Source organism: Malus domestica, chromosome 02, assembly GCF_042453785.1.
Source record: "Malus domestica chromosome 02, GDT2T_hap1".
In the NCBI taxonomy this organism is placed as follows: Eukaryota; Viridiplantae; Streptophyta; class Magnoliopsida; order Rosales; family Rosaceae; genus Malus; species Malus domestica.
The window spans coordinates 32,804,870-32,865,888 of NC_091662.1; the positions used below are offsets into that span (position 1 = coordinate 32,804,870).

General features: G+C 37.2%; 5 protein-coding genes across 5 annotated transcripts; 1 reads left to right on the forward strand and 4 right to left on the reverse strand.

The window, feature by feature from the left end:
- Positions 1-20,175: 20,175 nt before the first annotated feature.
- LOC103407405 (mediator of RNA polymerase II transcription subunit 15a-like) lies at positions 20,176-25,353 on the forward strand. The gene is made up of 11 exons (XM_029095448.2): positions 20,176-20,292; positions 20,381-20,512; positions 20,665-20,776; positions 20,855-20,951; positions 21,725-21,775; positions 21,843-21,904; positions 22,518-22,592; positions 22,876-23,401; positions 24,139-24,200; positions 24,483-24,557; positions 24,824-25,353. The coding sequence occupies exons 2-11, from the start codon at positions 20,391-20,393 to the stop codon at positions 25,103-25,105; spliced, it is 1,464 nt and encodes a 487-aa protein (XP_028951281.1). The 5' UTR covers positions 20,176-20,292; positions 20,381-20,390; the 3' UTR covers positions 25,106-25,353.
- A 904-nt stretch (positions 25,354-26,257) lies between these two features.
- LOC103407404 (mediator of RNA polymerase II transcription subunit 15a-like) lies at positions 26,258-28,208 on the reverse strand. The gene is made up of 4 exons (XM_008346335.4): positions 28,008-28,208; positions 27,011-27,211; positions 26,824-26,912; positions 26,258-26,569 (listed from the first exon to the last, which is right to left on the reverse strand). The coding sequence occupies exons 1-4, from the start codon at positions 28,149-28,151 to the stop codon at positions 26,362-26,364; spliced, it is 642 nt and encodes a 213-aa protein (XP_008344557.2). The 5' UTR covers positions 28,152-28,208; the 3' UTR covers positions 26,258-26,361.
- Positions 28,209-36,304: 8,096 nt separating this feature from the next.
- Positions 36,305-43,670, reverse strand: LOC114823718 (mediator of RNA polymerase II transcription subunit 15a-like). Its single transcript, XM_029099143.2, has 9 exons — positions 43,532-43,670; positions 41,570-41,656; positions 41,052-41,166; positions 40,774-40,843; positions 39,017-40,075; positions 38,171-38,241; positions 37,964-38,038; positions 36,660-37,829; positions 36,305-36,537 (listed from the first exon to the last, which is right to left on the reverse strand). The coding sequence occupies exons 2-9, from the start codon at positions 41,632-41,634 to the stop codon at positions 36,451-36,453; spliced, it is 2,712 nt and encodes a 903-aa protein (XP_028954976.2). The 5' UTR covers positions 41,635-41,656; positions 43,532-43,670; the 3' UTR covers positions 36,305-36,450.
- A 2,558-nt stretch (positions 43,671-46,228) lies between these two features.
- On the reverse strand, positions 46,229-49,682 carry LOC103410774 (squalene monooxygenase SE1-like). The gene is made up of 7 exons (XM_070810960.1): positions 49,403-49,682; positions 48,248-48,537; positions 47,955-48,123; positions 47,633-47,851; positions 47,274-47,549; positions 46,807-47,085; positions 46,229-46,681 (listed from the first exon to the last, which is right to left on the reverse strand). The coding sequence occupies exons 1-7, from the start codon at positions 49,619-49,621 to the stop codon at positions 46,499-46,501; spliced, it is 1,635 nt and encodes a 544-aa protein (XP_070667061.1). The 5' UTR covers positions 49,622-49,682; the 3' UTR covers positions 46,229-46,498.
- Positions 49,683-53,507: 3,825 nt separating this feature from the next.
- On the reverse strand, positions 53,508-54,567 carry LOC139191917 (uncharacterized). Its single transcript, XM_070812948.1, has 3 exons — positions 54,285-54,567; positions 53,974-54,076; positions 53,508-53,838 (listed from the first exon to the last, which is right to left on the reverse strand). The coding sequence occupies exons 1-3, from the start codon at positions 54,565-54,567 to the stop codon at positions 53,508-53,510; spliced, it is 717 nt and encodes a 238-aa protein (XP_070669049.1).
- Positions 54,568-61,019: the final 6,452 nt, after the last annotated feature.

Genomic DNA, 61,019 nt, shown 5'->3' on the forward strand with positions numbered 1-61,019 from the left:
GGATAAAGTTAAGAGACAAAGGATCATTCTGATTCACATCTATAAAAAAGTAAAGCTAATGTAGCAAACATAGAAAGCCAAGTCTTATATGCAAAGTCATTCTTTGCGGTCCAATGAGAGAATAGGTGCATGTGTAGACAAATGAACAAGGGAAAAGAAGTGACCGACTTATGCTTAGTCCAATTCCACAAAAGGAAATTCCCCTATTCAACTTTTGATAAAGACAAATAAAAGAGAGGAAGACGTATTTCGAAGGACTTAAATGTGGTTATCATTTTGGTCAAAAATTGGGTCAAAATATTGACCAAAAGCACTGAAATGAAGCTAACAGATGTTACAAGACAAAAGGAAAGAAAAAAAATTTGCCAATCTCTAAATAAGTAGCTAAAAGGTATTGCTTCTCTGCCTCGTGAAGTTGGACTTGAAAAAGTTCAAGTTGTCCCAAGTTCACAAAGAGGGAAAAGCTTGCTGCCAAACTTCCCAAATTATTTGGGAAACTCATTCACATGGCAACCTTTAACACCCAAAGAACTAGAAGACAAATCAAAACTACAAAAGAATTTGGGAAAAGCATCACTTTGTACAAGTGTTAATGAGAAAGGATGGCAAGCATCGAAGACAAAACATGAATGGGAACACAAAAAGGGTGTCCAAATGCCCACTGTCAAGATCAACTAAATAATTCTCTATGTGGAAACAGAAATGCCAGAGATTGATAATTACACACTAATATATCAAAACCCATTCAAAATACGACAGATACTATGAGTGTGTTACTACAAATTTCAGAGTGAAATTCTCACCTTTGGAGCCATGAATCAACACTTGTTTTCAATGAACCTAATGCTGCAAAATAGTTTGTCAACCATGTCAAAAACCAAGTCAAACTGATACCGAAAAGCTACTCGTGATAAACGAAAAGCTAAATGAATTTAGACTACGGAATCTACCAACATCAAATTAGGCTTATCATCTACTATTACACAAAAAGAAGGGTTTTTACAACCCAATCAAGCTCATTACCTAAAAGACAGAGCAACAACCAAATCGAAGAGATACTGTTGCCAGTGACGCTTGCACGAAATAATTGAACCAATTAGTTGCAGTTCAGAGTTTCAACTCACTCCGAATCAAACCCAGAACATAGAAAACGAAAATGGGGTGACCTACTGGTTATTTTCTCCTCCTTTTCACTTCGAATTTTTGGTCCATAGAATGAGCACAAGCAAGGTGGTGCAACAAAAAGAAAAGAGAGCTCGTGACCTACATAAAAAAAAAGCCTCTACGGTTTAAGGGGAAAAGAAGATAAATTGAAACAATTCAAAAGAGTTTGAACTCCACCAATCTTACCCATCTTCATTTGGAATTCAACGGCTAAAAAAAAACCCAAAAGGAATTTCAAAAACATTGCGAAATCAACGGGAGCCCAAGTATTGAGGAACTGTTTTTTGCTTCTGGTGGAAGAACACCGTGTATTAGAACCAAGAAAAAAAAGGATGTTTTTGAAGCCATCTCGCAAGGGGAGGATGGGTGAATAAAATCTGCACCTCACGTGGAGAAGAAGAGGGGTTGTTGAACTTAGAAGCCTTAAAGTCACATAAAAAAAAGGGTAAAGCTTGATGTCAAAAGACTTGGGTCAAATGGGTTCAAAGTCCCATGTTTAAATGGGGTTGAAAGTCCAAAAGAAAAAAAAAAAAAAAAAAATATATATATATATATATATATATATAAAGGGAAGAAATAAGGAGTTGGCTGTAAACAAAGTTCTCAAATTAATTGGGAATGTGGCTTGCGTGAGACCCTCAAAGAAAATGCATCAGAAGAAGTTATGTTGATCAACCTTTTCCAAACTGTGTGGGATGAGTCTCACCACATGAAAAACTCTTTAAAATGCCCATCACTAAATTAACATGCATAATCACTCACTTGTGCCCAATTACAAGTGTGCTAGAGGAAGGAAAGGATAGACAAAAAGTATGGAAAATTAAATCCCACCATGGAAAACGGCTTTACAAAAAGAGAGGCTCAATACATTGATCCAAACTCACTTTTCAAGTTTGATTGATTATTTAAAAAAATGTCCATCAAATTTTATTTAACGGAACAAAGCCACGTCAAGATTCACAAGGCATGAAGCCGTATAAAAAATCAATGGCATGAAGCTGCGACAAAATCTCAAATGGCACGAAGCCGTATCAAGTATCAGAGGGCATGAAGCCGTAACAAGACTTAAATGGCACGAAGTTGCATATTGCTCCAATGGTTCAAAGTCTTCGCCCGTACGAGCTAAAACTGCACAAGGCATCAAATCCAAACAAGTACCAAATACCAAGGAACTATGAGTGACTTGATCCCTCAACGAGGGTACGTAGGCAATCTAGGGCTTTACCTAGGTGCAGTCACAAAATCAAATAAACACCCAAATCCCTAAGTTACGATTTATTCATATTAGAATCAAAGGGTATTCATTTCCCAAAAGAAGGGTTGTAATTAATAGGCGCGTAGCCTAGAATGGATCGAACTCAAATCAATAAAACCCTCTTCGAAAAATGAACGAAGGTGAAATTGTGTCGGGGTAAATCGCCAAAATGGTCCCTGAGATTTGCATAACTCATCACTTTTGTCCCTAAGATTCCAAATCGATAAAAGTGGTCCCTGAGATTGTCCACCATCCATCATTTTAGTCCTTCCGTTAAAAACTCCGTTAAGTGTCCCGGAGCTCTTGGCCGGAAGTTTGGGCAATTTTCAAAGCTTCGTAACTCAATAGTTTCTTAACCAAATTCGACCCATAATATATCAAAATGAAGATAGGAAAGTGTAGAATAAGATTATACCTATTTTGAAGCCCAATGGTTGCCGGAGATTCCTGAAAAATAGCCTCAAAGTTGACTGGTTCGTGTGAAAACTTGAAAACTCGCCGGAAACTGGGTAAACTTTAAACGTTCCTAACTTCTTCAATACTCAACTAAATCAAGTGATTCAAAAACAAAAAGCATACTTCTCGATGAGATGAAGAGAATGGTACCTTTTTTGACAGCTAACTCACAGTGGTTTGGCCGGAAAACAGCTCGAAATTGGCTAACTCGAGACCAAGACGGCTCGAAAAAGGTACCATTCTCTTCATCGCGTCGAGAAGTATGATTTTAGTTTTTGAATCACTTGATTTCATTGAGTATTGAAGAAGTTATGAACGTTTAAAGTTTACCCAGTTTCCAGCGAGTTTTCAAGTTTTCAAGTTTTCACGCGGACCAGTCAACTTTGAGGCTATTTTCCGGCAATCTCCGACAACCATTGGGCTTCGAAATAGGTATAATCTTATTCTAAACTTTCCTATCTTCATTTTGATATATTATGTGTCACGCCCCGATCCCAACATACGTCCAGAATCGACACGTGACGTCACCAATACTCGCACATCTAACATACCCCGCCTCCGGGATATGTACAAAGCATAAATCAAGATTCAAATTTCATAGCATTTTTCGTACAATTTATGGCTGCATCTAACATCTTCGTTAGACTGCCTACGTACTCTCAATAGGGATCAAGCCATTCGTAGTTCAACGTTCGTCAAACTTTAATCTTTTCGTAAAATACTTATAGTGAAAAAAACATAGGGTACCACACTACGCATCAACCATAAGCCATACACAATTACCATCTTGTCATGCACGCAGGTATGCTATGCCCACACATATATTTTCCACTTCATCCTTCATATAAATCACTACATTTCACATGATTCTCCATTTCATAGTATGCAACATCTCAAAGAACAATCAACGGATCACCATGCTATTCTCTAGCCAAAATAGTCAACGAGTCTAATTATAATGACAACAATCACAACCAACATTATTCCACAATCACATCAATCAACAACACATCATCTACCAAAATGCAGGGCTAGAGCGACACAGTTTGGCCGAAGCCTACATCTTTGAAGTTGATATCAAATCCAAGGAACTAACAAGTCAATGATACGATTCTGGACCATCACTCAACGGAATCCAAACCAGGATACGATTCCGGACCATCACTCAACGGAATCGCAGAGTAGAAGGGATTCCGGACCATCACTTAATGGAATCCAAACAGAACTTAGTTCCAAACCACTCAACAGAACTAAATGGAAGTCCAAGAAGCATAACTACGGCTCGAAGGAACAAGATAGGATTCAAGTTACTCAATTCACGAAGACTCAACGAAACGAACTAATATCGAGCAACAAATCCCCATCACAATGGGTTATCGGTCCATTACTAGATCTCACATCTCCCAAGCAATTCAATATGCATTTCAATCACATGATACAACCATTTCCAATACATAAGTCAAATCACATTTCACTACATCATACCAATCACTATGCTTCCAACATGATATCTCAATCCATAGCTTGTAACATATCAGGGAATCACGAAGCACAATATTAATATTTAATTATGTTAATCAATCAGTGAGATAGCACATCATTTCACGAGTTTAATTAAAGAACTCTACATAATTCCCTACTTAGGTTTTGAATAATAACATGGTAATTCTAATTTGTATGCACAAGATCCATTGTGCGTAATTCTCATTCACTCGAATCTAGGATTCTAAGATAACCTTATGGAAATGAGCAAAAGCAAGTATTCCGGACCACTCAATGGAATCCAACAACACTGGGTTCCGGACCACTCAACGAAACCAAATTACAAGTATGAAATAATCAATAAAAAGAAAGACCATTGATCATAGTTTATAACCTCAAATATAAGTTCGTAAATATGAAAACATAATCAAGTCTCTAACAACTCCGAAGGAGTCACCCAGACATCCAACGACTTATCCCATTCAAACCACCAAGATTCTCAAAAACCATCATTCATATGTACATTAAGGCTAGAGGGACGCAGTTCAACTGAAGCCCACATAAGTAACCAAATAAGAAGTGGCCCCCCAAAGCAGATTAACCAAGCAGAGCCACCCTTGAGAAAGTAACCAAGTAGGCAGTGACCCCCCAATGCGGATTAACCAAGCAGTCACCCCTACAACTATTAGGAAGTGATCACCCAATACGCATTAACCAAGCATGATCACTCCTAAGCATACATGGCCATAAGGATTTCCCAACGTGGATTAACCAAGCGCGATCCATATATAGTATGGTCCCCCAATGCAGATTAACCAAGCAGGACCACTAATGACCCCCCAATGCGGATTAACCAAGCAGGGTCAAAATAATCAGGTATGTAGTGATCACCCAATGCGGATATACCAAGCCTGATCACTCCTAGAATGCGTATGGTTCCCCAATGCGGATATACCAAGCAGGACCATCAATGTACAACTACTACATGGTGTAGTAAACTTAACACCTTAACTTATCCACATCTCAACCCCTATGAGTTACAACGTAGTCACCTACACCATCAACTTCTCGAGGTCACCACTAATATGTCACCCAAACATATAAGTGCTACAACATACTTCTAATAGGATTATAGGATCACTTTGTCATAAAAATAATCATACACTTCATACATATCTAACCACATTTCATAAACGTTTCCAAGCTATAGTCGATTCACAATTACTAAACATAGATCGATGCTAAAAATAAAAATAACAATTCAATAGAAAGCACATTTAATAAACAAGTATAACTCAATATGGTGCCACTAATACATATATCGAGACACACATCAACTGGGAACGACACATCATCGTGATGAGCCAACTAAGCTCCATCAAGCCTCAACAACTCTAGAGATAAGCGACACTCTAGAGTAGAGCATGATGATTAGAACATCAATCGTCGATAAGGTAGGTCCATTAAGGTCAACAACCTAAGGTTATTCAAGATCCGCACATCGGATTTCTGATCTGTAGTTCTCAAAGGTCCAACAACTGATATCTAGGGTGATCACAAAATTGTACGACGATCCAATGATCGGATTGTCATCAATCATACAAACAAGTGGCGGTCCAATTTGATCACCACACCAAACAATTGAATTTCGGAAAACCACGCTAGACATAGGTTCATAGGGTCACTAGAAGGTATTTGGTACTTAGACAACATTCGTGGACTGTTCCACGCACCGCCACACGCAATGGTAGCCATGGTGAAGGGTTTGAAAACCCAAAATTTCAACCTTAACCCAAGAGGCTCAAATTCATGTGGCAACTAGAGCTCAATAAGAGAGACAATATTCACAACTAGACCAATGATAAATTCTAACCGGAAACCATCCAAATTCTTCGGGAAAACTAGGTTTCTAGGGTTCTAAACACTCAACTCTAAAACGAATATGAAAGCATGAATCAAGCATACCAACTTGAAGATTATGAAGAGTAGATGAAGTTTCATACCTCACTTGAAGGAAATGGTTGCCGGAATCGTTGGAAAATGACAAAACCGTCGGAAAACCCACAGGACTTTGCTGCCTCGAATTGGAAAAATGGATAAGAAAATGGAAAATCTAACACTACCAAGTTGTAGGGCTCGTCAAGAGCTTTCTATGGACACCAAGATCACCCAAAACGGAGATCGGATGAAGGAGATATGAGCGGGTCAAGAATGGAGTTTCGCGGGTCAAAAATGACCTAACTCGGGTCTCTCTCATTTCCCCTCCTTGCTCTCTCCTGATTGGGTTGCTTCTTCGCCTATGCACTTGTGGCTTCGAGACCTATTCGAAAACGTTACTTGTGACCTCAAAAGGTCAACAATTTTAAATAATTATTTTTCAAACTTCACTCTTCGTAACTAGTTTAATTAAAATCTAAATTCAAACAATTTAAAATAAATTCTCGAGAAATAATATAAAATCTCAATAGTACAAATACGTAGATTATAACAGTGAAATCCAGGAACGGGATTTCACATTATGGGTCAAATTTGGTTAAGAAACGATTGAGTTACGAAGCTTTGAAAATTGCCCAAACTTCCTGCCAAAAGCTTCGGGACACTTAACGGAGTTTTTAACGGAATGACCAAAATGATGGATGATGAACAATCTTAGAGACCACTTTTATCGATTTGGAATCTCAGGGACCAAAGTGATGAGTTATGCAAATCTCAAAGACCATTTTGGCGATTTACCCAATTGTGTCAAGTGAATTATTTGTTTACATAGTGTGTACAATTTTTGCTCAATAGGGAGAAAGATTAAGATTTTAAGATCGGATAATGGTGGTGAATACACATCCGACCCTTTCTTTAAAGTTTGCAAAGAGGAAGGGATTGTGAGGCATTTCAGTGTCCGGGGAACTCCACAACAAAATGGAGTTGAATAAAGATTGAATCGAACCTTGCTTGAGAAGGTTAGATGTATGTTGTCTCAGTCGGGTTTAAGTAAGTCATTTTGGGCAGAGGCAGTTACTTATGCATGCCACATCATCAACCGGTTACCTCAGGGCAAGACACCAATGGAGGTATGGACTGGAAAACCTTATTCTGATTATGACTATATCCGTATTTTTGGTTCACCAGCTTATTTTCATGTGACTGGAAATAAACTTGATCCTACAGCCAAAAAGGCTATCTTTCTTGGTTTTAGTAGTGGTGTCAAAGGTTACAGGTTGTGGTGCCCATAGATGAAGAAACTTGTAATCAGTAGAGATGTGACATTTGATGAAGAAAGTATGTTCAAAGACTTTGAGAAGAATGTGAAAGATGTCCAACAGGTGGAGCTTGAGAAAATTGTCTCTAGTACTTCAAATCTTATTTCCACTGATGTTGAAGCCACTACAAGTGAAGAAGTGGGAAACCAAGAGGATGTTGAAGAAGTTGAACTTGAAGATTATATTCTAGATGAAGAGCAAGCTTCACCTCAAGAGTCTATTGCCAAGAACAGAGGAATGAGAAATATTACCAAGCCAACTCGGTATAGTGATTACGTTTCTTTTGCTCTTCATATTATCACTGATGAGATTTCATCCAATTGTGAGGAAGTTATTGAGAGTGAAGAAAAGGAGAAATGGTGCAATGCCATGGGTGATGAGATGAATTCTCTCTTGAAGAACAAGACTTGGGAGTTAGCTAAATTGCCTAAGGGTAATAAAGCTATCGGTTGCAAATGGGTGTATGCCAAGAAGGAAGGTGTTGATGAGAAAAGCAATGTGAGATTCGAAGCAAGATTAGTTCCTAAAGGGTATGCACAAAAGGAGGGCATTGACTACAATGAAATCTTTTCTCCGGTTGTGAAGCACTCCTCAATTCGCATTATATTAGCTCTTGTTGCACAATATGATCTTAAGCTTGTGCAACTCGATGTGAAGACGGCTTTCCTACATGGTGATTTAAATGAAGAGATTTATATGTGTCAACCGGATGGGTACAAAGTGAAAGGGAAAGAGAATTTGTTTTGCAAGTTGAAGAAATCATTTTATGACTTGAAGCAATCTCCAAGACAATGGTATTTGAGGTTTGATAAATTTATGAGAGCCAAAATTATTCTAGAAGTCAATATGATCATTATCTGTACTTTAAGAAGTTGCAAGATGGGTCTTTCATTTATTTTTTTTTATATATGTTGATGATATGTTGATTGCCTCAAAGAATGTCGAAGAGATTGAGAAATTGAAGAAGCAAATGAAGAATGATTTCGAGATGAAAGATCTTGGTGAAGCGAAGAAAATCCTTAGCATGGAGATCACTAGAGATAGAGAGAAGGGTTTGGTATGCTTGAATCAAAGACAATACCTTGAGAAGTTGATTCGGAAGTTTGGAGTTCATGATTCAACCAAACCGGTTAGTACTCCTTTGGCTCCTCATTTTAAATTGAGTTCTCTACAATGTCCTAAAACTGATAAAGAGAAGTTGCAAATGAAAAGTATACCATATCCAAATTTGGTTGGTAGTTTGATGTACGCAATGGTATGCTCTAGACCGGATATTGCTCATGCAATTGGTGTGGTGAGTCAATATATGCATAATCCTGGTAAAAAGCACTGGCATGCAGCTAAGTGGATATTGAGGTATCTCCATGGTACTCGAGATGTTGGTTTATGCTTTGAGAGGGATGGCTTTGGTATTGGTCACTTTGCAGTTGGTTATGTTGATTCAGATTATGCAGGTGATTTGGATAAAAGGAAGTCTACTACAGGCTTTGTGTTTACTATGGCTAAAGGGCCAGTTTGTTGGAGGTCCATTTTGCAGTCTTATGTTGCCTTGTCCACTACAGAGGCTGAATATATGGCTGTTGCCGAAGCTATAAATGAGGTCATTTGAATACATGGACTTATTAAAGATTTTGGGGTTGATTAGAAACAGGTGGAGTTGCATTGTGATAGTCAGAGTGCCATTTATTTGGCTAAGTATCAGGTTCATTATGCAAGGACCAAACACATAGATGTGTGTTATCACTTTGTTCGTGAAGGGGATATTATTCTCCAGAAGATTCCAACTAAAAACAACCCCGTTAATATGTTGACTAAGGTTGTTGGTGTAGCCAAGTTTGTTCATTACTTGAACTTGGCTCACATTTTGCCTATATAAAGTAGGCGTTGAGCAATAAGAGCTTAATTTGGAGCATTTTGGCTCGGCTTAAGTTATTCTCTTGCTACTTTCGGGAGTGGGTTTGTGTTGATTGTTGATTATGTTTGTTTGTCTAATCATGGCGCTTTCAGGAATTTGGTCATGGTGGAGATTGTTGAATATATGGCCAAATTGGAGTGGCCTTTTATGTGGAAGCCCAGCAGCCCATTTAAAGGGCCTTTTTTTCTTCACCCATGTGAAAGCCATGGGGTGGCGTTTAGGGGTTTTAATTGGCAGCAGCAGCTACCTTTTGTAGCAGCTGAGAAAAAGAGAAAAAAAGGTGTCGCAACCCCCAATTTTGAAAAGAAGAAAGAAAGGTGATTTTCTTTCTTTGTTAGTACTCACTCAATCAAAGTTGTATTTGTGTATTAGCTTTAAGCTTTGTATAGATGGGAAATTATTCATTATATTTCCTTATCTATTTGTTTCTTTGGAGAGTGGGAGTTATTGGGTGTATTGGGGTTTTTGGTTGTGAGATTGCCAACACTTTGTAAACTCTCATTTGGTTGATAGTGGATTATTGGGTGAGCTCCTACTGCTCCGAGGACGTACTGTAACACCCACCCCCATTTATAAAATATTTTTATGTAATTATCCCCTAAATTTATGAATCTATCAATTTGGTCATTTTTGACTACCCTATCAGGATCTAAGCTTTGGATTCTTTTTCTTTCTCAAGCTACCACGTGGCAGCACCCTCTTCATTCATCTCAATTATCTCTCTGCCCCCCCCCCCCGTGAACCCATCTTTTTCTTTTTCTTTTCTGTGTTTCCCGTCTCTCCCTCTCGGATCTCTCTCTTCTCTCCTGCTCTTCACTAAACCACACACACACACACATCATCACACCTGCTCGAGGAAGACACCCATCACCATCATCAATCTCGTCCTACTCTCTCTCTCTCGTTTCTGCGAACTCGGCGAAACCCGGAAAGGAACTTCGGCAAGATTTCCTAATCTCCGGTTAGGTAAGCCTCAAATCTTCCCTTTTTTGTCCTTGAATCTTGTGAGAATGAGTTTTAAATGAGTTTATTGCGTGATTTTTGGTGGTTTTAGGACAAAATCAAACTCGGGTGTAGACACACCCATCTCCGGCGAACCGTGGGTGTCGGGGGAAATTCCGGCCATCTCCGACCGTTCCAAGGAGAAAGGAAGGTATAGAATCAATCCCCTCGTCTTGTGCTTTCGTTTGGTACCTAGATCGAGGTCTAAAACCCCTGTTTGCAGTCGACCGGAGCTGTAGAAGCTCCAGTGTTAGTTCCTGGCGAGACCAGGACGTGCAGGCCGGTTCCAAGTTAAGCGGGCCTTAGGCCCGTGTGGTGAGGCTAGCCCAAAACCCTAGCCCAGTTGTTTTAATTGTTTTAGTTAATTGTTTAAAAACCCTTAAAGGCCTTCGGGGCATTATGTTTAGGGCCTGCAGCCCATTAGCTCAACCCAAGGCCTTCAGGCCATTATGTTTAGGGCTTGAGGCCCGTGACCAAACCCAAAACCTTTTTAGGTTTTAATAAATTTCTGTTTTAGAAATAAAGGCCTTGGGCCAATCTGAGTTGGGCTTTCAGCCCTTTCCCAAAACCCATTAACCTTTAATTCAAACCCAAACCCTTAAGGCCCATTCGGCCCAACCCAATCCAAAGCCCATGTCTAACTTTGACCTTTGACCAGTTGACTCTGACTGTTGACTCGGTCAACTATCAGAGTTGACTTTGACTTTGACCGGTCAACGGTCAACGTTGACTTTTCGGGGTTTTGTCCAGGACCTCTCCTAGGCTAATTTCGACGTCCTGGACCTGTTTTGAAGCCCATTTTCCCAAATTCAATCGTTTGAGTAGAGTTTGACTAAAGGTACTCCTTTATGTGAATAGGTGCAATTATTAACGGTGATTTCGCTATACCTTTTTGGTACAGCTTTGCACCATCTGTGTACGGTGAGTGGACCCCTTCAAAAGCATGGTTTAATAATAGAAATACATACATGAAAATCATGATTTAATAATTATGTTTTATGAAGTACTTTGTGAAATAACATGCTTACTGATGCTAGATTTAATTATTACTATTTTTCATATAACCCATGTTCTTATAGAATATCTGATGGATGACGATATGATATTTAGAACATGTTTAGAACACCTCTTTATAGTATAGATGATGGATGACTTTATACTATGAAGTTGTTTTTCAATATAGATATGTTCAATGGTTTTGTACTTACCTAGTGGTCCTTATTCCGCTACAGGACGTATGGATAGGTTCCGGTCCGTCCCGGGCGACGGTTTGGTGTTAGTATAGGGCCTGGAGGGTGTTTCCTCTAGCATTTAAGACCAGGGACGGGGAGCTGGCAAGAGGCCTGTAGTGTATTTTCCTCTGACTGTCTGCTCAGAGACGGGGAGCCGGCATGGGGCCTAAAGTGTTATATTGGACATTCACTAGCGACTATGTATATACGAGTTATGATTTGAGACACTGCACATCATGCTAGGTTTCGAAAAACCTATGTTTTTCATTATATATGTGTTTTCATAAATCTGGGGGTTAATATGTTGATAACTGTTTTATTATATTTATATCAAATTGGTCCACTCATGTTTGTTTTACCCCCCCTTCAGGACCTACGAACGAGGATTACAATTTAAGCTACGAGGCATTTCCCTACCAGTGATTCAGTGCTATATTTCCTCTGCTTCGAATCTATTGTAATATAGCACATCTCTATCTTAAATTTTGTTTGTACTCTGTAATAGACGTATGCTCTGAGCTTATGTGTATGACCATAATTTTATTAATTAGAAGTTGAACTTTAGTATTGGGTTGCTAGTTCCTGCTGCCTGTTTTAGCTTATTTCTGAGCTTTTACTTAAATTAAATGGCTTTCGTCACCCTTCGGGTGTCGGCCAGCACCTGACCATCCCGATGTCCCGAGGACATCGGGATTAGGGCGTGTCACGTACTCCAATTACACTGATTGTTGAGGAACCTCGTTAAAATCTTGGTGTCTTTTATATTTTGTTCTTGCATTTCATTTGATATATTATCTGTGGGTTAGCTTGAGTTGGTTCCAATTTGTTTGGTGCTATCCTAGCACAACACATACATCAAAGGTGCCTTCAACTAAAAATTCAACGATGCCCACCACTTTCTGCAAGAACCGAGCGTGCCTAACTCTGTCCCGAGCTTAGAGCTGGTCGAGTTCCACTCGTTGGCTCGGGGAAAAGCACGTTCTTTGTTCTAGGAGAAGAGAAGTGAGGAGAAAGAAAAGAGGGAGAGTTTTTTTTATTCATTTAAATTTTGTTTAGATAAAAAATTATTAGTTTATTAATATTTAATTATTTTTTTAATTCAATTAGGCAAGGAGTGGGCTTCTTGTCTGCCACGTTAACATTTAACAAAAAAAATAACAGAAAAGTTAACGGAGGTCTGACATTGTAATAAATTCATAAGACAAAGTATGACATTGCAATGTTAAAAAGATGAGGTATGAAATTATGGTGCAACCTATAGTTGAGCTAGTTTTGTGTAATTTAGCATTTTTTATATTTCCACGTGGTTTTTTTTTTTTTGTTTTTAAAAGTTTTAATTATTACATGAAAATTCCACACGAGTACTGTAATATTTTATTTCTTATTTCTTTTGTCTATTAATTTGTTTTGGAGTCAATTTTTTTTTTGTCAAACGATAGATTTTATTAGACTAGATATTATATTAGCCACAAACGAAGTTTAAACTTACGCTGTCATACAAATGCTCAATACATTTTTACTACTGTGATAAAAGGCCACTTGCGGAGTCATCTTTGATGATGTTGTGGTTTTGGTCTTATTATTGCGACGGTATTGAAGGCGGGGAAGACTATTACAAATGTCAGTTTTGTTAAATATGAAGCATGTATTACGGTTTTTTTTTTCTTATCTCGAAGTTTTGCTCCTATTGGTTTTCTTGGAGAAGGTTCTTTTACTGAGGCCTGTATTACCAACGATTTTTTTTCAGTTTGTTGTCTTTCTCGAAGTATATGCAATTACTTTTAGTGGTACTGGTGTCAAAAATAAGTACGGCTTTTTCTCTGTCTGAATGGTCATGGATTCGAGTTTTCTTTCCTTAAAGCTGTAATGTTTTTTTAAAACAGCGTATTTATAAATGTATGTGATTTAATATTCTAGTAAATATAAAGTGTTAAGTTTCCATCTTGCGTGAAACTACTTTTTTCTTAAATTATTATCATAATTTCGAATCATACCTCTTTCCATGTATCTCTAAATAAGACACAAATTTTTTCCTAAATTATTATCATAATTTCGAATCATACCTCTTTCCTTGTATCTCTAAATAAGACACAACTTTAATTCATGATAGTCACATTTGACTTTTGGAAAGATTTTTATATCCTTTTTACTATGGGAAATTTTATTTCAACCCATGTAACCTCTTTTTACACCCAACTTAAATTTAAATTGTTAATTGTCTATTTTACCCTATTGCATAATTACTATTAAGTACAAAATGAAATTAATAATAAAACTCAAATTTATCAATAAACCCATTAAACCCTACCATCACTTCTTGTTTATCCTACGTTCATTCTGGCTAAAACCCTAACAGGTCTTGTAGAGAAAAACAAGCTATTTTAGTGATGGAAGATGATTTTGAAGTTTTGAATCCTCCAACTAAGGTATGACTCAATTTATGAATATTTTGTTCGTTTAATTTCAATTTTTTTAAAGTTTAAAAAGATAAGTATTTGAGTTTCATTTTTTTCATCATTCCTGAATTGTTTGTTAAACTTTCTACAATTGGAAAATTCTAAGGAAAAACTTCTTACCAATTGTTCTTAGATGATAAACTTCCTTGCTTGTTGATAAATATAAGGGGATGAATTGTTTGTTTTGTTGCTTATGCACATCAGTAGAAAGAAAAAGGCAAATGTCTGGGTTTGGTAACAAAAAGGAAAAAAAAATAAAGTAGCCATCAAAATGCTAGTGGGAAGAGGGGGTGGGGTAGACTTGGCATTCGTGTCGTGTTTTCCGTGTTCGTGTCGTTTTCGTGTCATACCCGATATCTTAACGGGTCGTGTCGTGTAACACCCGTTAAAATAAACGGGTAAAATGACCCGACCCGAAATCGACCCGATAATATTAACAGGTAATATGACCCGACCCGTTACCCGTTAAGGAAAATATATTTTAAACCAATAAATAATCAAATGAAAAACATAATACTAAATAAGTATATACATTTCATATTATCACATCCAAAACATAAAAACGCAATTTTGTTTTAAGTATATTTTCGTTTACCTAAAGTCTTTAATAGTTTTTTAATTAATGTAGAAGTGTAAAAAAATATAGAAAAAAATATATAAACACTCGTAATGACAAGCTTTATAACTTTCATGAAGAACTTAACTTCGAAATTCGCCACTATAATCATATAAATCATAGATCAAAATTTAACCGTTGATTGTTGTTTACATTTATGCTTCATTGTTCTCATCAAAGTTCGTTTTTTTAGATTTTCTTTTTTGAAAACATGATCTATTAGAGGGTGCAGGTAGATGAACGGTTTGGATCGTTGGATCGTTGATATTATATTTAGAGTTCTACGGTTAGTGAAAATATTGTTTGATGTTTATAAAGTTTCTACAAATTATATGACATTGACTCATATTTCAGTTAATCGTAAATATCGAAACGTGATATCATCTTCTTACATCCACCAGATGATCATGTTTTCAAAAAATAAAATTTTAAAAATGAAATTCAGTCAGAAGAATAAAGTGTAAATAACAATTAACGGTTAAATAAATTTAAGGTTTCACTACTACAAAATTATCTATTGATGGCGGTCCAAAAACTTTTTTCAACGATCCAACCGTCAAACTTATTTGTACACATTCCAAGATTGCATACGTAAAAAATCTTTAAAAAACAAACATTCAGAGATTACGTAATGGAACAAAAGTTTTCGACGGTTATAAACGAAAAATCACAATTTAACGGTTATTTTAGCTCCGATCTTGATGATTTTTTACAAATACACTCCTCGACCCTATAAGAATGCAATGAATAAATTTGATCTTTAATTTAAAGTATTTACACTAGTGGATACCACAAAAACTTATTTTATACTTAATAGAAGTATAATATTAACTCTAAGTGTTTGTTTCATCTACCGTTTTGACGCAATATGCATTCTACGAAACTTTTTTCAACGATCCAACCGTCAAAATTATTTGTACACATTTCGAGATCGCATACGTAAAAAATCATAAAAAACAAACATTCAGAGATTACGTAACGGAACAAAAGTTTTCAACGGTTATAAACGAAAAATCACAATTTAACAGTAATTTGAGCTCCGATTTTGATGATTTTTTACAAAAACACTCCTCGACCCTATAAGAATGTAATGAATAAATTTGATCTTTAATTTAAAGTATTTACACTAGTGGATACCACAAAAACTTATTTTATACTTAATAGAAGTATAATATTAACTCTAAGTGTTTGTTTAATGTACTGTTTTGACGCAATATGCATTCTACAAAACGTTTTTCAACGATCCAACCGTCAAACTTATTTGTACACATTCCAAGATCGCATACGTAAAAAATCATAAAAAACAAACATTCAGAGATTACGTAACGGAACAAAAGTTTTCGACGGTTATAAACGAAATATCACAATTTAACGGTTATTTTAGCTCCGATTTTGATGAATTTTTACATATACACTCCTCGACCCTATAAGAATGTAATGAATAAATTTGATCTTTAATTTAAAGTATTTACACTAGTGGATACCACAAAAACTTATTTTATACTTAATAGAAGTATAATATTAACTCTAAGTGTTTGCTTAATCTACCATTTTGACGCAATATGCATTCTATGAAACTTTTTTCAACGATCCAACCGTCAAACGTATTTGTACACATTCCAAGATCGCATACATAAAAAATCGTAAAAAACAAACATTCAGAGATTACGTAATGGAACAAAAGTTTTCGGCGGTTATAAACGAAAAATCACAATTTAACGGTTATTTTATCTCTGATTTTGATGATTTTTTACAGATACACTCATCGACCCTATAAGAATGTAATGAATAAAATTGATCTTTAATTTAAAGTATTTACACTAATGGATACCACAAAAACTTATTTTATACTTAATAGAAGTACAATATTAACTCTAAGTGTTTGTTTAATCTACCATTTTGATGCAATATGCATTCTACGAAGCTTTTTTCAACGATCCAACCGTCAAAATTATTTGTACACGTTCCAAGATCGCATACATAAAACATCGTAAAAAACAAACATTCAGAGATTACGTAATGGAACAAAAGTTTTCGACGGTTATAAATGAAAAATCACAATTTAACGGTTATTTTATCTCTGATTTTGATAATTTTTTACAGATACACTCCTCGACCCTATAAGAATGTAATGAATAAATTTGATCTTTAATTTAAAGTATTTACACTAGTGGATACCACAAAAACTTATTTTATACTTAATAGAAGTATAATATTAACTCTAAGTGTTTGTTTAATGTACTGTTTTGACGCAATATGCATTCTACAAAACTTTTTTCAACGATCCAACCGTCAAACTTATTTGTACACATTCCGAGATCGCATACGTAAAAAATCGTAAAAAAACAAACATTCAGAGATTACGTAATGGAACAAAAGTTTTCGACGGTTATAAACGAAAAATCACAATTTAACGGTTATTTTATCTCTGATTTTGATGATTTTTTACAGATACACTCCTCGACTCTATAAGAATGTAATGAATAAATTTGATCTTTAATTTAAAGTATTTACACTAGTGGATACCACAAAAACTTATTTTATACTTAATAGAAGTATAATATTAACTCTAAGTGTTTGTTTAATGTACTGTTTTGACGCAATATGCATTCTACAAAACTTTTTTCAACGATCCAACCGTCAAACTTATTTGTACACATTCCAAGATCGCATACGTAAAAAATCGTAAAAAACAAACATTCAGAGATTACGTAATGGAACAAAAGTTTTCGACGGTTATAAACGAAAAATCACAATTTAACGGTTATTTTATCTCTGATTTTGATGATTTTTTACAGATACACTCCTCGACTCTATAAGAATGTAATGAATAAATTTGATCTTTAATTTAAAGTATTTACACTAGTGGATACCACAAAAACTTATTTTATACTTAATAGAAGTATAATATTAACTCTAAGTGTTTGTTTAATGTACTGTTTTGACGCAATATGCATTCTACAAAACTTTTTTCAACGATCCAACCGTCAAACTTATTTGTACACATTCCAAGATCGCATACGTAAAAAATCATAAAAAAAAAACATTCAGAGATTACGTAACGGAACAAAAGTTTTCGACGGTTATAAACGAAAAATCACAATTTAACGGTTATTTTAGCTCCGATTTTGATGAATTTTTACAGATACACTCCTCGACCCTATAAGAATGTAATGAATAAATTTGATCTTTAATTTAAAGTATTTACACTAGTGGATACCACAAAAACTTATTTTATACTTAATAGAAGTATAATATTAACTCTAAGTGTTTGTTTAATCTACCATTTTGATGCAATATGCATTCTACGATCCAACCGTCAAAATTATTTGTACACGTTCCAAGATCGCATACGTAAAAAATCGTAAAAAAACAAACATTCAGAGATTACGTAATGGAACGAAAGTTTTCGACGGTTATAAATGAAAAATCACAATTTAACGGTTATTTTATCTCTGATTTTGATAAATTTTTACAGATACACTCCTCGACCCTATAAGAATGTAATGAATAAATTTGATCTTTAATTTAAAGTATTTACACTAGTGGATACCACAAAAACTTATTTTATACTTGATAGAAGTATAATATTAACTCTAAGTGTTTGTTTAATGTACTGTTTTGACGCAATATGCATTCCACAAAACTTTTTTCAACGATCCAACCGTCAAACTTATTTGTAAACATTCCGAGATCGCATACGTAAAAAATCATAAAGAACAAACATTCAGAGATTAAGTAACGGAACAAAAGGTTTCGACGGTTATAAACGAAAAATCACAATTTAACGGTTATTTTAGCTCCGATTTTGATGATTTTTTACAGATACACTCCTCGACCCTATAAGAATGTAATGAATAAATTTGATCTTTAATTTAAAGTATTTACACTAGTGGATACCACAAAAACCTATTTTATACTTAATAGAAGTATAATATTAACTCTTAAGTGTTTGCTTAATCTACCGTTTTGACGCAATATGCATTCTATGAAACTTTTTTTAACGATCCAACCGTCAAACTTATTTGTACACATTCCGAGATCGCATATGTAAAAAATCGTAAAAAACAAACATTCAGAGATTACGTAATGGAACAAAAGTTTTCGGCGGTTATAAACGAAAAATCACAATTTAACGGTTATTTTATCTCTGATTTTGATGATTTTTTACAGATACACTCCTCGACCCTATAAGAATGTAATGAATAAATTTGATCTTTAATTTAAAGCATTTACATTTTTTTATATATGAGTGATTTTATATATATATTTTTACATTTTTTACAGTTCTACAATAATTATTATTAATTTTTCCCTCAAATAAAAAACATTATTCATGAGGGTTTGAAGGATTTAAAAAATCTAAACAATAATATAAGTGTAACAATTATCTATTCGTGGAGGAATAATGATAAATCACGAGTGTTTATATATTCTTTCACATTTTTCATACTTGTATGTATGTCTTCTTAGTTCTTGCATATACAAATACTATACCAGTATATTTTAATTTTGGACAAGAATATGTTATGTAAAATTTATCCTAGTAATGATAATAAGGAACTCTCATAATAAAAATAAATAATGACTAATTTTTTTTTTAAATTTTTTTATAATTTATATAGAACAATAATACAAAACTATATATTTAATATAGAATATATTGTATATATTAATATGACTATTGTATTTTATAATAAATCTTTTAGTAATTAAACTTTAAAATTATTAAAATAATTTTTTTCTTAACGGGTCGAAACGGGTTACCCACGTGTTACCCGCGTGTATACCTGTTAAGAACCCGTTATTAACGGGTTCTTAACGGGTCACCCGATAGTGACCCGATAAGTTATCGTGTTGACCCGAAACCCGTTATTTTCGTGTCGTTTTCGTGTCGTGTCATCGTGTCGTGTCAAAAACTGCCAAGTCTAGGGTGGGGGCAAGGAGGCCTCTTTAAAAAAAAAAAAATCAATTATAGATGTTATTTTATAAAGGGAATGGGTGTAAAGATAACCTAACATTTTGAATTTGATTTGAGATGGTAGTTTAACTAATAAATTTGGGTTTAAAGAGAGATTAATTTTTTAATAAAAAACAATATGGATTAAGAGAGTAAATTTGATGTAAGAAAATGTTACATGGGTTCAAATAAAATTTTTCTTTTGCTATTCTATATAGTTAGGATTTTTAATGCATTTTTATTGTAATGATAGTCAGGCAAGCAATCTATTAAAAAAAAAAAAAAAAAAAAAGCTGTTGGCACTAAACGAGGAGAGGGAAACCTTCGAACCTTCCCTGCAATTTCTTGGATAAAGGAAGGAAACTTTCCTCCTCCTGCAAAACAAAACAAGTCTTCGTTTACCTGATCTCAAGACGATCAATCGCCTCACCCCGTCCGCATTTGATTCATTGCTTGATACGCACGCAACTCACTCAAACCCAGTTTCTACCAGTTTCCAGGTTTGATTTTAAATTTCAACATCTGTTTTTGCAATTCAAAACTTTTATAATTTTGTCTGAAGGTATGTATTTTACGGTTGCTGCTTAGAACAGAGCTGATGGATTCAGATAACGGGACGCCGCGGCCTCGGCCTCCTCAAGGTGATGGATTCAGAGCAGGCCAGGGCGATTGGAGGAGTCAATCTCTGCCGTGTTCACGACAAGAAATTGCCATCAAGATGTAAGTTTGTTTGTTTGTTTGTTTATGGAGTTGAGATTATAATTCGATAGGTAATATTCTACTAAGTAATATTCGTTTACTTACATGAATTCCGTGAACGTGAATATACGTTCATACAACTGTACTTTAATTCGAATGTGTTGCATGTAAAGATTCGATACATTGAAGACGCATCGTTCCTCATCTGGCCAAGAGGAATTACCAGAACTCATGAAAATTGCCGCAGTCTTTGAGGAAAATGTTTTTACTTCTGCCACAAGCCAGGTACTCGTGTAAATCTCCGGGTTACTTTTTCATGATATAAATCTCGGGGTCCTACTTATCATGGATTTCATTTTTCAGTGGGATTATCTACAGAAGATTTCTACAAAGATGTTTACTGTGGAGGCCAAGTCTCCGAACACAATATTGGACACTTCTTTACAAGCTAACTCTTCTGGTAATCGAAACCACCCCCTTTGTCTTCCTGCTTGCATGCTTTTTGACATGGAGGTACTGTTATCTTTGTAAATAATGGGTTAAGGTCGAAAGACACATTTTTTTATACACATTTTCAGCCTTGTGATTGAACACATATTAACAGTAGCGATTGAATCATTAGAACTATAATTAAACATTCATGTTGTTACGACGAAGGTAACATAAGTGCACAACTTACAGAAACAGACTCTCTGTCTCTTCTTTAAATCGTAGGTTCCTCTCTTGCTGCCCAACTTTCTTCATAGTTCTTTTCCTCTGAAACTCTCTATCATCAATTAATTATGGTATGTTTGGGTGAGGGATTTTCAAATTCCAAGAGATTTAGACAAAGTGAATAAGAAATATGGATCACAGACAGTTAGATAGCATGTATTAGAAATGTACCGCATGAGGATTACGAAGGTATGTAAGAGAGATTTATAAATAACTCTTTTCAAGTAGTCATTTGCAAATCCCTCTCACATGATTTTGTAATGCTTATGTGGTGCATTACTAATTCCTCATATCTAAACTTTTTGTGACCTATAACTTCTTCACTTTGCCTAAATTCCGTGGAATTTGGAAGTCCTTCACCCAAACGTACTCTAAATCTAAAGAAACTAGGAGAAAAATCTTATCTGAAATGTCCATGCATGATCCTGGTTTCTTAAGCACTTGGGCACCCAGCGTGCGCTCAAAATTTTCATGTGAGTTAGATTGATCCTTTGAAACATACATTGCATGTTTTTGCAGGATCATTATTGATACATTTGGTTCGCATTTTTCTTGACCAATGTTCTAAAGGTAAAGCTGTTCTGAAATTTTTTCATATGACTTACAATATTTTTGTATAACTTTGTACCGATTCTAGATTCCCCAGCTCCGACAAGACATGCAAATGAGGCTATTTGGCAGGAGGAGGTCTATCAAAAGGTAAGCTGCTTTGACATGCCCCTAAATGGCTAGGATATGTAGAAGATGCTATTTTGGCCTTCCTCTCGGGTGGGGATTATATACTGGTGTTCATATGTGATGAAGGATTAAATAGGAAACTAGAAACATCCTTTTCAGGATTCATCCCGCTTTATCAGGAATGCTGACTACAGCTTGAACCAGAGGGACGTGGTGCTAATAGCGTAGGAATACATTATTCAATGGTTGAAGATGAAAGAATTCTATTATTTTCATAAGTTCGCATTGGTATATTCTATGTTGCTTAAAGAACAAGCAATTGGTAGTAAACTAGGAATTTACTATGAACTTTATTAGTAATCGAAAATAAGTTTGAAAGCCCTGGCTACCGATCATCACGTGAAGCTCAACTGTGTTACATAAGTTATACGTGAATTCATGCTTTCTGGACGCATGGTGGCATGCACAAGCTCTTGATATTGGCTTTCTTTTTTTAAAAAAAAAATCAAGTAAAAGCTTTAATAGATGTGGTAAATGATGAGCTAGTAAGAAACAAATAATCTTAGTGCTGCGATGGTGTTTGGAAACATATATCTGTTTCTAATCATATTGGCTTGCTGTATCTGATTTGAAGATCAAAGACATGAAGGAGATGTACTTACCCGAACTGAGTGAAATGTATCAGAAGATTACTAATAAAATTCAGCAGGTATGTAATCACTCCCTCATAATTTGTTGCTTTACTTTTATAGTTTTACCCTTAAATAGTCTTTCCCTTCAAGGTTATCGTCATGGTGGTTTATGGTAGATCCCTTGTAATGACTGCTCTCCTTTTTAACTGTTGCTGCAGTGAGGAATGGCTACATGAAATTTTTTAACATACCAAAAATGCCTTGTTACTTCTTATATTGCTTTACTTTTGCTTACTTATGTCTTGTATTCTTTCTTATATCGCATTACATTATTTTCTAAAAGTCTTGTTACCATACCAGCACGAATATTGTCTTTCAACACAACCAAAATCAGAGGAGCTTGAGAAGCTAAAAATGTTCAAGACAATGTTGGAGCGTGTTATATTAGTCTTGCAGGTTTCCAAAAGTAGCATTTCACCTAGTTTGAAGGACAAGTTGTGCTTATATGAGAAGCAGATTATAAAGTTTATTAGTACAAACAGACCAAGGAAGCCAGTTTTATCTCTGCAGCAAGGGCAGCTCTCCTCATCTCAAATACACAACATGCAACCGTCACAATTTCACACTACTCAAGTCCATCTTGAAAATCAAATGAACCCATTGCTGCAGAACAACATGACTAGGTTGCAGCAAAATTCTGTGTCTTCTGTAGCTGGGGTTTCAATGGCACAGAAGAACATGTTGACCGTGGGCATAAAACGAGACAGGGAAGAAAGTCTTGAAGCATCACGTCAGGTATCAAGAACCACACTTCAACAACAAAATTCAACGGATCAACAAAAGCAGCTGCATCAATCACAAAGAGCCCTTCCTGAGACGCCATCAAGTATGTATTTGTTCCTTTTCTTTCTAATTTTTTACTTTTTTACAGTTATGCAGCTCTTGTGTTGTCCTTTTTATGCATCTGCTTTCACGTTATTCAGATTATCATGTATGAGCGTTTTGTAATTTTATTTTGCTTTTATATTACTTTTCAATTTGGGCCTGTTTTATCATATTACATTATGGTTAACGTTGTCATTGTTATATGAATTTATCTGGTTGTGTCAGTTGAACAGGCTACTTTATGTTTTTATGCCTGCCTCATGTTCATATGGCTGTAAACCGTCTGGAAAATAATCAAAGTTTGACTGTTATCTTCTCATAATTGGACTTCTGATATTAAACTACATTGACCTGAATTTGGCTTGGTGAACCGAATATCTTTCATTCCTTTTGATAGCGTGAAATATGGTTGTTTTATAGATAAAGCATTCCTAAAGGAGGCTTATTATTAGGCCGCTTTGATCAAGCGTTTGGTGGTCATTTACTAATGTAGTTTCCCATGACCATAACATTGACAATCTAGTGAATTTTTAGTCCTGTTCTGCTTTGGCCTGTGCAGTTTCTAGTTTGTTTGCATACTGCTCGTATCTTTTATTTACAAAAGTACATTTTTAAATTCCGGCATGACAGTTTTCCGTTTTACTTCTTCTCTCAGACTAATGCTCATTATCAAGTTGTTGTACAACCTTGTGTGCAAACATTGACAAATATTTCTGTAATTTATATGGACATCTCTAGATTGCAGGGTCCAGACTGGGAATGCAACTGTGGGTGATTGGCAAGAGGAGGTCTTTCAGAAAGTAAGATGTTTCGCTTGTTGTCCATACAATTATACTGATGCAAAATTGCGTTGAATAGTGATTTTCATTCTAGTCTTACTAAGTTGCCTATCATCGGCTGGGAATTTAACTAAAGCTCGCTTCTCCGGGCACTCTAGTTGATGCATTAAACAGAAAAACTTAAATTGATGCATGCGAGCGACTAGGAAACCCAAAAATGTTGTGATATTATTATGCTGTCACCAAGCATGCAGCTGCAACAATGTTTCTAATCATCTTTGACTTGCCGAATTTGATATGCAGATCAAAGTCATGAAGGAAATGTACTTGCCCGAGCTAACTGAAATTCATCAGAAAATTATTACTAAACTTCCACAGGTATGCAATTACTTTATCGTTTTTCCTCATCATTTGTTTCTCTACTTTTACCATTAATTAGTAGCTTTCCATTCAAGGCTATCATGGCAATGCTTTGTGATAGATCCCTTCGGTTGGATCTCCTTTTTAATTATCGTCCCCATTTAGACTGTATATGGCATTGTCACCACACCATCAATGCTGAAAACATTATTTGCTACAAAGTCTTGTTACTTCTTATATTTCTGTTCTTTTGCTTACTCGTGTCTGTTCTCTCTGTTTGGCAGCTCGTTTCTCTTCCAGAATATTCAGAGCGGAGTGAGAAGCAAAAAATGTTCAAGACCATGATCGAGCGCCTCATATCAGCCCTACAGAGTTCCAAAAATTACATTACACCTAGTTTGAAAGACAAATGGGGCTTATACGAGAAGCAGATACTAAACTTCATTGATGCAAATAGACCTAGGAAGCAGATCCCCTCGTCTGATTTGCACTCCACCCAGCAGCCATACTCTCAACACTGTGCCGCAGAAGTAAAACTAGAGCCAATAGAAGGCGAGGGTTACTGAGCTATGTGCCGCGGTATGAATTTACTACTACACCTGTAGAGAAGACAAATGTTGCTCCATCATATTCACCATCAAGAAGTGGCCTATCGAGCTTTGTATAATCTCTTGTTAATATATAGTACATTTACCGCCCTATCTAGTGTTCCCCTCCTAAGGATAAGCAGTCTCTGGTAAGAAGCAATTTTTTTGTAGACAATGATGTAACACATGCATCTTTAGCTAGTGAAAAAGTGATTTTTGAACTCTCATATTTCTCTTCTAGCGTTAAGGTTGAATATGATCACAGGAAAATCAAGGAACAAAACAAGCTGAGGAGTGCAGAAGGAGAAAGCGAGTGTGAAAACAGTTGGATAAATTAGACATAGGAAAAAGTGTTATCGTGAATTTACCATTGCAAATAAAGCGTTCTTGTGAATTTACTAACAAAGGAAGAAAAAAATAATGAGATTTTTATGTAATCAAAATTTTAATTTTGAGTGCTAGTAGAGTACAAGCGGCATGAAAAGAATTGAGAAGGTTGAAATGAGAAGGTAAGTGAAAATGTTGCTAGCAGTTCTCATTACAAACATGTCAAAGGTTTGAGATGTGTAATTTGAAGGGATTCAACACTTAAGCTAGATCCCTTGAAACTTAGAAAACTCTCGTCTAAACATAGCCAAAGGGAAAAATCCCCAGCTGTCTAGAGCAAAAACCAAAGAAAAATTCTCTGCTACCGGCTCCCGCTTTGGCTTTGGAGTCGGAAGCAATTATTTTGAAATCATTCCTGTCTCTTCCCTCTCCCCTACCATTTACTTTGTTTGGTGTAGAATTATCTCCATGAAACAATGTAGTTGCCATGATAGTCATCGTCTTTTGGCCCACGCACACAGTAAACACAAGGTTTGGATCCAATTATCATCCTCTATTTAGGGTTGAAGCTGGAAGCCATGAAACGGATTGCGTCGGAATTGGATTTAAGCCAGAATGACACTTTGAGTTTAGATTATCACGTTTTTGTTGTCCTTTTTATGAAAAGTGATTTTCGCATCCTCATATTTCTCTTCCAAGTTTTTACAATTTTTAAACATTCTTGGATGGTCAAAGATTTATAATGTGACATAATCAGCAACACTTAATTTAAATTACCAAAAGGTAAAAAGTTGAAAACACATGAAAAAGAAGAGAGGAATCCTCATCAAGAACACAAATAAATAGATTACAATCATCCAGAATCTGTACACTTAGCCTAGAATCTGAACAGGCACAAAATTAATTGCTCAAGCAGCACTCATACAGTCTTCCCACCCTCCATACTTGGAACTCAAGTTTCCTCCCCCATTCTGCTCTGCATATTCTGCGACAACCGCTCGCACACAAATGTCCCACGTCCTTGCTATCTCCCCAAGTGACAAGGGTTCCATCAGCCTCCGGAGCGACATATTCAGCTTTGATTTTACCTTTGCTGAAAAATCTTCTAGCTCATCACTGCCATACCAACAATGGATTAAATCAAAAGGACAAATGGAAACTATACCTTCTCTAAGTACTACAAGAACCTAAGAAACATGGCAATGTTATTGTGAACAACAAGAACCGAAAAAACATGGCAAATAATTAGCGGTAGGTTCTCATTCTAATAACTATGCGCTGTATACATGGAGGATGATAGTTGGTTCGGGATGTAGAACGATACTTATAATAAACAGAACAAATACAAAGAAAAAGTCCCGATGTCACACCCGACTTCCACTCTCAACTTGTCTAGAAATATGGGAGAGCACAATGGATAATTTGCAGGAACAAGCAATCGTAAAGGCTGGATTGGAAGCTGCATAGACATTAAAAGCAAAGTCAATACAGGAATAGAAAAATCACATGTATGGTTTCTCAATCACATCTAGACTAGTGTGTAAAAGTAAAGCATACCATTTGAGCTGAAGGGTGCTGTGACCTCAGACTGGGATCGATGGTCACGGGAATGAAGGAGCACCGGACAATGGTTCCTTGACCACCTCTAAATTGAGCTGAGACTACTGTTGGAGGGGTATCTTCGTCACTGACATCTAATACAGTGTCTATTAGTTGGTGGTTAATTGCTGTAATTTCTTCAAACAGGGTTTGATTCACCTGAAACATGTAATATACTGTAACTGTAAGGATCTCTTGATTTGTTTACCGAATAATAAATTCAACGCTAAGACTTGCCCCAGTAACCCTACCGGGAGTCATACTTCAAGAGATGCACAACGCAATCGACTCTCTCTGCCTAAACAATTATGAATCAATTTCAAAATATTATACCAATTGATATGCTGAGAAACCTATCACAAAATGCAACTTTCCTGGCTTGAATATGGAGAAAATATAATATGCCAATAATGATGAGAACCGATACATATTTTACAAAGATGACCGGGAAAAAGAATCTCTAATCTACATTTCAAATATACATGGAAAAGAGAGCGATTGTTAGAATCTAAACTTCAGAACTATAACAGAAAACGTAAAATGTATATATGAACTTTAATACTTTTATGAAATTAGGTTAAGCTATGGGTTACTATAATAAAAACAACCCAGGAAATGTGAGATATGACTAGAGGTTTCCTGTCATAGAAGTCAGACAGATATTGAAATGGAAAGAAAGAAATTAGAGGACAAAAGTATTTGGGTCCTCAAGTAGAAGACAAAGAGGGAGATGACTTTTTTTATTTTTTTTTATTTTTTTTTTATCAGATGGTGAAGGCAATAAAAATGACCGAACCCTAAAAACCAAAAGGATAACTCTGATGATAGTTTCTCAACTAAATTGATGTTCTGTTGAAACAGCATCCATGAGATGGCATTACTATTAGATAAAATTATAAGCTTCATAGGATTTAGAAAGAAAAAAAAAAAGAAAACTCTCAGAGTAGCATCATACCTCAATCCTAGGCCTTTTGATATAAGATATTGCAGTTGATTCCAAGTCAAATATCTCCGTATCACTCAGCCTTGAACTATCATAGATACTTCCAGTTGCTGAGGCATCAACATTAATTGGCGATGTACTTCTGCACCGTTTCATATTTTTTGTTCCAAAGGCCTTATCTTGCCATGCCAAATAACTCTTCTGCAAACGAGAATTAGTCAACAACAACAACAACAACAAAGCCTTTTCCCACTAAGTGGGGTCGGCTATATGAATCCTAGAACGCCATTGCGCTCGGTTTTGTGTCATGTCCTCCGTTAGATCCAAGTACTCTAAGTCTTTTCTTAGAGTCTCTTCCAAAGTTTTCCTAGGTCTTCCTCTACTCCTTCGGCCCTGAACCTCTGTCCCGTAGTCACATCTTCGAACCGGAGCGTCAGTCGGCCTTCTTTGCACATGTCCAAATCACCGGAGCCGATTTTCTCTCATCTTTCCTACAATTTCGGCTACTCCTACTTTACCTCGGATATCCTCATTCCCAATCTTATCCTTTCTCGTGTGCCCACACATCCCACAAAGCATCCTCATCTCCGCTACACCCATTTTGTGTACGTGTTGATGCTTCACCGCCCAACATTCTGTGCCATACAACATCGCTGGCCTTATTGCCGTCCTATAAAATTTTCCCTTGAGCTTCAGTGGCCTACGACGGTCACACAACACGCCGGATGCGCTCTTACACTTCATCCATCCAGCTCGTATTCTATGGTTGAGATCTCCATCTAATTCTCCGTTCTCTTGCAAGATAGATCCTAGGTAGCGAAAACGGTCACTTTTTGTGATCTTCGCTAGATTGCTCCGGTCATTAGTGTGGATAAGTATATAAATGGATAGAGATAGGAAAGCAAACACAAGATGTACGTGGTTCACCCAGATTGGCTACGTCCACGGAATAGAAGAGTTCTCATTAATTGTGAAGGGTTTACACAAGTACATAGGTTCAAGCTCTCCTTTAGTGAGTACAAGTGAATGATTTAGTACAAATGACATTAGGAAATATTGTGGAAGAATGATCTCGTAATCACGAAACTTCTAAGTATCGGAGTGTGGTGTCGTCTTGACTTGCCTTAATAGTCTCATAGGTAGATGTGGCATCTTCTCTGGAAGTACTTTTCCTCCATCCAGGGGTGGTATCTTTAACTGGTGGAGATGCACAAGGTAATGTATCAATTTCACTTGAAGCTTACTTGTAGTTTCAGGCTTGGTCAAGCGCGATACAAACCATGTAGTAGGAGTCCCCCAAGTCGCCGAGCTAGGGGGTCTGCTGAAAGAGGTGACAGACAAGGTAAGCAATCAGAGCTCCGACTGATTGTTCACCTTCTCCCCATCTTGCAACAGCATGAAGGATAAAGAGAAGAAAAATGAGAAGAGATGATATGAGATACTTTTGCTTTTGAAGAAGTAACTTTCCACAGGCTTATTCTTGAACTGAGCTGGAGGGTTTTCTGGTTTCCTCCAGAGTATAAGGCCGACTGAAGAATTTGAGGGTCAAAACAAGTCCATCAAATCTAGAGTACGTTCCACCCTGCTGATATGGGATACTTTTGCTTTTGACAGAGTAATGGATGTATCGGCACGTGTGCTGTTACGCTTGTCTCCACATGCTTCCTTGTATCCTTCGCACTTGCCCTATCTGTTCCTCAAGCAGATGCGGAATCTTCCCTGGAAACATAAGATGTTGAAGATGAGTACTCGAGAGCAATGCCAGGTAAGTAATCAGGTAAGGGGTTCCAGGCAGTCAGTTCCTGGCTGGAAGCTTGATTCCAAGTGCTGACTGATTGCTCTCTTTCTCCTTGTCTTGCAGGTAAAAACAAGGCCAAAAGAAAAGACAGGGAAAAAGCATGATATGGGATACTCTTGCTTTTAACCCTGATGATATGAGATATTCTTGCTCTAGTATAGCTTGTTTGCAGAGGTATTATCGGGGGGAAAGAAAGCTGAATATTTCGAAAGGCTTCGTTGGGAGTGCCCTCTCAGATATGATGAAGGGTTGAGCATTTTTGCAGGTCTGCCTGTCCGTTGGGGATGGAGGTCGACATATATAGGAGTCTCCCTAACAACAAGTAGTAATGCTATTCCTTTACCCTGCTTGGTCATAGCACGGTAGTGGGAGCTGTCAGTTTCACATGTTTTAACTCTGTCAGAGCACTTTGAAAAAGTGGTCTGTGGTATCTGGCTCTCGAGATTCGGAGAACGATGCCTCTTCGATTTTTGAGAAAGCAATCATGCTGGGGGTCTGGCTCTCGAGATTCGGAGAGCAGTGTCTCTTCGATTTTTGAGGAAGTAATCATGTTGGGAGTTTGGCTCTCGAGATTCGGATGGTGGTGCCTCTTCGATTTTGGAGCAAGCAATCTTGTTGGGAGTGTTGTCTTGAATGTGAGTAAAGGTTGGGCATGTTTGCTAGTCTACCTTGCCACGAAGCACAAAGGTTGACACACAGGGACTTTCCAATTATCCAGCAATGGTACTGTTCCTTTACCCTCTCTTCGATTTTGAGAAAGTAATCATGTTGGGAGTCTGGCTCTCGAGATTCGGAGGACGGTGCCTCTTCGATTTTGGAGCAAGCAATCTTGTTGGGAGTGTTTTCTCGAATGTGAGTAAAGGTTGGGCATGTTTGCTAGTCTACCTTGCCACGAAGCAGAGAGGTTGACACACAGGGACTTTCCAATTATCCAGCAGTGGTACTGTTCCTTTACCCTTGTGGGTAATAATATGGTAGCTAGACCTTCAAAATTTATGTGTCTAAACTTTGTTAGTGCTGTTTCTTTGCTATTCTTTTACCTTTCTTGGTCAGAGCGATTTAGTGGGAGCTGCAAGCTTCACGTGCTCAACTTTGGCAGAGAACTTTGGCAAAGTTATCTGTGGTACCCATGAGCTATTGTTGCGTGTGGGAAGTGGGTAATTGAACAGTAAGATTCATGTGCTTTCTACTTCACCAGAAATCTTCGACAGAATGCCCATAATTTCTGCAAAGCTGAGTGTGCGTGTGACAGGTGCTGACAAGGCTAGAAAAGTAGGTGCCTCTTCGATTTCTGAGATCGGCCCTCGTGGTCTCTGAGCAACCCAGCTTTTGAGAAAGCGAGCGCCTCTTCGATTGATTCGGAGAACGATGCCTCATCGATTTTTGAGAAAGCAATCATGCTGGGGGTCTGGCTCTCGAAGATTTGGGGAGCAGTGTCTCTTCGATTTTTGAGAAAGTAATCATGTTAGGAGTCTGGCTCTCGAGATTCGGAAGGCGGTGCCTCTTCGATTTTGGAGCAAGCAATCTTGTTGGGAGTGTTTTCTCGAATGTGAGTAAAGGTTGGGCATGTTTGCTAGTCTACCTTGCCACGAAGCACAGAGGTTGACACACAGGGACTTTCCAATTATCCAGCAATGGTACTGTTCCTTTACCCTCTCTTCGATTTTTAATAAAGTAGTCATGTTGGGAGTCTGGCTCTCGAGATTCGGAGGACGGTGCCTCTTCGATTTTGGAGCAAGCAATCTTATTGGGAGTGTTTTCTCGAATGTGAGTAAAGGTTGGGCATGTTTGCTAGTCTACCTTGCCACGAAGCACAGAGGTTGACACACAGGGACTTTCTAATTATCCAGCAGTGGTACTGTTCCTTTACCCTTGTGGGTAATAATATGGTAGCTAGACCTTCAAAATTTATGGGTCTAAACTTTGTTAGTGCTGTTTCTTTGCTATTCTTTTACCCTTCTTGGTCAGAGCGATGTAGTGGGAGCTGCAAGCTTCACGTGCTCAACTTTGGCAGAGAACTTTGGCAAAGTTATCTGTGGTACCCATGAGCTATTGTTGCGTGTGGGAAGTGGGTGATTGAACAGTAAGATTCATGTGTTTTCTACTTCCCCAGAAGTCTTCTACAGAATGCCCATAATTTCCGCAAAGCTGAGTGTGCGTGTGACAGGTGCTGACAAGGCTGGAAAAGTAGGTGCCTCTTCGATTTTTGAGATCGGCCCTCGTGATCTCTGGGGAGCCCAGCTTTTGAGAAAGCGAGCGCCTCTTCGATTTCTGAGATCGGCCTTCATGGTCTTTGAGCAGCCCAACTTTTGAGAAAGCAAACGCCTCTTCGATTTCTGAGGTCAACCCTCGTGATCTCTAAGCAGCTCAGCTTTTGAGAAAGCAAACGCCTCTTCGATTTCTGAGCAGGCGCCTCTTCGATTTCTGAAGCTCCGTCGAGTGCAGATTTTTATAGGGGCTGGCATTAAGTTCCAAAGCACACTTGAATCTCCACCAGTAGAAGCTTCATTCTTGCACTTCTAAGATCTTGATTTGTCCGACCTCTTCTCTCTTCAACACCTTTGAAAATGTCTGGCCCCTCCGACCGTCGTTTTGACTTGAACCTTGTTGAAGAGGCAGCCCCGCCTTCTCCAGACAACATATGGCGCCCATCCTTCGTCTCCCCTACTGGTCCTCTTACCGTTGGGGATTCCGTGATGAAGAATGATATGACCGCTGCGGTGGTGGCCAGGAACCTTCTCACTCCCAAAGATAACAGACTACTTTCCAAACGGTCTGATGAGTTAGCTGTTAAGGATTCGCTGGCTCTCAGTGTTCAGTGTGCAGGTTCTGTGTCTAATATGGCCCAACGCCTATTTGCTCGAACCCGCCAAGTTGAATCATTGGCGGCTGAAGTGATGAGTCTCAAACAGGAGATTAGAGGGCTCAAGCATGAGAATAAACAGTTGCACCGGCTCGCACATGACTATGCTACAAACATGAAGAGGAAGCTTGACCAGATGAAGGAAACTGATGGTCAGGTTTTACTTGATCATCAGAGATTTGTGGGTTTGTTCCAAAGGCATTTATTGCCTTCGTCTTCTGGGGCTGTACCGCGTAATGAAGCTCCAAATGATCAACCTCTGATGCCTTCTCCTTCTAGGGTTTTGTCCAGTACTGAGACTCCAAATGATCCCCCTCCGGTGCCTTCTCTTTCTGGGCCTCTACCGACTGCTGAGACTTCTCCTAAGCAACCTTTGTGAAGGCTCCCTCTTGTGTGTTTATTTTGACTCATGTATATGTACATATTTGTAGCTTATCGGGGATATCAATAAATAAGCTTTCCTTCATTTCAACGTATTGTGTTAAATACACCAAAGCCTTCTTCGCTAAGTTCTTTGAATTTTCTTTTGTTGAAGCTTGTATGTTGAAGCTTTCTGAGTGGAGCATGTAGGTTGGGGTAGTGTTCCTTTAATTTCCCGAGTGAGGAAAACTTCTCAGTTGGAGACTTGGAAAATCCAAGTCACTGAGTGGGATCGGCTATATGAATCTTAGAACGCCATTGTGCTCGATCCTGTGTCATGTCCTTCGTTAGATCCAAGTACTCTAAGTCTTTTCTTAGAGTCTCTTCCAAAGTTTTCCTAGGTCTTCCTCTACCCCTTCGGCCCTGAATCTCTGTCCCATAGTCGCATCTTTTAATCGGAGCGTCAGTAGGCCTTCTGTGCACATGTCCAAACCACCGTAACCGATTTTCTCTCATCTTTCCTTCAATTTTGGCTACTCCTACTTTACCCCGGATATCCTCATTCCTAATCTTATCCTTTCTCGTGTGCCCACACATCCAACGAAGCATCCTCATCTCCGCTACACCCATTTTGTGTACGTGTTGATGTTTCACCGCCCAACATTCTGTGCCATACAGCATCGCCGGCCTTATTGCCGTCCTATAAAATTTTCCCTTGAGCTTCAGTGGCATACGGCGGTCACACAACACGCCGGATGCACTCTTCCACTTCATCCATCCAGCTTGTATTCTATGGTTGAGATCTCCATCTAATTCTCCGTTCTTTTGCAAGATAGATCCTAGGTAACGAAAACGGTCGCTCTTTGGTATTTCTTGATCTCCGATCCTCACCCCTAACTCGTTTTGGCCTCCATTTGCACTGAACTTGCACTCCATATATTCTGTCTTTGATCGGCTTAGGCGAAGACCTTTAGATTCCAACACTTCTCTCCAAAGGTTAAGCTTTGCATTTACCCCTTCCTGAGTTTCATCTATCAACACTATATCGTCTGCGAAAAGCATACACCAAGGAATATCATCTTGAATATGTCCTGTTAACTCATCCATTACCAACGCAAAAAGGTAAGGACTTAAGGATGAGCCTTGATGTAATCCTACAGTTATGGGAAAGCTTTCGGTTTGTCCTTCATGAGTTCTTACGGCAGTCTTTGCTCCTTCATACATATCCTTTATAGCTTGGATATATGCTACTCGTACTCCTTTCTTCTCTAAAATCCTCCAAAGAATGTCTCTTGGGACCCTATCATACGCTTTTTCCAAATCTATAAAGACCATGTGTAAATCCTTTTTCCCATCTCTATATCTTTCCATCAATCTTCGTAAGAGATAGATTGCCTCCATGGTTGAGCGCCCTGGCATGAACCCGAATTGGTTGTCCGAAACCCGTGTCTCTTGCCTCAATCTATGCTCAATGACTCTCTCCCAGAGCTTCATTGTATGACTCATTAGCTTAATACCCCTATAGTTCATGCAATTTTGTACGTCACCCTTATTCTTGTAGATCGGCACCAAAGTGCTCGTTCGCCACTCATTTGGCATCTTCTTCGTTTTCAAAATCCTATTGAAAAGGTCAGTGAGCCATGTTATACCTGTCTCTCCCAAAAGTTTCCACACTTCGATTGGTATATCGTCTGGGCCTATTGCTTTTTTATGCTTCATCTTCTTCAAAGCTACAACCACTTCTTCCTTCCGGATTCGACGATAAAAAGAGTAGTTTCTACACTCTTCTGAGTTACTCAACTCCCCTAAAGAAGCACTCATTTCATGTCCTTCATTGAAAAGATTATGAAAATAACCTCTCCATCTGTCTTTAACCGCGTTCTCTGTAGCAAGAACCTTTCCATCCTCATCCTTGATGCACCTCACTTGGTTTAGGTCCCTTGTCTTCTTTTCCCTTGCTCTAGATAGTTTATAGATATCCAACTCTCCTTCTTTAGTATCTAGTCGTTTATACATATCGTCGTAAGCCGCTAACTTAGCTTCTCTGACAGCTTTCTTCGCCTCTTGCTTCGCTTTTCTATACCTTTCACCATTTTCATCGGTCCTCTCCTTGTATAAGGCTTTACAACATTCCTTCTTAGCCTTCACCTTCGTTTGTACCTCCTCATTCCACCACCAAGATTCCTTTTGGTGTGGGGCAAAGCCCTTGGACTCTCCTAATACCTCTTTTGCTACTTTTCGGATACAACTAGCCATGGAATCCCACATTTGGCTAGCTTCCCCCTCTCTATCCCACACACATTGGGTGATTACCTTCTCTTTGAAAATGGCTTGTTTTTCTTCTTTTAGATTCCACCATCTAGTCCTTGGGCACTTCCAAGTCTTGTTCTTTTGTCTTACTCTTTTGATATGTACATCCATCACCAACAAGCGATGTTGATTAGCCACGCTCTCTCCTGGTATAACTTTGCAATCCTTACAAGTTATACGATCCCCTTTCCTCATTAGAAGAAAATCTATTTGTGTTTTTGACGACCCACTCTTGTAGGTGATCACATGTTCTTCTCTCTTCTTAAAGAAGGTGTTGGCTAAGAAGAGATCATATGCCATTGCAAAATCCAAGATAGCTTCCCCATCCTCGTTTCTCTCCCCAAAACCATGGCCACCATGAAAACCTCCATAGTTGCCTGTCTCCCTGCCCACGTGTCCATTTAAATCTCCTCCTATAAATAATTTCTCCGTCTGAGCAATTCCTTGCACCAAGTCTCCAAGATCTTCCCAAAATTTCTCCTTCGAACTCGTATCCAACCCTACTTGAGGTGCGTACGCACTAATCACATTGATAAGTTCTTGTCCTATTACAATCTTGATTGCCATGATTCTATCTCCTACCCTCTTGACATCTACAACATCTTGTACCAAGGTCTTGTCCACGATGATGCCAACACCGTTTCTCGTTCTATTTGTGCCCGAATACCAAAGTTTAAACCCTGAGTTTTCTAGATCCTTTGCCTTACTACCAACCCACTTAGTTTCTTGTAGGCACATAATATTTATCCTTCTCCTCACCATAACTTCCACTACTTCCATAGATTTTCCCGTTAAGGTTCCTATATTCCACGTTCCTAAACGCATTTTGCTCTCTTGAACTCTACCCTTCTGTCCTAGCTTCTTCACCCTCCCCCGTCTAATAGGATCAAAGTACTTCTTTTGTGTGTCCCGGGTAAAGTTGATAGGAGCATATGCTCCCAAACAACTTTGAGTGGAGTCGTTCGAAAAGAAGTTTCTATGGCCCCCTTGCTCATTTAACACTGCATCCGGGTGCCGATGGAGATACAGTGACCCTTGCTCACTTATCACTGTGCTCGGGCCACACAGCGCGCCACTTACGGGTGACGCCCTAGCTTTAGCGCGATTTTGTTCTGGATTCATTTTCATAAGGATAACCTATCAGTTGTACAAACGACAGAGCCAATGTCCAAAATAGCAGCACTTAGTGCTTTAGATGACATCATGTTCACCTGAAATGGAAAAGAAAATAACATTTCATCTTATAATCCCAATTTTGATGTTATGCAGTAAATCCAACACTTTCTAAAAGACTGAAACAATCAAAGAGGAACTTGCAACAGTTCAAACTAACCACTTTAACTAAGCGCTGAATAGGCTGCTTAGAAGCACTCAACTCATCAGACATTATTGTAGATGTATTACAATGAATGTCGTTACTGGATTCTTCAAGTAAGAATGAAGCAGATATCCCAGGAGTGCTGATGGCAATGGGTGATGTGGATTTTGGTGCACCATCTACCATATGATCTCCAATAGTTCCAGCATTCGATAGGGATGAAGTATCAGACATAGGCATCTCAAAATCTCCTGGGACAGACGATGAAGGCAAGGGAACCAAACAAGTTTTAGTAGAGGGTGTGTTTATGGGATAGAAAGTGGTTCTTGCTTCTGTAAAAGGCACCAGAAGATTTTTCTTGTCAATGGTAGAACACCGAGGAACTTGTGAATGGGAAGAACCATGAGTTTTGGGCAAAGCAGTAGGAAATGAAGCTCCGGATTGAAACTTTAGCAGCCTGCTATGCTGTTGCACAATTTGCTTTTGTACTGATTGCTGCAGCATCTCATGCCAATCTTGAGGTTCTTGCTTCAGGGTCTGAGCCTGCACATCTCGCTCCTCTTTAGGTTGTTTCAGGTGCATCTCTTGAAATGTATTACAGCTTGACTCAAAAGCATTCACATTTGACTGTGGTCCATGCACCGGGCTATGTGACAACAAGGTCTTAACATTTGGTTGTTGGAGATTGGTTTTAGGAATATTTAAGGTTCCTGAGGAAACCTGCTGCACTATGTTAAATGAGCCTATCTTTCCTGAATATGTGTCGGTCGGCTGCAGGGTTGGGCACTCAGATACAGACTTAGAATCGTTAACCAAGTTTGTTGCATTGCTCCGCTGCATTGTTGTTGCAGAATCCTGTGAGTTCACTGACTGAAATGTTGACTTCTTTTCGTCTTGCTGTGTCTGAACTGGAGGAGTTTGAGAATGAAGTTGCATGAATTGACGGGTAGAGTTCACATCAGAAGAACGTTGTCCATGCTGCTCCGAGGGACCAGAATTTCCCCTTCCACGTACACTAAGAATAGAAGTAATGAACTTCTCATATACACCCAGATTCTCCTTGGACGAAGGTGCAACTTTGCTTTTGGGCAAATTTAGATTAGAAATGATTGACTTCACCCTATTCCTCAAGGCATTAAGTTTCTCAATACCGACTGTTTCTGTCTGTTGAGAGACAGAGTTGAGCTGGAAAATTAAGAGAACTTTAAAAAAATAATCATAAAAATTTGTCGTCTAAGGAATTTTAATGTAAGAGAACAAAGCGATTGATCTCATGTTGGATACCTAAAGCAGAAAATTTGAAGTGAAGGATAATTTACCTGCTGGAGCCTACATGTTATCGTCTTATACATATCAGCCAGAGGTATTAAATACTTGCTTTTTAGACTTTGAAGCTGCAAAGTTACATTTCAGAAAATTATTCAGTCACAGCTTTAACTATTTAATTAACTGCCCTACACAGAAATGGGCAGATAGTAATTTTAGTGACAAAATCAGTAAGAGAGAGAGAGAGAGAGAGAGATTACCATCTGATAGGCTTCCTCTTGCCCATTATCTGTACATGAAACCCTTCCCTCAGATGTAGAAGTTAGTGTTCCTGTCAAACGAGTATAAAAATGGAGTGCAAGTCAACTGAGAGTAGATCTGACAGGATGAAAGCGGAAATAAGGTGATGATTGGATGTAATTCTACAAAGGGTTTTCAGATAAATATCCATACAGAAAGATATATAGACATCCCAAGAAGTGCGCCTTTCTTCGTTTTAACTAACAATCAAGAATGATTTCCAAAATCCACAGAATTCCCGAAATTGACAATGAGTTTAGAAAGACCGAGCTTATAACATATCTTTATTGCAGATAAATATATTTCCTAGAAGTCAGCTGATATAGTTGGACATATTTTGTAGTTTGTTAATAGATCATTCGAAAGTTTCATAATAATATTGCAACTACAAACGCATAATCACATGAAAATATATTATTGCGCTGCTAAAAGATATGAGAATCCAGAAAAAACTGCAAGACAAATGAAGCAACCAGGGTTCATACCGAAGAGAAAATCATGTCAATCAATAGATAACAAAACCAATCAACAAAATAATAAGAAAAGAGGCAGTCAGAATATATATTTTCAAGAACTAATTTTAACAATGAACTACATATGTTTGTGAGGTAATTTTGATAATCAGCTCGATTAGAACTAGCCTGTACCAGTTAGAAGTTCTCCACACATCCAGAATAAGATCATAGAAACTAGCAACTCAATAATATATCAATGATGTATCTAGGAAGGTGTTTCTACTTATTTTCTTATTTAATAAATCTACTTTTTTTCTGCTGAAACATGATTCAGTTTCACAGTACTTTTACCTGATGTTTGATATGCTTGCTGCTGATCTTGTGCCGATGGATTTGGCAATTGTTTCATCTTCTCTGGCTGTGTTTGAGTGTTCAGTCGTCTCTCAAGAGAGTGTGGTTGTGGTACTTGATCTTTATTTGGCAGCTGTGAGCTTTGTTGTAGCACAGAAATATTGTTTCTTTCGCCCAATTGCTCATGATATGCACTTGAAAGATTTGTTTTCTGTAACTGAAACCGTTGTTGTACGTTATTCTGTTGGAATGGTGACCTGGGCTGTTGCTGCTGCAAGTTAAGGACGCCATTTGGTTGCCCATCTATGTGACTTTGTTGCGTATTAGTAGCAGTCAACTTTCTCCCTATCAAATGTGCTTGCATTTGTGATTGCATTAATGGGTTCTGTGAACTTGATGATACATTTTGATGAATATCCGGAGTCACTTGTGATTGGTTTGTTTGCCTAAAGGCTATCTGTGACTGATTCTTAATCCTCAACTGTGTTGTCTGATAGAAAGAAGACATCGGGTCCTGCCAAATATCAGAAAGTGGAGAAACACATGTCTCAGAAGGGCGCATGACAGGAGTTTGCAACATAGATTGTTGAGAGGTCTGTTGCTGAGTAGGTTTTAAGAGTTTCTGTTGGTAGTGGTGTTGCGGCTGTAGTTGCTTTTGCTGGGTTACATATGAGGGTGAGATATTTTCCTGCCAGACCTGCTTACAAAGATGAGGATTTTGCAGCTCATGGTTCTGCTGAGCAACAATCTGGGGTGAATTTTGTCTCCCTTGCTCCTGTCTCATATTATTGGCAGTAATATTATAAGGTTGCCCACGTCCTGATAAATTTCGTACAGACCTCTGTGAATTACCAAAGACATTCTGCGTATTGGAATTTTCACTAGCATTATTTGGCAAAGGAACCTGAGGCGTAACACTGACAGTGGGCTTTGCAGATGCTAAGTTAGTAAAACCTCCACCAGATGCAATGTTATCTCGAACACTAGGCAGTGAATGTTGTTCATGTGCTTGAGATGGAGCTGTGGATTGAACAGAAATTGATTGGCCTTGCGCGCCACCTTGGGGATGAATACCATAAGATGTTATTACAAAATAAGGGTCAAAATATCAAGACGAATTAATTGAAATTAGGTGAAGAGAACAAGAAATATATGTAAAAGATCCTGATGTTAGGCATTATAATGGGGGGTTGAAGCACACATGCAAGAAGTATTAGAATATAAAATAATTATTGTCTCGTGTTGGAAAGCATAAGCTTCTGAGAATATGATGACCAACAAATTCATCAATATGTATCAGTCGCTACTGGAAAATAGTATAACAAACGTGGAAAGCAAATGATGGGAAGATATATATATAGTGCAAGCATAGACCAAATGAAAATGTTCATAGAAAGAATATATATATATATAGTGCAAGCATAGACCAAATGAAAATGTTCATAGAAAGGATTTTGTAGCCACCAAAGATATAAAAAAATAGTTCTTAGATTTTCCCTACAAAAACCCATAAGTAATCTTCTGTTTTATGATTTTAAAAAGTTGATTATGCAGATAGGGAAGACGATATCATGTATATGTATATCCAACGAAGATATATAAAACGACAGAACAAGCTAACATCACACTACATGTTAACACCATTCCAGGTTTAAGAGAAAAATATAATGCACATAAACAGTCAATTTAGAAGCAAAAAGTTGAACAAGCTGATATTGCTAAACTCAATAATTTTAGTTTCCAAAATAATGTAATACCTGGATTCAAGTTTTTTGGCGAAGATTCCAATTCTTCCAACTTTGATTTGATCCGCAGTATATATTCTTGCTAAATTAAACAAGAAATGTTTATTGCAGACTGATAAAAAAAAATTACTCAACTATGAAAAGAAAAAAGACGTCAGTGAACTGCAAAGATGACTCTTCTAGGTTTATTTCTAAATTATAGAGAGGTTCTTAGGTTCAAGAGGGGCAATACGGTGAAGAAAAGAATAGAAAAATAAGCTTGAAAAGAAAGCACTCATAACTTAAGGTACCTGGTCTCTGGAAACCATATAAACCTTTTCCTCGAAATTTACAGAAATCCTCTTGTAATCAGACATATGTTTCTCGTGCTCAGAAAATGGAACACGCTTCATTAAGGTACTGAAACTGCATGAGAAATTGTTCTAGAGTCAGAATGTATTGGCCATGCCTGATCAATTAATTTGGGAATTTTATTCGTAAACCAATTACAAAATTAATTTTATTCGTAAACCAATTAGAACTGAAACAACAGTGGTAATACATATCCAGCCTATCAGAAGATAAGTTAAATATTTCCTTTCCAGGCTTGCCAATTGGTCATCCTGAAGCTCTTCCGAGTTCAGCCATCATAAAGCGTAGCATGTCTAAATTGAATTTTCCCTCATTTTTTTAAGTACTTAAACAAGTTTTAAAGTACTAATCCAAAAATGTAATGATAAGACAAAATCAAAGTAATAAAAATAAAAAGGAAAATCCTAACGGGGGAATTCAAATGATGCTTTATATGAAATAATGAAATTCAACTTACACTTTGTTCACAACTTTTTCTCGAGACTCTGCAGGAAATTTAGTTCTCCAATTGACTGGATCCATATTGAGTTCAGCTTGAGCGTGCCTTTAATAATGAGTATCCATAAACAACAGACATTGAGTTAGTCATAAAGCTATGTAAAGGACTTCACAAGCAATAACATTTAAAAGAACAAATAGCACATACAGAAATGCAAATACTAAGGAGAGCTAAATAAACTTTCAAAAAAACCCTCCCAAATGACAAACTACAAGTTATTTGTAGCACAATAAATACATGCCTTTGTCTCTGTTAAACATTTTTATTGGTTTCAGGTAATTAAAGCCGCGTACAAAGAAATTTATAGGAAGCATCTCCATTGACTAGATTTAAATAAAATCATTTGCACCTCCCTCAATCAAATGATACTTATAAAAGACCATGGTTAGGAAAGACAGGAGCCCAAATTTATCTCCCTATACAATGGAGACCAAAACTTAGAAGCAACTGGTTTTTATTTTCTCTAATTATAGAAGGCAAATAGTAATTCTTCAGGTCGTACCCAGTGCACAAGGCTCCCGCTTTACGCAGGGTCTGGGAGAGGTAAATGTCGGCTAGCCTTACCCCCATTTATGGAGAGGCTGCTCCCAAGTCTCGAACCCGAGACCTACCGCTCATGGATGAAGGCACTTGCTATCGCACCAAGTGCGACCTCTGCAAATAGTAATTCTTCATTTTTAAAAAAAATATTAAGATAATATGTCTTACAAGATCGCATCCTATGTGTATGTTTTCTGTGATGAAATTTTACTTCTGTCCACGACTACATCATTTTAGGATCGCATTAGATTATTATATGGTTAACTGGTAAGTTTCTGATACTAATACATACTTTGTCTCCTGGAACCACAGTGCATTTTAGGTTCAGCATGGAGTTATGACAAAATAAAGCATTACTACAAACAACTAAGGGGAATTATGAAAGATCATAAGGAAAATTCTTAGCAGTTTTCTAAAACGAGCTTGAAGCTGCAGTGCTGCACTACACTAAAACCAAAACAAATCTGCAGAAGTGTCTCAAATTCTGCAATGTATTACCAATCATAGAATCCGAACATTCAACCTTGACTCATCTACTCAATAGCAGAACAATCAATCAATCATTATATTTCAACAACGAACTATTGCATCAGCATCACTAACTAACAAGTATGTTAGCAACAACTTAACAACTTGTTAGTTAGTGAACACCCACTAATCATCCTCTACTGTATTACTAGCTCTTTCTTCGACTTGTAACAAAAGTAATCTAATTCATACAAGCGGCAAGAGTTTTGTCATTTAAATTCTATTAAGGGAAGCATCGGTGAATGGCTTTCCAACTATATCATATTACAATCATCCCAATTTAGTCTGAGGCCATAGATGAGCAACCACCACTAAACCTCCAAACGGGAGCTTTTTCCAAAATGCATTTTACCCTATTTTGAGTTTCACTTTGTTTTTTCTTTTTAAATCGTAGAGACCCTCGACCCCTGCATCTAGATTGCACTCTCTCAAGCTCTTGTTCCTCTCCGCTTTCTGTTGTTGAATTAATAAATAAATAATTGGCGAACGGGTTGTGGCTTTGGCTTTCCCCTTCTCCAAAACCCCAACAGTTTTCTGATTTTGAAAACCAAAACAAACAAAAAAAATCTAAAAACTGGACAAGTTGCCAAACGACATCTTGATACGTTTCATACTTCTGTTATATAAAACCTCAAAACAAGCGCAGTAAAAAATCCCAAAAATAAAAACCCAAATTCAACCATCGAATACATATTTTCAATATACATATAACCAATTCACAGAACCATCACCCAGAAAAATTCACCAAATTAACAGAGACAAACGAAACCCCCCATAGCCAGCCGCAGGTACCCAAATAAAAAGTTCAAAAAATAAAAAACAGAATTAAAAATCTATAGAAAGATTTTATACCTTTTTTGGGTCTTCACAAAACGTCTTGCGAAATCGCAGATTGAAGTAATCAGAAAAAGGGTTTTGCAGAGGACTGGCGGCAGAGGAAAGGGCGACTGATCATCGACTGTGTGCTCAAAAGACTCTTTCCTTTCCCGCCGTTGTGTGAAGTGTACGAGTGTGTGCTTCTCATATATTATTGGCTGTATACGTGCGTAGGTTGGTAAGCTTGATAAGCAAGGAATTAGTGTACGTGTAGATTTGTCACCGGTAAAGGTCATTAAATATAAATCCCCGCCAAGTGTGGATACCGTCCAAATATGGAAGTTGGGTCACATATTGGATATTGTTCCTATTTTGGTCTTTTTTTTTTAGTACATTGCACATGTCCTAAGAATGTTTGCTGTCCGACGTTGTTTTGCATTTCAAAATAACAATAAGCATCTTTTATGGTCGTATATTTCACATCTAATACGAGCGTTACTTGTATATTCTGTTTCATTGCACATTTTTTAAGAACGTTAATCAGTCTGTCAAGGTTCCATATAGATGATTTTTAAATGACTAAGTAATGGTAAGAACATCAATGGCGCAAATATACATCTTTTTGAATTGGGTACATTGCACATGTACTAAGAGCGTTATGCATCTGTTCTATTCAGTTTCATTACACATCTACTAAGAGCATTACAACCACTCGGTAAAATTTGTTTAAGGCAATATTCTAAACTATTATAATTTAAAAATAAACATGACATCCACCAAGTAGGGGTGCAACTTGAGAAGGTTGGACAAATTGGATGGTCAATCCAACCCTGACCCAACCTTCACAATTCGGGGGTTGGGTTGGGTTTGGATGCATACAAGTTTAGCGGTTCGGGCTTATTCATGTTGGATTCTGGTCCACACAAATTTATCAAGTTCAATCTTATAACACCTTGTTTTGATTTTTCAAATTTTGAACCAAACAACGTCAATATTAGTTCAAATTTCATTTACACATCACCATCTGCACAAAAGTTAAAGCAAACAACTTGGAGACTATTTCTAATGTTTCAACCAAGCAAAATTGTAATTAATTTACAAGATATATACCAAAGCTTCAACCAAAAGAAATGCAAAAGTAACACTGTCATTCATTATCCATATGAAAACCAATAATAGCTCCAAGTATACTCATTCCTAAACTTATACATAACTTATGTAATGAAGTGAGATGGGTAATATGTGCATGAGAGAATTCGGGCTCAAGATCGGGTTGGATTTGGGTAGACAAGGGCAGCCAAGGCATCAACCTAACTAAACCCAGTAAATGATCGGGTGGGTTCAAGTTGGATTTAGGCAGGATTTTTCTTTCATTTTAAACCGCTCAATTGGATTTGAAATCCAGTTGGGTATGGACGAATTCAAATTGATCAAACCCAAGTTGCATCTCTATCACCAAGTAGAGAATACATTATCTTTTAAAAGAATTGTACAGGTACCTTTTATTTTAATAAAGTTATATTATAACTGTCAAAGTTTGATTAATTAAAACGAATCACTTAGGTTAGTTGAATCACATTAGGGGTTCGATACCAATTATCTGTACTGTGGAAGAGAACGGTCATATTAAATTGGAATTACAACTGTATAGGTTTTCCAATATATTCTATCTTACTTTGGGAACCGTGATATGCATCTAGGCGTACTCATGATCAGTGAGGCCCTCGACGATAAGAATAGTTGTTGGTGAAAGGGTGAATTAAAAATATATTTTAAATCATTCACTTCCTCGCGGATAAAAACGTAATGGATTGCACACAAAAAATGATAGAGCAATAATTAATTTGATTAATTGGATAAATGGAGAAATTAATTGAAACAATTTCAATTAATTAAATTGGCATTTATACGTTTAAAATAAAGGAAAACGAATGAAAATGGCTTGAAAACTTTGAGTTTTAACGATAATAACAAAATAAAAAGTAAAATAAATAGTACCAGGTTTGATTTTTTAGTGTAAAAATATGATTTTTTCGTTAAAGTGAACAGTACCGCAGACTTTTCGTTAAAACTCTCTTAAAATAAGTCTCAGAATAGTTTTTGTATTGGCTGAGCACATAGGGCCCTAACCCATAGTGTTTAAATTGAGTTATAAGATGACTAAGTACCAAAAGGCCCACTAACCCATTTTACGAAAAAGAGTTTTTCTAGAGAGAAGTTCAAGCTCCATCAAGCTTGAACTCAAAAGAGTAAAATTGTAAGTCCTCGTTCCTCCTATCGGAGAAAGAGTGAACTAGGTTTAACTCCACCTCTGGGTTCATCTTTCATCTCAAACACTAGGAGGTGTGGAGACTTTAGATAAATTTTTAAAGGAGAATCTAAACAAATTGAATCCAAGTACTAGCTTTTGGGTGAGAGGCTTGGTAGAACACCTACGTAGGCCTTAAACAAAGTTACTTCCACTTGCCATATCTAGCATTGCACGTTGATTTAATTGTTAGGTTTTGTCATGCATGTTACACGTTAAATTTTGAAGTCTCAAGCGTTGAAACTCCTTATGAGACAGAGTAATTCTCATTCATGAGTGTTATAATATGAATGGACAACATAGTTGATATGTCTCACTTTTATAGTATATTAATAAAAAGCAAATACAAGTGTGATATTTTAATTATAATATGAGTGGACAACATAATTGAACACCGTCCTAGTGAATTCCAAACAAAACATAATGCCTCCAAGATTTTGCCCATAAGAAAAGTAGTTGAAAGTTGAAGAAACTTCCAAGAGTTGGAAGCCTTCTTGTGTATAACAAATTAAGTCAAAAATAGATAAAATTGTGTGTAGATTAACTACGAACTGCAAGAGTTTGATACAAGTTTCTTGCAGAACAATGAATGTTAAAAAGATTTTTTTCGGGGTCAAACAGATGCTAAAAAGGATTGAGGAACATAATTTCTCTGCTTTCTCTCCTAATTTCAGCAATGACCCTCGTCTTGATTTTTATTTTTTGTGAAGACAACCGCTGATTCGATATAAATTAGTTGATCGTAGTGTATACTTCGTGCTTGTTTCGATTTTTGTACGAACGGGTGGAACTCTGTAATATGCTGGCATTGTTGCGGGAAAGAACATTTGTCTAACTCCTTCGGCTTTAATAATTGGGAATATGATTCCTGATGCACTCTGGAAAATGAAAACCAAAACATTAGTTTCATTAAGTAGAAATTCATATTTGTGTCATTTGTAATATGTCTTAAGTAACAAGCTTGTTGATGAGACAATACTGGGAAGATCATCTGTAAACATACCAAGATCAATCTAGCCCCCAACCACAGGCGTTTTGGTGTAGGGAATGGAATCATTAAGCGGCCGACTCCATACACAGCAACAGCAAAGAAATGGAGAAAGAGGCTGATCGGACGAGGATTAAGACCGGAGAGTAGAGATATTGGGCCGTTTGAACAGACGCCCCCGAGGCTCAAATAATCAAAACAAGCTTCACGCATTTCTTGTCTTGCGGGGTCAGGCGACGTACAAAACACCTTGTAAAGAGCACCGGCCAATGTGTTTATGGTAGATGACACAGGCTGCAATGAAAATTAACCAATTCCATCAGCACATTTTTGAATGCTTGATAACAAGCTCTTGCCTAGAGATATATATCTGACATGTTATGTTGTTAGATTGAGAATCGATGCCTAACATAACAACATAACATGTCAGATTGTCTTATTAGAGAAATTTTAATTTTCATATTGCAAATATGGCTATATACCTTACGCAGTGTGTAGAATGATTCGAGATAATTGCACAAAGCAGGTGCATCATTGAAATCACTTAGCGGTCTCAGAAGATCTCTAAGAAGAACAATGTCGGAAAGAGCGACAGTCATTCCTCCTCCAGTTAAAGGATGTCTCATGTTGAATGCATCCCCCAATAAAATTGCACCAGGTGTGGGTTGAGGAGCAGCAGGCATGCTTTTGTTTTGCATTGTTCTAATGATTCCTTTATCAACCGCTGCTAGAAAAGCCTTTGAGAGTTGATGGGGAACCTGAAACAACAAATTCCTCAGTCCCTTTTGATCGAAATGACTGGAAATAGGAACATAATTGAGTCATGTAAAATAATAGATACCTGAGGAGCCACGACAGTTTTCAAATACTGAGCCATTTCGCCGTTAGCTACTGAAGGTATTTTTGTGCCGGGTACATCTACCAAACAACGAACCTCGGTGCTACTAATAGGATAAAACAGGATAGGTGAAGGGTCTCCCAAGATCACATGTCCATGGTTTGCATGAGGAAGCTCACAGTTCTCCAAGATCAACCCGACAAAGCAGGACGGATTTTCAATCTGCAGTATTTAGACAAGTTAGTCTTGGTCTCATGAAAGAGCAAACAAATCCATGCTAAAACTTGAAGGAAATGCTCGAGTTTCTAAAGACCGAATAATTTACATTTGGAGAAGAGATAGAGCGGCGCAGATTTGAAAAGCAGCCATCGCATACTATTGTTAGGGGAGCATATGTTATCATCTCCTCTCCTGCCTTGTTCTTGTACATCACTCCTTGGATGGTGCCCTTTTCTTCAAGAAGTGTAGTAACTGTTCCTTGTTCCAGTTTCACACTGTAGAGAAAATATTGTGATAAGTAAGAGGTACAAAACAGATTACATCAAAACAATCAAAACCAAGAAACATGGAAATGATCTTCGCATCATTATATTCTGAAGGAAAATGGAAATTACGTACTTTGGAAGAGCTGCGGCCCTTTCGCGCATTCTTTGGATGAAACGCCCGTTGTGAAAACTTCTTCCCGCTATCTCTGAACTATATGTTTCCAAGGGATATGACAGTTTTGTGTCATTGCCATTTTTGTAAAGGGCATAGCCAAACACTTTCTCAGCATCAATGGAGTCATTAGCACAATCCTCAAGACCTAATTCAATCAACTTGAGATAGCCTCCAGGCTGCAAGAGTTCACCAACAATTCTGTCCGGCTCGCTCAAGTCTCTTTCGATCACATGTACCCGCCGTCCTTCCTACATATTTATCAAGAATCAAAACTCCTGATCAACTTAAAAGGCCACATAATTACAACTTTGAGCTCCACCAGGACAACAAGATCCGAATGCGTAATTAGCCAAACTAATGACAAATACAAACTGCCCCAAAACCAAAGTTTATCAGTGTGAACAAGATTAATATTGACTGCACTATTGGAATTAGCTCGCCATATTAGAGCCAAATCAAAAAGACAAAAAACAAATAAATTGGCTTTGACAAAATCATCTATTGCTGAATCCTCATCTGTGTGGTTTATTTAAAATGCTAATTAGTTTTACTCTCTTGGACAAACGTTAGTGAAAATCATTTAAAAGCGAGTTTAGGGTTAATAGTAAGATTTATTAATTTTTTTCCCCGGTTGAAAATGATGCTTCAAGTAATTTTAAATCTGAAATTAAGTTCTAATTAAGGAAAAAACTAACCTATAGCCACAAGTTTACGCATATGGCAATTAACTCGTTTGTAATTATTTTACTTAAGGAAAATGATGCTTCACGTTAATCCACCATTTCCGGGGCATAGAAGATTCACAAAAACATTTCACCCTTTGTGATACTTTTAAGATTTCATTAAAATGTATTAATTTATTAATTTACCCTTTAATTCTTATGTCTTCTCCAACATGTATAAAAAAAAGAGGGACACTTTTTGGTATTACTGAAAGTTTCACTAAATTGGTCTTCTTCCGTTGTATATTGAGATGAATCAACAAGAAATAATAAAAACCTAGTAAAAAATTATTTCTTATAGAATATTCAATCGTCTTAAAATAAACAAAAATAAATAAAAAACTAGAAAATGAAGATTATGAAGATAAAGAAAGGGAGAAATAATGATCACCTTCCCAAGAGTGTAAGCAAGAGCAGCACCAGCAACTCCGGCACCGACAATGACAACATCAGTACTTTTCTCAATCTCCGGCGTCAGAAAAACACCGGTTGCTGAAACATTCGCGACGTCATCGTCCTTCTTGTCCCCGTAGGTGGTGTTTATGAAGACGAAGAAAACAGAACTCAACAAAGAAACCAAGACGGCAGCAAGAACATACTCATAAACCATCTTAATTTAAATAATTAATCTCTACAATATAGTGTGTTTTTTTTTACGTCTGGAATTTGGTTCTGAATATTTTGATTTGTGAATGTGAAGTGCTTAATGCTTATGATGGACGTTGAAGGGCAATTATATAGGAATGGGATACTGCAGTTGGTAGGCACCTGCTGCGGTGTTTCGGGTGTTTTTTTTATTGAATGAATTTTTGGTGTTTAGGGTGTTTTTTTATTGAATGTATTTTTGGTACCGTAGTGCTTCTTTTATTGAATGAATTTTTGGTGGTGTGCGGATTATGTGAAAATATTGTGGGATAGAGGACAATGATAGTCACTTTGGGACAATTTAATGGTGTCACACTCAATCATGCATTATGTTATATAAAAAATTTAGCCTTTACATTATATTAAATTGCATTCGGATTGCATTTTGATTATGGCTAATCTTTCTGAATTTACATGTTCAAGTTTTATATAATCATTAAATATATACATATATAAGGTCTGTATTACGAGTTTACACATGTTTTGTTACATATTTTGTTTCTTGTAGTTCTCATTTAGTAATTTTTTTTTTAAATTTGAATTGTCTATATTTCAATTCATCACTTATTTATAGTGAAAAAAAATGAATGAATACGATTATACAATGAAGGAAAGGGATCCTCCCTGAATCCCTTCATCCTAATCCACCAAGTCCGGAGATCCGAACCATTGAAATTTAATTCAACTGCTAAAGTTATTATAATTTTTAAAGTGACCCCCTGTTTGTACTCGTTTGATCAAATTTCAACGGCACGGATCTTCAAACTTGGTGGATTAGGAGGAAGGGATCTGGATCCCCATCCTACAATGAAACAATAAATGACTACAATTTAATTTAACAGTCATATTGTTTTGAGTTTAAGTAATTTTTTATATAAATAATATTTGACAGAAGGCACACAAAGTAAACAATTAGATGTTAAAATACATGAAAATGTTCCGAACTTATTAAAATAACACATGACTGGATTAAAGCTAACATATGACAATGGCATAGCATGATGACTGGGTCAACCAGTGTGGCATTGCCACTGAGACCGCTTGCTTGCACTCCCATTGAGACTAAGTTTGGTATGACTCCAACGTAAGTGGCGTGGGCATTAAGATGTCCGACACATAATAAATTACAAACCCTTTTTTTAATTTTTGATGGGAGAATCTAGGAGCTGATTGAAGGCTGAGACAGTTATCAGAAAATAAATTAGTTATTTGTATTTTTTTTATCAATTGTGTTGCAGCCTATTTTATTAAAAGAATAAAAAAAGAATACAACATTAAGAGATGAAGAATGATTTATGGAATCTTTTTAAATCTTGTGTCTTTATTTATAGTAAATTAAGGAGAATTGTTTGTCATCCAAATAATACAATTCAAAGGAGAAAGACTCTTCTAGTACCTTAAATACAAGCTACTATGCATGGACGAAAGGAGATAAGGCTTAGAGCAACTCCAGCGGGGAGGTTGCTCGGGGGTCAGGCATTCAAACAGGACCAAATTGCTGGGGGGATAGGGTCCAATGTTGGGTAGCCCGAGTGATAGGCGAGGCCCGAGGAGCAAACCTGGCGTCGATTGCCAGCCCGAGGAGCAAGCCCGGCGTCGATTGCCAGCCCGAGAGCCCGAGGGCTACATTAGGCGCATGCGTTTCACGCACGTGTGGGCGCGCGTCTTCCGACAAAAAAACAAGGTTGGGGCCCGCGGTGCTTATTTTGAAATGTTACCGTCCCCATGTCTGTTCGATTGTAACAACCTTATTTTATGGACCGTTGGATTTCCAACGGTAAAAAACATTTAAAAATCTCATTTAATTTCATCCGTTTGATCTAAGATCAACGGTCCACATTATTAGGCTTTGTAAATTAGAAAAAAACAGTTAAAAATTCTGAAATGTTACCATTGTGCCACGTGGCACAATCTGGAGTGTTGGAATTCAATTTTTTTTAAATCCAACGGCAGAGATTAATTAGGTGATTAAATTTTTTTTTAAATGTAAAAAATTCTTTAAAATCCGAAAAAAATTATGAAAAATTATAAAAAAAATTTGATTTTACTTTTTTTTATAAATACCTTCTCATTATCTTCTACCTTGCACCACAATTTCCTATTTTCTCAACTACTTTCAACCACATTCCTATCTTTCTCTCAAAGTTTGAATCCAATTTTTTTCCAACAAAATGACTACTCAAGCAGGCACGAATTGGACGCTTCTTGAAGATGTTGCGTTGTGTACTAGTTGGGTTCAAGTTACTCATGATTCGTTTACGGGTAATGAGATGCAGTTGTGAGAAATGTAGAGTCTTATTCACACCAATTATCTTGAGAAAATGGGTGGGCAAAGAACTAAAGAATCGATGTCCAGTCGTTGGAAATTACTTAGCCAAGCGTTTACTACGTGGAGAGACGCCTTGGCACAAGTTAGTGGTAATCTTCGAAGTGGGGAAAATTTAGCGGATCAGGTAACAATATATTATTTATTTGTTTGTATTATTTAATTGTTAGCTACTTTCATTATAATTATTTGTTAGCTATCTTCATTATAATTATTTGTTTGTATTATTTATTTGTTAGCTACTTTCATTATAATTATTTGTTTGTATTATTTATATGTTACCTATTTTCATTATAATTATTTGTTTGTATTATTTATTTGTTACCTACTTTCATTATAATTATTTGTTTGTATTATTTATTTGTTACCTACTTTCATTAGAATTATTTGTTTGTATTATTTATTTGTTACCTATTCTCATTATAATGATTTATTCTCCTGCATTGTGTAGGAACTTCAAGCACAAGCTTGGTATGGTGCCAAAACCAAAAGCAAAAACAAGACATTCACCCGGTTTGAATGTTGGAATATTATCAAAGATTGTCCTAAATTCAAAGTTGTGCCTGTCGGTTCATAAGTTTTCATGAACAACACTCATCTACACTCTACACCCGATCATGCCTCGCATGATCATGATGAAGATGATGCAGAAGAAGTTCCTGAAACGCCCCCCGTTGAACAAGCGTCGGGGTCAACCCGTTTTCCAATTAGGCCTCAAGGTAAGAAGGCTTCAAAGAGAAAAGGTAATGCTTCCAAGAATGCTTATGCAAAGTATATGGAAGACCTTGCCCACCAAGGTGAATTAACTTTGGCCCCGGAAATGGCTAAATTTGAAGCTAATAAGGCCAGAGAGGATGCAAAAGCTGCAGCTCTTGAGAAAAAATTTGAAGCTAATGAGAGAGAAAGAGAACTAGTTCGGCAAGAAAGGGAACATAAAAGAGAAGAAAGAATGGCTGAACAAGATCGTAACATTATGAAGGAGCCTTTAGAAGGGAAGTCTCCAAACTCTAAATATTTTGGAAGTCGGAGAAAGCAGACATGATGCGAAGGAGGTGTGCAAGAGAAGCGAGAGTAAGAGGAGATGGTCCTAGCACGATAAGAGAAGATCATCCTAGCACGACAAATTGGTTAGGTGATGATTATCCATTCACGAACCCATAATTTTCCAATCAATTCGGGTTGTAATTTCTCATTTGGGTTGTAATTTCTTATTCATTGAATATAGTACTTTATGTTGTTTCAAATTTATTGAATTTAGTACTTTATTTAAACTAAGAGTATATTTATTTAATTTGGTTATTTATTGAATTTAGTACTTTATGCTGTTTCCAATTTATTTAATTTAGTACTTTATTCAAAACACATTTAAACACACCAAATAAAATAACATCAACACACCAAAAAAACACACCAAATAAAATTACATCAATATACCAAAATTACAATTCAACTTACTCAATGAACTAAAAAAACACACCACATAAAATAAAATAAACACACCAAATAAAAACAAATACTAATGAACTTAAGTATCTTCAACACCCCTCAATTCCCACTGGTGCTCTATCAAGTTAATTTGGCGGGCATTGTGCATATATGGCCTTTGAAGTGTAGTATATCGTTGAATGACCCTATCATTGTAACATCCATCCCTTTGTAATGGCTCGTGTTGCACGGGTTCTTCGGTGGCATTATGAGCACAATATATTTGTGTTCTAGAATTGTTCATTGTGTCTGGCTCATATTCATCAACAGCATCATAATCGTACTCATCTTCCACAATCATGTTGTGAAGAATGATGCACGTCATCATGATGGATTGAAGCGACTCTACATCAAACATTCTGGCAGCACCCCTAACAATAGCCTAGCGAGCTTGGAGTATACCAAAACAACGCTCCACATTTTTCCTGCATCTTTCTTGACAGCTTGCAAAGTATTTTTCCTTTGCACTTCGTGGACGTGGTACTGTTTTGACAAACAATTCCCACCTTGGGTAAATGCCGTCTGCTAGGTAGTATGGCCCGTCGTACTTACGTTCGTTAACCCTGTATGTGACTTTTGGTGCCTTTCCTTGCAGGACTTCGTTGAACACTAGGGATTGAGCAAGGACATTGAGATCATTTTGAGCTCCCGGAACCCCAAAAAAGGCGTGCCAACTCCATGTATCAAAAGATGCCACCACCTCCAAAATGATATTTTTTTTATCCTTTTATGTCCCCATAAGCACCTTGTCATGCACTTAGACAGTTTTTCCAAGTCAAGTGCATACAATTAATGCTTCCAATCATCCTTGGAAAACCTCGCATCTTGCCCTTCTTCAGAAGCTTTTCCAAGTCCATACGAGTAGGTCTCCGGAGGTACTCTGCTGTGTAGATAGATTCGATTGCTAAGGAAAACCTCATAAGGGACTCAAGAATGGTTGATTTTCCCATCATCGTTATCTCGTCCACTTGGTCTGCAGCTGCTCCATATGCAAGCATCCTCAAGGCAGCAGTAATTTTTTGCTCAGGCAGGAGACCCATAGCACCAAAAGCATCTGGCTTTTGCACAAAGTAAGAATCATAGTTGCAAACAACACCCATGATTTTGTTGAACAAATATCGTTCCATTCTAAAACGACGTCGGAAGTACGTATTAGGGAATGCACTATTATGAATAAAATAATCGTCCAAGAGCTCCTCACCTCATCGTTGCCTATTTCTATCAATGTTTACAGCACAGTTGGGCCTGCAGATCTGAGCCACATATTGGATGACTCGACGGGAGTGTGAGGCTCCTGCCATTCTTGATTTGTCATCTCTCCGTCTACTCTCTTCATCATCTTCCATCTCATGTTGGGCCTAATCACCGGCTTTGAACATTCCTTCTGATTGATTAAACAAGTCTTCCTCTTCTTGATCGATTTCCCACATCATATTTGAAGAAGAAAAAGAAGACATTGTAAGAAGGAAGCATAAACTATGAATAATGATAGAGATTTTGGTGAAGAAGGAAGCAAAAACTATGAATAATGATAGGGATTTTGGTGAAGAAGGAAGCAGAAAGTATGAATAATGACAAAAATCTTGAGAAAATTGGTGCAAGATTTCTGAGGATGGATGATGTATTATATTAAGGATTCATAATGCCACGTGGCATGCTGTCATTCGTTAAAAATTTGGTGGAAATCTAGCCTCAAAGATTGTAATCGGATTATGACACGTGGCACGATGTGATTGGTTAAAAATCTTATCGGAAATCCATCATCAATAATTGTCTTTTTAGATAATGATACTTGGCGCAACGACAATGATTAAAAATCTTATCGGAAATCCATCACCAATAATTGTCTTTGCGGATAATGACACGTGGCACAACGAGAACGATTAAAAATCTTATCCAAAATTACAAATAAAATTATTTTGAATTATTCTATAAATAAAAAAATACAAATATTTTATTGCTATTGGCTTTTCGGATAATGACACGTGGCGCAACGAGAACGATTAAAAATCTTATCCGATATTACAAATAAAATTATTATGTATTATTTTATAAATTAAAAAATAATAATATTTTATTACCAATTGCCAGGGCTATTCTGACACACCCCGATCCGGAGGATCCAGGTGTGCTGGCCGTCACGTGGGCGTGACGTAATCATAGGCGCGACACGGAAGCAAAACGACAACATAGATCAACAGAAATTCAAACCAAACTCAAGTATAACCACCTACGAACCTAACCGGACGAGTTAAAAAGTAAACACATAAGTTCAGAGCATAGGTTAACTGCAGTCAAGTAGGACTAAAATAAAAATACATCACCCTCAGGTGAGTCCTACATGTCGAGAGTCTGTCAGAAAGCCGGAATAAGACCTCGAGAGCCACCAACCGCTAGACTAGAACCTGGAGGGGCGCAAAACAAAATGAGTGGGTCAGTAAAAACAAATAATTTCCAAAACAGTTCATTAAAAACAATTATATCCCCTCGCCGTAAAAACCTATATACTTTCCCAGAAAATAGTATATATACATATATATATATACGCAACATCATAACTCAGCACATATCCATCGTCATAATATCTCAGAAATGACATGCCATGCCCAAAATATAATTAGAATGCATCAATAATAGTTAGGTGAAATATAAATCAACCGGAGACCCTACAATGGTCCTGTACGGCTGATTCTAAAGCTCAACATCCAACCCAACCGGAGTCACCTCGGTGACCTGTACGGTTCAACTCTGCACGTCACTCGGAACTACATATAGTAGTTTGTACGATGACAGGTGTATGAATACGCTCTAGTGCTTCTCACATCAATCATCAGCGCGCATAACTAAGGTCACCCACTAGTTGGAATCACATCTAGTGATCTGTACAACTAGCATGTCGGAACCCTCACATGGTCTGTACGACATCCACCTACTTCGATCCAAGACGAGCGTGCGGTGTGGTGAATAACAATATAAGCACTATCACCTAGGTGCAGGTTATGAGCTTTCAATACAATTCAATATAAATAACTCAGCTGGAAAATAAATAAACTCACCTGGGCGTCCACCGCGTCATTTCACATATATATGCATCAATATTCAAGCTAGATATCTCAATAATTTCATGCATAGCAATTAATTCATATATTCATATAAACACATATTTTCTGGGAAAATAAATGTATATAGGTAAATACGAAATCAAAACTACCCACTCACTGATAAGTCGAGGGGTCGTAACCCCCGTGGCGTCCCTGGATGCGCTCGTCCTCGGGATACGTCTCACCTATATGCGAAGCAACTATAAAAACGTCAATTAAAGCGCATAAACAAACTAGGTAATTAATTCCTCATACGATGCTCAATTTTGACAAATGAATACACCAACGCCATCTACACAACCTCACGAGCATCACAATATTTTTAAAATAAATTTTCGAGATCTCACACGCCCCCACGCGCCGAATTAGGCACGGGTCTACGCGCCCCCCACGCGCAGCCACGTGCAAGGCATGCTGACGGCGTCAGTTGACGCTGTCAGGAATATTCCCAGAATATTCTGTTAAAACCGACGGTTACCGTTACTGCCGTTAGGAATATTCCGTTAAAACTAACGGAATATTCTCCCTTCTTCTCCGACCTACCCTCGCCGGACTCCGATCACCGGAAAACTGGGAAAATTTCTAATTCACTATTCTCACTCGTTTTTCGTCCATTTTTCTCGTACTTTACACCAAATTGAAGCCCTAAGAGAGTACTATCACGTTGAACTAGTTTTAAGCACTAAAAATCACGGGATCGTACCTTCCAAAAATCCAAGAAAACCGGCCAAACTCGAACTAGGTGATCCTGACGTCCAATTCTTCCAAACGAAGCACTCCGAGCTTCCTTAGGACCTCACTAAGCTTCCTACAAGCTTCAAATTCCCAAAAACATAAGGATTTACGTGTGCATGAACAGTACACCTTCACGGGGAGTTTGAAAACTAGGGTTTTCGAAGGAAAGGTTACCTAAAAATGGTATCAACGTGCTCGTGGTGTCCTCAGGAGTCCAATGGTGGCCTTAAGTTCGTCGATCCGCAAAGTTTGGAGGGGTTTTGGGTTCGTCCGTACAGTTTTTGGGTGAGAGAGAGTGAGAGATCGCGAGGGAGGAGAGAGAGAGAAGCCACGGGGAAGGAGAGAGAGAGAGGGGTCCTGTGTGGTCCAAACCAATCCACACCACCCTTTTTTCTAATTCTCTAATCAACTTAACAAAAATCAAATTAATAAACCAACTCACATAATATTTTTCTTTTACCCTTGCTTAATATTTGAACCAAATAAATCTCACACACACGTACCTTAGAACGTCAAGGGCATTTCCGCCATTTCACAATCCCGTCAAAAGTACTTCCGGGACGGGCTGTGACATATTCAGTGCAGGGATGGAGATGAAAAAGGCAATTGCCACAACAATTACTGTTCATTAAAAGCAATTACTGTTCACTGAGTGGATTAAATAGTGAATAGCTTGGGGGGAGTGCTCCTACACTGGAGTTGCTCTTAGGGGGCACATGCCTCACCCAATTTTTTTTCCATTAAAAATTACTTCATTAATCATTTTAAAATAGTGAAAAATTCTCTTTTAGTTTTTATATGCTCCTCCTTCCTTTTTTTCTCCTCATACTAATGTCTAAACCTTGTTGAGTTGCATAATTGGTTAATTAGTACAAATGAGCATTAGATTGTCAATACAATAAACAAAAATAGACAATAGAGAAATAAAATTAGGCATGTTGTAGCCTTTTTGTTTCAGCATCTGTAAAAATACTATCTTTATCCAAAAAATGAGCTTAAATTTTGTAAAGTTCTCCCTCTTAGTTAAATTTTTAGCTTTATTCCTATTACTATTCCACAGGAAAGATGAATTTTTTTTAAAAAGGCAATGCTTGAGCAATAAGTATGAGATATATATATACACACACACACTTTTATTTAAGCATATGCACTACGTTTGATAATTAAAATTTTGTATTTCAGGGTTGACTGTTGATGCATTTCCATAAAGATCCAAAATTTTGTGGTATATTTCTTTCTGAATGCACAAATACAATGTTGTACAATTTTCTGCTTTTTAGAACTTCTTTTTCCTTTTTCAGGGTTTCTGTTTTTAATCCGCATCACCTCAGGTAATTGACCACTCGCTCCTCCACCTCGCGTGTGTGATCGCAGTCTCAGATCGAAGCTCCTTCCTCTAGGTAGTTGACCACTCGCTCCTCCACTCTCTCTCCCCCTTTCTCTCTCTTGTAAAAATCTCCTTTCGATTTTGGTTTTTTATTGAATTTTACTGTTTTACAATTGAAATTTTGTGTGGATTGTAAAGTTTAGAATTTTTTTGGTAGGTGTTTGCCCTCCAAATTCGTTATGTCTCGGGCAAGGCGAGAATTTACTTGAACAAAAAATTGGTTATTGTGAATGTGTCATTATTAGTTGTCACTAGTGGATAATATTTGAATGATTGAGATTGCACCTTGACTTCTAACCAAGAGATTGTAACGTTAAGTGGAAGTGGCTTAAATTAAGATTCTTCCTTTGCCTTAATGATAAGGATTATGGCTGGGTTCGGTTCAAATCGGTCTGTTTTTTTGTCAAAATCGAAATTGAACCGATTTCAGTTCAGTTGAGTTCATTTTTTTTTAAATTCGGTTTTATTTCGGTTCGGTTCGATTAAATTTTGATTTTTTTTTGAAAAATAGAAAAAAAATTGAAAATTATTTTTAAAAATCTAAATATTCACAAGCAACGGCTGGGGGAAATTCGAAAATAGCTCAAAAACCATCTCTAACCGAGGGTTAGGCCAAAGGATTCGTGGGCCCCATTGGACAAAAAAGGGCCAAATGGCCAACCAGCTGGCCTAACTCAGCTAGCCAGCTAGCTTGGGGCTAGCCAGAATTTTCATTATTCATGTCGGTTATATCCGATAGCATTGTACTTATTCCTGTCGGTTATAGCCGACAGGTATGGTAGGCCCTTTTTTTTTTAACAATTTTTTTTTATTTTTTTTAAATTCTATTTTTCCTATAACTTCCTAAGCCATTATACAACATTAAATTAAATTAAGTAACATGAAACAACATTAAATTAAATTAAATTTAAATAATAAATTATTTTTGGCCCTATGGCTCTCCGTTGGAGATAGTTTTTTGTGACAGGGCTAAAACAAGCCCTATGGGAGATGGAGACAAATATAGCCTTGTACTATTCATTAAAATATTAATATCTTGGATGGCTAAATGGCTAAAACGAGTCATCTGACCCTCGTTCGGTTGGAGATGTCCTGAGACATAACATATTTGGGTCTAAAATTAAGTTGATGATTGACTTGAATTGGGTATAGAAAAAAAATACCTAACTTAAATAAACAAATAAATCAATATATATTTAAATCAGTTTCGTTTGGTTTTCAAACCACCAAAACTAAAACCAAACCAAAAGATTCCGGTTCAGTTCGGTTTCTTTACTTCAGTTTCGATTTTTTTTTTCAGTTTCGGTTTTTTGAACCCACCCCTTTCTTTACTTCAATTTCAAATTTTTTTTCAGTTTCAATTTGGTGCTCGGTTCGGTTTTTGGTTTTTTAAACCCGTCCCTAATAAAAACTTTACTCATGTGGAGAAATATAACAACATGCAAATGGTCAGTTTGTTGGAAGTGTAGATGACAGGAAATCAAAGAAAGTGAATCCCACCACCCATCCATTAATCCCACTTGCAATGAATTAATATTAAATAAGCAAGTTGGCTTCCTTCCTTCTTCTTTCCATCTCTCATGTCGGACAAGGATTGTCTGCCCTCCTTGTTCCCATGTCCTTCCATGCCCTTATGTTTGTGTGGTCACGGTTAAGCCACATCAACATTTTATATTACTATTTATTTTTGTTTTATTATCTCTATAAAAAAAAATATAAAATGTTGACGTGGCTTAACCGTGATTACACAAAATAGGAGGGTATGGAAGGGGAATAAGGAGGGTAGACAATCATGGTCCCTCCCATGTCTACCATCCCTCCTACTTGCAATGAAGGCACCGTTTCAAACTTTGTGGAGAAACATTCCCCATGCAATTTTTAGTATATTTTCACAATAATTCTCCAAAATATCATATTTTAGCTTTAAATACAAATAAGTAAAATTGTGCATATTTTAAGTGCAAACAGTAGGTGATTATATTTTTCTTGCATTTGACAAAATTTAATAAAATAGAAGTTGCTTTTAAGAGCTTATGTTTTAGACTGGATGTCATGGCTTAGAGAATATCTTTTTTTCTTAATATTTAAATGCTTGATGCACTTGAAGCATTTGTCAATGAATTCAGCTTTTATATATCAAGTTAATCAAGTCCATCTTTACTTAGTCACTCAATTAATCAAGTTCTTAATTTTCTTTCGTTTCCGATTAATTCACATAGTTTAGGCAAATAACGATAGTACATGGAGCCTTCGATCACTGCTTTCCCTTGAAAGGATGAATTTAACATGATTGAATTATGACTTTCTTACGTATTAAACTGAATTGATT

Coding starts and splice junctions, on each gene's coding strand:
- LOC103407405 (XM_029095448.2), top strand. CDS start 20,391: ATGGATTCAGATAACGGGACGCCGCGGCCTCGGCCTCCTCAAGGTGAT. Junction 20,513..20,664: donor CAAGAAATTGCCATCAAGAT/GTAAGTTTGTTT, acceptor TTGCATGTAAAG/ATTCGATACATTGAAGACGC. Junction 20,777..20,854: donor TTACTTCTGCCACAAGCCAG/GTACTCGTGTAA, acceptor TTCATTTTTCAG/TGGGATTATCTACAGAAGAT.
- LOC103407404 (XM_008346335.4), bottom strand. CDS start 28,151: ATGAAACGGTGCAGAAGTACATCGCCAATTAATGTTGATGCCTCAGCA. Junction 27,212..28,007: donor TCAAAAGGCCTAGGATTGAG/GTATGATGCTAC, acceptor TACATGTTTCAG/GTGAATCAAACCCTGTTTGA. Junction 26,913..27,010: donor AGCACCCTTCAGCTCAAATG/GTATGCTTTACT, acceptor ATGTCTATGCAG/CTTCCAATCCAGCCTTTACG.
- LOC114823718 (XM_029099143.2), bottom strand. CDS start 41,634: ATGGATCCAGTCAATTGGAGAACTAAATTTCCTGCAGAGTCTCGAGAA. Junction 40,844..41,051: donor ATATGGTTTCCAGAGACCAG/GTACCTTAAGTT, acceptor TGTTTAATTTAG/CAAGAATATATACTGCGGAT. Junction 36,538..36,659: donor TTCAGCGCTTAGTTAAAGTG/GTTAGTTTGAAC, acceptor TTTCCATTTCAG/GTGAACATGATGTCATCTAA.
- LOC103410774 (XM_070810960.1), bottom strand. CDS start 49,621: ATGGTTTATGAGTATGTTCTTGCTGCCGTCTTGGTTTCTTTGTTGAGT. Junction 48,538..49,402: donor TTGCTTACACTCTTGGGAAG/GTGATCATTATT, acceptor ATAAATATGTAG/GAAGGACGGCGGGTACATGT. Junction 46,682..46,806: donor TGGGGGCTAGATTGATCTTG/GTATGTTTACAG, acceptor TTCATTTTCCAG/AGTGCATCAGGAATCATATT.
- LOC139191917 (XM_070812948.1), bottom strand. CDS start 54,567: ATGGGTGTTGTTTGCAACTATGATTCTTACTTTGTGCAAAAGCCAGAT. Junction 54,077..54,284: donor GAAGAAGGGCAAGATGCGAG/GTTTTCCAAGGA, acceptor CTCAATCCCTAG/TGTTCAACGAAGTCCTGCAA. Junction 53,839..53,973: donor GCAGACGGCATTTACCCAAG/GTGGGAATTGTT, acceptor GGCTATTGTTAG/GGGTGCTGCCAGAATGTTTG.